Source organism: Nomascus leucogenys, chromosome 24, assembly GCF_006542625.1.
Source record: "Nomascus leucogenys isolate Asia chromosome 24, Asia_NLE_v1, whole genome shotgun sequence".
NCBI lineage: Eukaryota > Metazoa > Chordata > Mammalia > Primates > Hylobatidae > Nomascus > Nomascus leucogenys.
This window is the reverse complement of record NC_044404.1, coordinates 27,540,933-27,601,880: the sequence shown is the minus strand read 5'-3', so window position 1 is coordinate 27,601,880 and position 60,948 is coordinate 27,540,933. Positions and strand designations below refer to the sequence as shown.

The 60,948-nt window shown below is 44.4% G+C and overlaps 1 protein-coding gene and 2 pseudogenes across 4 annotated transcripts; all 3 read right to left on the bottom strand.

The window, feature by feature from the left end:
• Positions 1–373: 373 nt before the first annotated feature.
• Positions 374–38,402, bottom strand: FAM76A (family with sequence similarity 76 member A). 4 transcript variants are annotated; one of them, XM_030805639.1, is made up of 10 exons: positions 38,204–38,389; positions 36,817–36,881; positions 33,700–33,801; positions 31,323–31,377; positions 29,475–29,627; positions 18,836–18,993; positions 14,866–14,952; positions 8,494–8,629; positions 3,884–3,985; positions 374–2,999 (listed from the first exon to the last, which is right to left on the bottom strand). In XM_030805639.1, exons 1-10 carry the CDS (start codon positions 38,282–38,284, stop codon positions 2,913–2,915), a joined length of 1,026 nt encoding a protein of 341 aa, XP_030661499.1. In that variant the 5' UTR covers positions 38,285–38,389; the 3' UTR covers positions 374–2,912. The 4 variants fall into 4 exon arrangements, with proteins under 4 accessions (XP_030661499.1, XP_030661497.1, XP_030661501.1 ...); XM_030805637.1 differs by lacking the exon at positions 33,700–33,801 and having other exon boundaries at positions 38,204–38,402; XM_030805641.1 differs by lacking the exon at positions 14,866–14,952.
• LOC100586299 lies at positions 22,854–23,902 on the bottom strand (annotated as a pseudogene).
• Positions 24,271–24,659, bottom strand: LOC105738025 (annotated as a pseudogene).
• Positions 38,403–60,948: the final 22,546 nt, after the last annotated feature.

The window sequence follows — 60,948 nt, the reverse complement described above, 5'->3', positions numbered from 1 at the left end:
CTTGAGCCCAGGAGTTGGTGACCAGCCTGGATGGCAAAACCCTATCTTTACAAAAAATACAAAAATTAGCTGGGTATGGTCTGTAGTCCCAGCTACTGGGGAGGCTGAGGTGGGAGAATCCCCAGGAAGTCAGGGCTGCAGTGATCCACTTGCCACTGCACTCCAGCCTGGATGACTGAGTGAGACTCTGTCTCAAAACAGTCATAGAAGAGAGAAAGAATGAGTTTATTCTCTAATGGACGGGAAATTCCCAATTAGCAGTTAGGCTTTTAATTTTTTAAGTCTATAAGCAAGACAAACTTTTCTAGGCTGAAGGGGATAACGGGGTATGTCTACCGGTAAATCAGCAAGAAATAAAAACAAAATCCAACAATTACACTTGAGTCAATATGAATTTTTATTAACACACATTTGTCAAAGTCTGTACAAACCAAAAACATTCCTGTGTTTTAAAATGTCCATTATTACAAACATACAAAGAAACAAAAGGTGTTACCAAAAGTTAGCTACTCAATTTTATGGTAAAACAGTGTCATGATTTTTAAAAATCAAAATTTCAAGACTGAGGTTTCTTCTTTCCCTTTTTGGAACTTATGGAAAGTTAGAAAATGTGTGAATTTGCTTTATATTAAATGCGAAGACCTTAAAAAAAGATTTAGTATAAAACTAAGTATGTTTTTATATTGTCATACATCATGTAACAGAATTTCAGTCCTTAAAATAAAAAAAAAAAACCCATATCTGTCATTTCCCCCTAATTTTTCTCCCATAGTCAATGCAAATGCATCTGAAAAATATTATGACAGTTTATCTTTACCTAAAAGCTTCTCATTCAAAAACTTTACAAAACTATTTAGCACTGCCATTTCCCTTGCTTAGAAGGGAAAATTATATCCCCTAGTAGGGTGATATATAAGCGACATGGTCCACTGTATCCGTTATCAGAAGGAAACCACCATTTCCACATCTCTGTCCAATTATGTGCAGGACTCCATTTATGAGAATGCTATCACAAATTATAGAGCATCTGCTTCCAGGAAACGCCTAGAAGTTAAATTTAGTACTATAATTTTTTGGTAGACTGAGGTACAAATGTTATCTGCCCTCATTATTATTTCTAACTCTAGTACCCCCTGCATAAATGATTCTAGGGTAGTTGGTTTTGTTGTTTCATGGCACACGACACACCCTAATTCCTTTCACAAACATCACACAGAGGACCTGAGAGTATGCCTAGAAATGTCAATCTATCCCCTTCCCTGGAAAAGTAAATCCATATTCCTACAGGGTTAAGAAGGGAAGATAGGCAGGGCACACATAACTCTGTTGAGGCAAAGCACTTCTGAGAAGCACCTGTTTTCAATACATATCCATGAAAAGCAGGGAGTGTATGGATGGGCTCGGGTGGGTGAGGAGTGGGGAGAAGGTATAGTGATACCACTTTTCCCAATCAGACTCAAGAGTCCTTACTAGAGCAGCTCATGCTGACCCCAAAAAAATGCTCTGTAGTTCAAATATTATTCCTTTTTTTTTTTTTTTTTTTTGAGACAGAGTCTCACTCCGTTGCCCAGGCTGCAGTGCAGTGTTGCGATTTCAGCTCATTGCAACCTCTGCCTCCCGGGTTCGAGCAGTTCTCCTGCCTCAGCCTCCTGGGTAGCTGGGATTACAGGTGCGTGCCACCAGGCCCAGCTAATTTTTGTATTTTTTTTTAGTACAGATGGGGTTTTACCATGTTGGCCAGGATGGTCTCAAACTCCTAACCTCAAATGATCCACCTGCCTTGGCCTCCCAAATTGCTGGTATTACAGGTGTGAGCCACCATGCCCGACCATATTATTCCATTTTTAATCTGTTCATTCATGTAAAAAAAAGTTCTCTGACAGCAGCCCAGTATGACAACTGATAAAAGCAAATAAAGGATTTTATTTTTTAAAGAAGTGGCAGTGTGAGAATTTAAAATCAATCACATAAAACAATCAGGAAAAGGGTGGGGAGAGAAGTGTCCAGTACAACCTGGACAACCTTGCTTTCTGCCCTTACTTAAAAAGACAGACAGTTCAAATCTTTGCTACCTCCCTTAAGTATCTCCATAAATGCTCTTCCAAGAAATCCTTCAAAAGGCACTTAGCTCCGTACTTATGCATTGAATTGTTTCACCTTAGCAATCAGTTTTTAAGTCTCCAAGGTAACAAGAAAGAAAAGATCTGATTCTTTTACTAAAAGCTAGTGAATAGGACTGTTTTTTTTCAAGAGTCATCACTTTTACAAGAACTAGCTAGACTACCATTATTCCTTTATCAAGAAAAAGCTTCTTTTTTAAAAAATAAATAAAACTCTGGCTATACATAGTACAAAGTTCATACATAATACATCTGGAAAAAAACCCAAGAGTATACCCTGAAGCAAAAGGTTTATTGGAGAGAGAAAGCCTCTTCCATTATACCAAGTCTGAAGGTGGCAGTTTTCAAAGTTCAGAGGGTGGCAGTGATATATAATTAATGCCAAACTGTTTGCTCATGGGTATGGCAGGATGCAATGATGGACCAAAAAAAAAAAAAAATTCATTCTGCACATTACACTGAGCAGTGACCACCACAAAAAAAAAAAAAAAAAAAAAAAAAAAAAAAAAAAAAAGAATAGACCAAAAGAGAGAGACGAGGAAGAAGAAAAAGAAAAGTCCTAATAGTGAGAGAAAGAGAGCGAGCTTGAAATCCCAAACACTCAAGCATGCAGTCTAACACAGCACAAACCAGGTGTTTCCATTCAGCCCACTGCAATCGCACAAAGAAGGATAACTGTAATAAAATAGAGATTTCTTAAGAAAGCTTGCAATTCCCACAGAACAGCCAGCTCTCCAACCCTAACCCTGGACAACTCCATTTGCTGTTGCTAGGGAGCCTCCTTGAGGTCTGTCATGGAGAGGTTATAGCTCCTGACTTCTCTGACTTCTTGCTCTTGGACAAAGCAGCTGCCTGCTTCAGGAGCTCTCGGTTTTTGGCCTAAAGAAAAAAAAACAGTGCAAGGAGGATGTTTCAAACAGGATATAATCTATTTTTCATGCAGAATAAGTGCAGATGCTAAGGCAGACAATGTGGAGGGTCAGAAAGAGATGAACAATTCTAGACGTGGAAAACAACAGGAAGCTCTAGGGCTTGAAACTTGGTTCAGGAAAAAAAAGTATTTGCCAGAGGTTAATCAGTGCACCTCAATCTCTTGGGACCCACCGTTACAAAGGGATGCTTTATGCAATACAAACTGTGAAGTGACTTCATGAGCTGGATAAACAGAATCTATAATTCAGACATCTGGAATCACATCTGGTTTATTCAAAAATCAAAGAACATACTTAATAATTCTACTGTTTTTGAGGGGAAAAGATCAGAACACATCCAAGAGCGAAACAATACAAAGTATCTATAGGCTGGGCATGGTGGCTCACGCCTGTAATCCTAGCACTTTGTGAGGTTGAGGTGGGAGGACTGCTTGAAGCCAGGAGTTCAAGACTAGCCCAGGCAATATAGCGAGAGCCCATCTCTACAAAAAAATTAAGAAATAAATTAGTGGGGTATGGTGGTATATGGCTGTGGTCTTCACTACTTGGAAGGTTGAGGTGGGAGGATCACCTGAGCCTGGGAGGTTGAGGCTGCAGTGAGCCATGATCGTGCCACTGCCCTCCAGCCTGGGCGACAGACAGAGAACCTGTCTCAAAAAAAAAAAACAAACAAAAACAAAAACCAAAAAAAAAAACACTAAAAGGGGGATCTAACATGATTTGTTAATACTTTGAGAAAAAAAGAAATCTAAGAGATGATCATTTAAAATAGAATCAGCTAGGTATACCAGGTAGGTACACAATTTTAGCACATAAAATAAGCAGAGTCACCTGTAGTTGTTCTGTGACTTCTTTGTGGGTTTTCTCCATCTGGTTCATTTTGGCTCTCATCTGCGATTCCTGGTACTGAAAATCAGCCTTCAACTCTGTAATCTGAGGGAAACAAGGCAGAGTAACCAGAAGAAATTTCTGTGCAATAAAAAAAAATTGCTTTCAGAGACCTAAATGGTCACCCAAATCAATGAAATCCAGGGCTCTCCTGCAGATCCGTATCTAAACCAAAGCCAGGGAATTCCACACCTCTTTTTCTCTAAAGCTTTCCTGAAAATTACACAAAGTCCTGAACTAACATTTCTGAATATTTGAGAATAATAGTTGCTACCAATTACTGAACTTTTACTATGTTGCAGAAAAACTGCTTATATTACTTCGGTAGATCTTTATGATAACATTGTGAGAGTAGCAGTCCCATTTTATAGAGGAGAAAACTGATCTTTAGAAAGGGTTAAGGAATGTGGCCAAGATCATATACAGAGTTAGCAAGGGGCAGAGCTAGATTTCAAACCCCAGACCCCCTTCCGTTGACTGCTATTCAAGGAAATTCTAAATCAGAGGTGATGTGTGAGCTGAGCTTTGAGATGTATTAACAATAGGCACATAAGGTGAGCAGGAGGGTAACCAAGCAGAGAACAGTATAGGCACAGGCAGATAAATGTGACATAACAGATTATTTGAATGGCTGATGAGGTTGGAGAGATGGGCAGGCATTATGCTGAAGAGCCTGTATTCCAAGCTTCCTGAAAGCTTTGGGAAACAATCTGCTTTTGCTCCTTTAAAAACCCTAACTCTGGGCCAGGCGTGGTGGCTCATGTCTGTAATCCCAGCACTTTGGGAGGCCAAAAGGGTGGAATACTTGAGCTCAAGGGCTTGAGACCAACATGGGCAACATGGTGAAACCCCATGTCTACAAAAAAAAAAGACAAAAATTAAAATAGCTGGGTGTGGTGGTGTGTGCCTGCAGTCTCAGCTACTTAGAGGACGGAGGTGGGAGGATCGCTTGAGCCAGGGAGGTTGAGTTTACAGTGAGCTGAGATTGCACCACTGCCCAACAGCCTGGGCAACAGAGCAAGACCCTGCCTCAAAAAAAACAAAAATAATAAATAAATAAAAACTATCTCTGAAAAGCAGTAGGAACAAGTGTTCATCTTGTCCCTGTTTTACAAAAATCCTTTTATGTGCCATTCTGATCTAGTCCATGGAGAGAATATACTTGGGCCATTTTCACTTGACAGTCATGTAGTTATGTGGAAAGAACACAGATCTCTTCCCATGAATTTCCACCTTCCTAGCAGGAGAAAGCATAGCACAGTAGAAAGAAGAGCAGAGTCAGAAAGACTTCCAGTCCCTTGTTCTGCCATTTACTAGCTGTGTGGTTTGGACATATTAACCTCTTTGGGTCTGTTTCCTCATCTGTAAAATGAGGTAGAAATTAGATGAATGCAAGTAAGGAATTTACATCAAGGTCTTACCTATTCAGAATGAATCACAGCATTCTGAACTCGGCACAAAACAACATAAAGAGCCAGGGGAGGAGATCAGAAACCCCTAAGAAGAAAAATCCTGGAGGCATTCTTCATCTATGAAATGATTATAACAATTCCCACCTCAAAGGCTTTTTTTTTTTATTTGAGATGGAGTCTTGTTCTGTAGCCCAGGCTGGAGTGCAGTGGCACGATCTCGGCTCACTGCAAGCTCCGCCTGCCTGGTTCACGCCATTCTCTTGCCTCAGCCTCCCGAGTAGCTGGGACTACAGGTGCCCGCCACCACATCCAGCTAATTTTTTTGTATTTTTAGTAGAGACAGGGTTTCACCGTGTTAGCCAGGATGGTCTTGATCTCCTGACCTCGTGATCCACACGCCTCGGCCTCCCAAGTGCTGGGATTACAGGCATGAGGCACCAAGCCTGGCCTCAAAGGCTTATTATAAGAATAAATGGGCCAGGCGTGGTAGCTCATGCCTGTAATCCCAGCACTTTGGGAGGCCAAGGTGGGCGGGTCACTTGAGGTCAGGAGTTCAAGACCAGCCCGGCCAACGTGGTGAGACCCCCATCTCTATGAAAAATACAAAAATTAGCTGGCTGTGGTGCCACATGCCTGTAATCCGAGCTACTCAGGAGGCTGAGGCAGGAGAATCACTTGAACCCAGGGAGGCAGAGGTTGCAGTGAGCAGAGATTGCACCACTGCACTCCAGCTTGGGTGACAGAGTAAGACCCTGCCTCAATCAAAAACAAAAACAAAAATCAGCCAGGTGTGGTGGTGCACGCCTGTCGTCCCAGCTAGCTATTCAGGAGGCTGAGGCACAAAAATCACTTAAACCCAGGAGTCAGAGGTTGCAGTGAACTATTGCACCACTGCACTCCAGCCTGGGTGACAGAGCAAGACTCTGTCTCAAAAAAAAAAAAAAAGAATAAATGAGTTAATACATATAAAGCACTTAAAACAGAGCTAGGCACGAAGTTAGCATCCAATAAAAGTTAGCTATTATTATTATGATATTAAGGCAAAATGGGATATTCTTGTTTGTTTGTTTTTGGAGACAGGGTCTGGCTCTGTCACCCACAGGTTGGAGTGCAGCGGTATGATCACTGCTCACCACAGCCTTGACCTCGCAGGCTGAGGTGATCCTCCCACCTTAGCCTCCCAAGCGGCTGGGACCATAGGTGCACACCATCAAGCCCTGCTAATTTTTGTATTTTTTGCAGAGATGTTTCACCAATGGCCCAGGCTGGTCTTGAATTCCTGGGCTCAAGCAATCTGCCTGCCTCAGCCTCCCAAAGTCTTGGGATTACAGGTGTGAGCCACTGTGCCCAGCCTAAAAATGAGATACTATTTAGAAAACCTGAAAACAAGACAACAGACATGAATCAGGGTAAGAATGTAAAAAGGAAGATAACTTTAGACCATGATGAGACTGGTCTTATTCTAAAGATATTAATGTGAAGATATTAGAAATATAAGATAGAAGATATTCTGATGTGAAAATAAAATATTAACACCAAGGCCGGGCACAGTGGCTCACACCTGTAATCCCAACACTCTGGGAGGATGAGGCAGGCAGATCACTTGAGATCAGGAGTTCAAGACCAGCCTGTCCAACATGGCGAAACCCCATCTCTACTGAAAATAGAAAAATTAGCCAGGCATGGTGGCAGGCACCTTGGGAGGCTGAGGTAGGAGAATCGCTTGAACTTAGGAGGCAGAGGTTGCAGTGAGCCTGGGCGACAGAGACTCTGTCTCAAAAAACAAAAAAAGAAAAAAAGAGTATTAATACTGAAGATAAACTAAGATATTAAAATATTAACATATTAAAGATGGGTCACTTAGTAAGAGTTGTCAGCAGTGGAAGCACAGTGACATAAGAGTCATGGCAGAAGGCCCACATGAACGCTGTTCAGGGAAGAGGAAGAACTGTCCCATCAACTTTGAGTATTATTGTCCCACAGACATGGCCATCCCCATGAGAAGAGAAAGAGACATTAGGTTCCTTTAGCCGGACAGCATTGAACATTCCAGTTACATAACTACCTCCTCTCGTCCCAACTGTATGCTTCTTCATTTATTTTTATTTATTTATTTATTTATTTTTTTTTTTGAGACAGAGTCTCGCTCTTTCGCCCAGGCCGGACTGCAGTGGCGCAATCTCGGCTCACTGCAAGCTCCGCCTCCCGGGTTCACGCCATTCTCCTGCCTCAGCCTCTCGAGTAGCTGAGACTACAGGCGCTCACCGCCACGCCTGGCTAATTTTTTGTATTTTTAGTAGAGACAGAGTTTCACCATGTTAGCCAGGACGGTCTCGATCTCCTGACCTCGTGATCCGCCCGCCTCGGCCTCCCAAAGTGCTGGAATTACAGGCGTGAGCCACCGCGCCCGGCCGACTCTATGCTTATTCAGCACCTTCTGATTACAGCCTCTCCAGGTAGCTCATGCCAAGAACAGTGTGCTGTTACATGCTCCGCTGTGAACTGAGATGTGAACACTGATTTCTTTATACATTGTCTCTGTAAGCTCAGTTAACAAATGTCCTCTCTGAGGCCAGGGGCAATGGCTCACGTCTGTAATCCTAGCACTTCGGGAGGCTGAGGTGGAAGGATCACTTAAGACCAGGAGTTCAAGACCAGTCTGGGCAACATAATAAGACCATGCCTCTACAAAAAATTTTAAAAATTGGCCGGGAACAGTGGCACATGCCTGTAGTCCAAGCTACTCAGGGGGTTGACATGGGAGGATTGCCTGAGCCTGGAAGGTAGAGGCTGCAGTAGCCATGATTGTGCCACTGCACTCCAGCCAGGGTGACACAGCTGAGACCCTGTCTCAAAAACAAAACAAAACAATAGACAAAACGTCCTCTTTGAGAAGTGGAAGCTGCAAATGCTGAGAAAAATCAGTTTTCTGAGCCCAACTGACTGGACTAATGCCATCCCCAGAGTCATCTTGACAGACAGCCAGCCTCTCCCCAGGATATCCCAACCTTGACATAGGCTCTCAAAGTGTCAATGTTAAGTATCCCACAAGCATCAGTTAAAAAGGGTTATTATTATGTCCCATACCACATATCTCACCCTCGCATCATTCTGGTCAGAGAGGAATTAACTAAACCATACCTTCTTCTCTTTCTCTAAAATCATTTGATCCTTTTGATGCAACATCTTCTTCAGGGTAGCCACTTCTTCCTTCAGCTGGGCAATGATGACAAAGTGGTCAGTGCCTGGTGAGTCCAGAGCCAGGTCTGGGGAGAAGCTAAATTTAAAAACCGGGGGAAAATACTTTAACTTGGATGGACAAACTTTTCTCTACCTGAGGATGCATCCTAGACCACTTGACTGCAAGCTCCTAAAGGGCAGGAATCCTAGCATCAAGCACATTGCACTACACATGCTGGGCTCAACGGCACTTGCTGAGCTGAACTGCAGAGGTAAGGTGGCCATCAGACAACTCTACGAACCAAAGCCACAAACTGGCAGCATCCCTGCAGCATCTTCTCTCACATTTAGGACTGAAATAAATGCCACATCCCAAGAGCTAAGGATACTGTTTCAGGTTCCTTAAAGATCCCCAATGATGTACTAGAAAAACCATCCTGATTTTTGTGATTAGATAAATTCCTTAGAATTCCAGATAAATTGTAAACTGTGAGCTCATGCATTTTTCTTTAATGCTCCCCTCAGAGCGCGTCTTTCAGGTCCTTGTCTTCTGTCCCTAAGCACCGCAATGCAGTCAGTTATGGATTCCCACCCAGGAGCAGTCAGTTCTTCTTCAAAAAAGATGAAACAGGAAGGAAGCCAGCTTCCCCTACACTACAAATGGCCTGCAGACTGTCACTTCCAATATCAGGAATTCTGTAACATTGCGTTAGGAAAGGAACAAAGAGGTGGCAAACTCCAGAGTCACACAACAACTTGGGCGTTCAACAGATTCCTCCCAATAACAGCATCAGAGCACTCTATTTTGTCAAAGTGCCAGGTGGACTCTATGTCCTTTTAGCAGAGCCTCTTAAGAAGGGACAGTTTGGGGGGGGGTGGCACGCTGTATCAGATTGGGAGGGAGGGGGGATACGAGGTAGGAGATCGAGACAGGTGACCGTCTCTAAAAAAAAAAATTAGCCGGCGTGTGGCGGCGCCTGTCCAGCTACTCGGAGGCTGGCAGGAATGGCGTGCCGGGGGGGCTGAGTGGCCGAGTGCCCACTGCCCCAGCCTGGTGACAGAGGACTCTCAAAAAAAAAAAAAAAAAAAAAAAAAAAAACAGTTTAGGCCAGGCTCGGTGGCTCATGCCTGTAATTCCAGCATTTTGGGAGGCCAAGGCAGGCGGATCACCAGAGATCAGGAGTTTGAGACCAGCCTGACCAACATGGAGAAACCCCATCTCTACTAAAAATAAAAAATTAGCCGGGCGTGGTGGCACATGCCTGTAATCCCAGTTACTCGGGAGGCTGAGACAGGACAATTGCTTCAACCTGGGAGGCAGGGGTTGCAGTGAGCCAAGATTGCGCCATTGCACTCCAGCCTGGGCAACAAGAGTGAAACTCCGTCTCAAAAAAAAAAAAAAAAAGGGACAGTTTCAGGAAATCTGCAAAACCCCAAAATTATACGTACAATCTTGTCTACACATATAATGGGTGGTTTTTAGAGTGAGGATCCATGGCTTTCAATGGCCAGTCAGAAGTGCCTCAGACTCAAAACAAATTAAGGAATCACTGCCAAGAGGGTCAAATCCTGTTCTCTAGAGAGTTCCCCAAGAACGCTCTTTACTTTTCCCAGGACGATCTTTAAAGTAAAACACAAACCTGTTTTTCCTAAGCAGACACTGGCATACTCATTCTCAACTCCCTATATATAGCAACAACTCACTGTTCTTATATCCTAAACCACATCTAATAGCCAACATTGCCCTACACAGGAAGAAACTCCAAATAGCAAGCCTAACCAGTGGACAAACTACCTCACAGTTACCAAGTCAAACATTTCTATGGCTAGGATGGGAAGACATAAACAATCGACAAGAATATTCCTACCCTCCTCTCAGTTTACATGAAGCATATGAGAAGACTGTCAGAGGACGAATGAATCAATGCTCTCATAACTAATGAATGGATGGAATTACTGCATAACAAAAATAAATGCAAAATCATAAAACAAGGCGTGCAGGAGAAAGTACTGAAAGGATCTATTACAGTTTCCACTAGTTTCAGATCTGGAAGCACCCTTAGAGCTGCAGTCTCACATCTGTTTCAATACCTGCTAAGGACCTGTCTTTCTTCAACCGAATAGGTTATTTAAACCCATAACTAGAGTAATGAGCTAATGTAACTTTTTGCTGTCCCCAAACCTCTTAATGCCCTACACTTCCTGCTTCTTGTGAGAGGATTCCCCCCATACCAATAAATAGTTGACAACACCCATCCTTTCTATCCTGTGTTAGGGAGGGACTGACCTCACTAACTCTCTCTTTTTTCTCTTTTTGAGACAGAGTTTCTCACTCTTGTTGCCTAGGCTGGAGCGCAATGGCACGATCTCAGCTCACCACAACCTCCAGCTCACCACAACCTCTGCCTCCTGGGTTCAAGTGATTCTCCCGCCTTAGCCTCTCGAGTAGCTGGGATTACAGGCATGCGCCACCATGCCTGGCTAATTTTTGTGGTTTTAGTAGAGACGGGGTTTCTCCATGTTGGTCAGGCTGGTCTCGAACTCCCGACCTCAGGTGATCCACCCACCTTGGCCTCCCAAAGTGCTGGGATTACAGGCGTGAGCCACCGTGCCCAGCCTTCACTAACTCTCTAATTCCTGGTTCAGTAAGAACTGCTAGAAATGAAAAAAGATGGCTAGGGTAACGAGGCAGGAAAACCAGTCTCTTTCCTAATGGCTGCAATGACAGGCAACTACTACTTCTCCAGAAAAATTGTCTTTTACAAAAGCTCATAATGTATGAGCAATTTTCTTGGGTTGAGCCAAAGCCTGCCTCTCTATAACCCTACATGTTGGTCCTGAGTCTGTCCTCAAAGGCTATACAGATTAAGTCTAATCTTTCAGGCACATTTCAGAGGGAGAATAAAATGAAACTACAAGTTAAAGAAAAGAATGTCCTTTAGAAACAATAAACCACAAGCTGTGTCTGAGTGCCACCAGCTGTTGTGGCTGCTTTTTTGATTGCTATGGAACAATAAACAAACATGATTAAAAAGTAGCCAGTGTATTTTCTGGAGGAAAGAAAACTAGAAATTAACTTAGATTTTCCTAAAATTGAAAAGTTTTCGTTACAATTTCAACAAACAAATTAAGACATATTGAGACAGAGACTGTGGATTTTGTAGGATACTTAGAAAAAAAAAGACTAAAGCATCTTATAAAGCCATTTTTGAAAGCTAAAATGTGTTCTGTCTAAAAAAATGGAAGGCTAATGGATAAAGAAAAAGGAGGAAAAATAATCAAACATACCTCAATATTAAATAAGAGAAGAGAATGTGGTAATATAGAAAGGTCAATGAAAAACCATTAGGCAGCAACTTGCAGAAAACATGGGGAATAAAAATAAAAGAATAAGAGCATAATTTTAAAAGTATATGAATATTTTAGGGGCTGGGTCTGGTGGCTCATGCCTATAATCCCAGCATGTTGGGAGGCCAAAGCAGGAGGATCACTTGAGGCCAGGAGTTTGAGACCCCATCTACAAAAAAAAATTGGCCGAGTGTGATGGCATGTGCCTGTAGTCCCAGCTACTTGGGAGACTGGGGTGGGAGGACCGTTTGAGTCCAGGAGGTCAAGGCTGCAGGGAGCCATAATTGCGCCACTGCACTCCAGCCTGGGTGACACAGTGAGACCTTGTCTCAGAAGAAAAAAAACAAAAAAAAGCCAGGCATAGTGGCTCATTCCTGTAATCCCAGCACTTTGGGAGGCCAACATAGGAGGATCACTTGAGCCCAGGAGTTCAGGACTGGCCTGAGTAACATAGTGAAACCCTATTTCTACAAAAAGTACAAAAATGAGGCGGGCATGGTGGTGCATGTCTACAGTCCCAGCTACTTGGGAGGCTGGGGTGGGAGGATCACCTGAGCCCAGGAGGTCGAGGCTGCAGTGAGCCAAGATTGTGCCACTGCATTCCAGCCTGGGCAACAGGGGGAGACCCTGTCTCAAAAAAAAGAAAAAAGAAATAGGTAGCCAGCAAAATTTTGGTTTGGATGACATTAAAAAAGGACTGTCAAAAAAAATGTCAGAATGCTTTTTTCAAAGCAAAGTAAATGCAGGGAAAAAAAACCCACAACAAGTAAAGAGGACAGCAAAGTGGAATTTATCTTGTGCTATGAACATTTAAAAAAAAGAAATGCAAACAAGTAGAATAGAATGTTAAAAATGCTAATGCAAGAACATTTCAAATGGGTATGAAAATAGTTTTTGTTGACAGCAGAAAACATTTCCAAATTTTCAAATTATAAATTACTCAGAAAAATAAATTAGCATGTCATTTTAAGGAAAAAGTTATCTTCCCTACCTTTTTTTTTGAGACAGAGTCTCACTGCCTAGGCTCAAGTACAGTGGCGCAATCATGGCTCACTGCAGCCTCAACTTCCCCAGGCTCAGGAGATCCTCCCACCACAGCCTCCTGAGTAGCTGGAATTACAGGCACACGCCACCATGCCCAGCTAATCTTTAGAGATGAGGTTTCATCATGTTGCCCAGGCTGGTCTCAAACTCCTGGGTGATTCACCAGCCTTGGCCTCCCAAAGTGCTGGGATTACATGTGTGAACGACTGCGCCTGGTCAAAATGATCATTTAATATCTTTTCTGGAGGACACCATGAAAGACCATGTACCTATGTCAAAGATCAGCTTTCTACTTGAGGAAAACAGCATTGCTGATGACTGGATGCAATAAAACACTGAACAGAAAACTTGAGTTTTTAGCTTGGTGTATCCATAGCAATAGACAGCAAGAATAGTGGCAGTATCTCAAGAACAAAATAAGCTAAAAGAAAGTGAACATTAAGGACTGGTTGGTTAAACTGGAAGATACGAACGAGCTTTCTCCAGGTCATTCAAACACAGCCTGGATCATAAATGAGCACAAAACAGAAATGAATCTAAAGGCATAGGTCTTGGCTTAGGCCTTTATAAAGCAGGGCGTTCAAAAAGCTCATTCCTTGAAGTAGTTTTTGCAGGATCACATGCCCTGGCAGAGGTGATGGACAACCTGTGCCACATCTCTTTCTTCACAGTGGCCAGACTAGCTTCTGAGAAGAACAGTAGAGCTGGCCAGAAAGATGATCTTTATGGTTCCTCCCCCCATGTAATACCTAAATTAGGCATTCCAGAAGGTTCAATTCAAGAAGTTTAAGAATCAGTGCAACTAGTTCTGAAAACCTTGTAGAGTCTGAAAGCAAGTTAACAAAAAGGCAATGGGAAAGAATGTTTTGTATCCCTCTAAATAAACAAAATCAGTCCTGGTAAGCCTATATGCTGGTCTGCTCCTATATCCATTACTGGCTGGGAAGGAGAACTGAATGGGAGGAGTTATCAGGATGGAGATGATTTCAAAGATCTTAGGAAGTATGTCAGGTGGTTTCACTCCAGGATGCCCAGGCCTGGAGGAACACGAAAATGGTTGGTCCCAACCCTTTGTTGAGAAGCAGCCCACTGCACCAACACAGATGAGACGCTCTGGATATTAGGACCCACGCAGCTCACAAGAGGAAGCACCACTGAGGAGGGGAGAGGAAAGTGAGGACTAAAAGCATGCATTTAGACTGGCTTGAAATGAAACAAAAATATGCAAATGCATCTCATTCTCTCCTGATCCAGAATCTGCACTGGGCTGGCTTTCTGAATGTTAAGGAAGTGTGGATCCTCACAAATTTGGCAACACTGCCTTAATCCCAACCTGTCTTTACCTCTCAAGATCAACTCCTCTCCTGCCTGCAGGAAGATATGGGCAGAGATCACAAAGAAAAGCATCCAGCTCTGGACTTCTTAGAATTAGTGTAGGGGAAGCTGGGCAAGGTGGCTCATACCTGTAATCCCAGCACTTTGGGAGGCCGAGGTGGGCGGGTCACTTGAGGCCACGAGTTTGAGTCAACATGGTGAAACTCTGTCTCTACTAAATGTACAAAAATTAGCTGGACATGGTGGTGCCCCTGTAATTCCAACCACTTGGGAGACTGAGGCATGAGAATTGCTTGAACCCAGGAGACGGAAGTTGCAGTGAGCCAAAATCGTGCCACTGCACTCCAGCCTGAGTGACAGAGACTCTGTCTCTTAAAAAAAAAAAATAATTTAGTGGACTGTAGAATTCAATTGCTATTAAATCAAGTTACAAGTTCTTATCTTTTAATGACAAGATTAGATTTATAAACAAATATCAGTACTGCTTCCTCATAAGATTCATTGACGCCACAGCCTAATTCCAAGGCAGACCCTACAATGTATTCCTGTTTCAGGGACTGTGTATGCATTTCAAATGTGTGCGCACACATACTCCAGCTGGCTCACCTGTCTCCATTAGTTGTGATTGACTCAAACTTGGACTTTTTCTTTGGGATTTCATTTTGAATTGAAGATGTAGAAAGTGTTTTCTGGCTTTTAATGGCAAAAATAGAGAGACATACATTAGAAATCAAAGATTAACAAAACATCACAATGAAAGTCTGTCAAATAGACCAATGTAAGACAGCAGCTCTTCTATGCAGGAGCTAATAATTCTTGATTAATAAAGAATCTACCAAGGTGATCATTTTGTAGGCCTGGATGGATGGGTAGCTAGTTTCCACAGGATCAAAATAAAAAATTCTTGGCCTTAATTAATTAAATATTACCTGCTTTATTAATAACCATGAGAACAAAAATCAATAAAACTTCAATAAGAGGCCAGGCGCGGTGGCTCACGCCTGTAATCCCAGCACTTTGGGAAGCCGAGGCGGGCGGATCACGAGGTCAGGAGATCAACACCATCCTGGCTAACACGGTGAAACCCCGTCTCTACTAAAAATACAAAAAGTTAGCCAGGCGTGGTAGCGGGCACTTGTAGTCCCAGCTACTTGGGAGGCTGAGGCAGGAGAATGGCGTGAACCCAGGAGTCAGCGCTTGCAGTGAGCCGAGATTGTGCCACTGCACTCCAGCCTGGGCGACAGAGCGAGACTCCATCTCAAAAAAAAAAAAAAAGTTATTTGACGTTCAGTGTCTCACATGCATCTTATAATTCTGTGAGGTATAGATAAGTTATTATTTCTACTGTACAGAAATAGCTCAAGATCAACTTATCTGCCAAAGGACATATAGCTAGTTAGTAGTAAGCTGGGACTAGAAACCAGGTCAATATATTTGAACTCCTAGTCTAGTTTTATTTTTATTTTTTTGAGATGGAGTCTCACTCTGTCACCCAAGCTGGAGTGCAGTGGCACAATCCTGGTTCACTGCAACCTCCGCCTCCTGGCTTCAAGTGATCCTTCCACCTCAGCCTCCCGAATAGCTGGGACTACAGGTGCGTGCCACCACACCCAGTTAATTTTGTATTTTTTGGTAGAGACAGGGTTTCACCATGTGAGCCAAGCTAGTCTCGAACTCCTGACCTCAACTGATCCACCTGCCTTGGCCTCCCAAAGTGCTGGGATTACAGGTGTGAGCCACCACACCCGGCCAGTCTAGTTCTTCTTCACTATATTTGTGTTAACCTACTGGTATCTCAGTCAAACTACAAGACCAAGAATCAGTTTTAGCCCCAATAAGTTCACCCAAAACTGGTCTTGAAACAAAAGCTGGAGGGTCTGTCTCTGCCATGCAATCCTTTCACTTTGATGAGTGTTCAACTGCCAAGTCCAAAGGATTCCTCAGACCTTTTCTTACTTGACCTCTCTTCAGCATTTGATACCACTGATACTGCATCCTTCTTCAAATGTTCTCCTCGTTTGGTCATCCCACTTTTGTGACAGCTGCTTCTTAGTTCCTAATCCTTAAATACTGAATGCTTTTAGAGTTCCATTCTCAGCCCTGAATCTGAATTATATCATTTAAGAGCATGATCTTAACAACTACCTATCATAAGTGGTTGGAAATGGTGTTAACTATATCACCTGCATTAGAATCATCTAGGATGTTTATAAAATAATATAGATTCCTGGACTCTATCCTAGGTCCTACTGAATTAAATTCTGGGGTGGGACTGCTGCAGGAATCTGCTTTTTAATTTTTTTTAATTTTAGAGAGAGTGCCTTGCTCTGTTGCCCAGGCTGGAGTGCAATGGCATAATCATGGCTCACAGCAAGCCTCAAACTCCAAGGCTTAAAGCGATCCTCCTATCTCAGCCACCCAAGTAGCTGGGACTACAGGTGTGTGCCACCACACCTGGCTAATATTGTTTTTTGTAGAGACGGGGTCTCACTATGTTGCTCCTGCTAGTCTCAAACTCCTGGCATCAAGCAACCCTCCCACCTCGGCCTCCCAGAGTGTTGAGTTTACGGGTGTAAGCCAGCCAATGTATCTGGCTGGAATCTGCATTTTCAAATAATCCCTACCCCCAGTGATTCTTTTATTGTTGTTGTTTCTTTTTGAGATGGAGTCTCGCTCTGTCACCAAGCCTGGAGTGCAGTGGCACGATCTCAACTTACTGCAACCTCCGCCTCCTGGGTTCAAGCGATTCTCCTGCCTCAGCCTCCTGAGTAGCTGGGATTACAGGCACATACCACCACACCTGGCTAATTTTTGTATTTTTTGTTTTAGTAGAAACAGGGTTTCACCATGTTGGTCAGGCTGGTCTCGAACTCCTGACCTCGTGATGCGTCCGCCTTGGCCTCCCAAAGTGCTGGGATTACAGGCGTGAGCCACCGCACCCAGCTAGATTCTTATGTGCTACCTATGGCCCATGTCCAAACCTCTCTTCTAAGTTCTAGGCTAAGCTCCTAAAAGTAATTCTTCATGCTTCAAACCTGACTTTCCAAAACTAGACCCATTTTCTCTCCTTCCTACATTCTCTCTCAGTTAAAGCTCTATCTATTCACCCAAATAAGAAACCCGGGAATTATCCTTTACTTACTCAGCTCTTGCCCATGTGTCTGTTCATCAGATTATCTAAGTTTCTCACAATTCTCCACCCAAAACATCTTCCTGAATCAGCCTTTTCAATCTTCCACTGCCACTGCCTCAGGTGAGGTTCTTGTTTTAACATCTCTTACTCAAACTCTTAGAAAAAGCCCTTAATTAGCCCCCAGTCCCTTTTTCCTCCAATGCATTCTCCACACTAGTAGTCAGGGTTAATTTTTTAAATGAAGATTTGGTCTCTCCTCTGCAGAGATCCCTTCAATAGCTTCCCACTAACACCCTGACCTCAAGATCAAGTTTCCATTCCTTACCAGGATGCAGGACTCCTTTTTCCTTCCATTCCCCAGCTCCCAGCCAAAAGCTCCAGCAATACGAAAGGACTTACAATTCCCCAGGGTTCCATTTGGTCTCATGCCCTCCATGCCTTTGCAAATGCTATTCTCTCAGCCTAGAATGCCTCTGCCCATTCCTTCCCTGAGGATTCCAACTCGTCCTAAGATCTAGCTCTAATGCCAGCTCTTCTCCAAGCCTGCTTGCCTGACTTCTCAAGGCAGTTAATTACTACCCTCATGTCTGCATTCTTGACACGTTTCCACTGTGGCGTTATACTAAGATCATCTGTTGATAAGTCTGTCTTTCCTGCCAGACTGCATACTCTTGGACAGCAGCATGACTTGTATTCAGCTCTTCATTCCCACCAGCATCCCTGACCCATGAGAATACTTAATGCTTGCTGATTAAACAGTCATCATGGTAATAACAAAACAAACAAACAAACAAACAAAACTGAAATGCATTGAATATTTTCTATATGCCAGTTATAAAAACAATCATTGTGCATGTACTTTCTAATTTATCTTCACAACAACCCCATGAGGTAATACTATCACTTCCCTCATTTTACAGATGAGAAAACTTGCCCAAGATCCCCGCAGAGAACCTGGCAGAGCCAGCATTCCATCCAGAGCCAGAACCGTTAACAATACTAGATACTCTGAAAGCACGCTTAGAACAACAATGAAAAGACATCTTTTTGACTAGGTGCCACCAGGACAAACCTAGGACACCTATCAGCCTCCTGGCTAAATATGCGTTGAAAAGGCTGTATCTCTCAGAAAGTGAAATGTCCACTTTTCTGGAGAGAGAATCCACTCTAAGGGTGAGGACACTACAAACGAAAGTAGAGTAAGTTCCACAAACATTTCACACACAATACAAAGTCAGGAAATCCTGACACTTTATGGAAATCTCCCTGGTCCTTGGAAGATATATGAATTCTAAAATATGACAAATGAGCTTCCTCCTACAGACTAGTGCCTACAGAGAATACAGAAAATGGATATGAGATGGTATGTGCCGTGATGGTTGTGTGAGCATTATATCTGACCTACCAGCACTTCTAGTCCTATCTCATGCGTCTTGAGGTTACCTGTTATAATGGCCACCACCACTCAGGCGACTGTACTGTTCCTTCTCCTGGTGGCCAGCACGAGAAGAGCCACTCAGGTGTTTCCTCTGCTCTTTGGTCTTCTGAAGGACCCGTTTGTATGAAAGTGTGCACAGCCAGCACAGCAATTTCCCATCTACCTGAAAGACGAGGAGACAAAGATAAAGAAGAGGGAATTTAGTGCAGTGGCTGTAAATGTGGTATTGGGAGCTAGAATCTTTGGGTTCAGTCCCAGTTCTGAGACTTATGTGCTGTGACTTTGGGCATGTCACAGGGGGCTGCTACAAGGATCTAGTGACATAATGTAGGTAAAGCACTTAACATGGTGCCAGGCACATAAAAGTTGCTTAATAAATTTCAGCTGCCGGGCCGGGCGCGGTAGCTCATGCCTGTAATCCCAGCACTTTGGGAGGCCAAGGTGGGTGGATCACGAGGTCAGGAGATTGAGACCATCCTGGCCAACGTGGTGAAACCCCGTCTCTACTAAAAATACAAAAATTAGCCAGGCATGGTGTCGTGCACCTGTAGTCCCAGCTACTCAGGAGGCTGAGGCAGAAGAATCGCTTGAACCCAGCAGGCGGAGGTTGTGGTGAGCCGAGATCGCTCCATGGCACTCTAGCCTGGCAACAGAGTGTGACTCCATCTCAAAATAAATATATAAATAAATAAATAAAATAAATAAATTTCAGCTGCTAATGTTATGTCTTTGTTATGTCTTTTTGTTTTGTTTCTCTTCAAGTTAGCAAAAACAGACGAGTAAAATTCTCACAAGACCATGGTTCTCATTAAGGAAAACTCAGCAGGGCAAAGAGAAGACAGAAGATGAATTATAAAATTCATATTTACAGTTTTTTGGATTTTTTTTTTTAGTGATAGGATCTCACTCACCCAGACTGGAATGCAGTGGTGTGATTGTAGTACACTAAACTTCAGGGCTCAAGCAATCCTCCTGCCTGAGCATCCTGAGTAGCCAGGACTACAGGTACATGCCACCATGCTCACCTAATCAGGTGGTGGGTTTTGTTTTTTTTTTTTTTTTCCCCAAACAGGGTCTTGCTCTGTTGCCCAGACTGGAGAGCAGTGGTATGATCTCGGCTCACTGCAACCTCCACCTCCTGGGCTCAAGCAATCCTCCCACCTCAGCCTCCCGAGTAGCTGGAACTACAGGCGTGCACCATCATGCGTGGCTAATTTTTGTATTTTTTTGTAGAGACAGGGTTTCACCATGTTGCCCAGGCTGGTCTTGAACTCCTGAGCTCAAGTGATCTCCTGTCTTGGCCTCCCAAAGTGCTGAACTTACAGGCGTGAGCCACTGCACCTGGCCATTTTTTAAAAAATGACAAAATTTGTATATATTTATTGTGTAAAACACGTTGTTTTGAAATATGTACACTTCGGGAGGCTGAGGCAGGTGGACTGTGTGAGCCCAAGAGTTCGCAACTACTCTGGGCAACATGGCAAAACCCATCTATAAAAAGAAACACAACAAAAATTAGCCAGGTGTGGTGGTGCATGCCTGTAGTCCCAGCTACTAGGGAGGCTGAGGTGGGAGAATCACTTGAGCCTGTGAGGTCAAGGCTGCCGTGAGCTGTAAGCGTGCCACTGTACTACAGTCTTGGTGACAGAGCGAGACCCTTTCTCAAAAATGAATAAATAAATATTTTTTAAAAATGTATACATTGTGGAATGGCTAAATCAAGCTAATTAACATGCATTACCTCATATAATTTTTGTTTGCTTGTTTTTGAGACAGAGTCTTGCTGCGTTGCCCAGGCTGGAGTTGCAGTGGCACAGTCTCAGCTCATTGCAACCTCCATCTCCCGGGTTCAAGCAATTCTCCTAGCTCAGCCTCCCGAGTAGCTGGGATTACAAGCGCCTGCCACCACACCCAGCTAATTTTTTTTTGTATTTTTAGTAGAGACGGAGTTTCACCACGATGGCCAGGCTGGTCTTGAACTCCTGATCTCGTGATCTGCCCGCCTCGGCCTCCCAAAGCACTGGGATTACAGGTGTGAGCCACTGCACCTCGCCTAGTTGTGTTTTTTGTTTGTTTTTTTGTGGTGAGAACACTTAAAATCTACTCTCTTAACAATTTTCAAGAGTACAATTTATTAACTATAATCACCACGTTGTACAATGGATCTCTTCAACTTATTCCTCCTATGTAACTGAAATCCTTTGGCCAACATCTCCCCAAACCCACCCTCCTATACCTCAGTTTTAATACTTTATAAATGGTACACAAAGTGGTATGCTGGATACCATCTCTCAGATGGAAAGACGGTCCCCAGAGAAAGAACAATGAGTGAACAGCCTCCAGGGCCCAGTCCCTGGTGGTGGCCTGCCATGGCACTGTTTGAATTAGAAAAAGTTGACTGCTTTGAGCAAAAGTAACTGCACCATGGAGCAGGGCCCAAAGCTAGGAAAGCGTAACGTGGCTTCTGCCACCCTCTGAAGCTGTGGTGTCTCTGTGCAGCATTCAGACTGAAAAACCACTGGAGGACACACTGGGACAGGTGACAGGGCAGCAGGGCTGGTTGGAATTTCTCAGGTTAGACAGGGAGTATGCTGATACATTATGGAATTTTACAGTTTTCATTTCTTATTTCTGAAATTAGATCTTGTGCCTCATCTTGAACATGGGTAGGCCACGTCATCATTTACCTGAAGTGTTTTATTTCATTGGCAAAAGCCTCTTTGCTCCCCATCCCCCAACCCATCAGTAAGTCCATCAGTCTGAATCTACTCACTTCTTTCTAACTCCACTGCTTCCATTCTACTAAAGACATTCTCATCTCTCACTGCTGTGAGAGCTGCCCAAATGATCACCCTACCTCCAATAAGCCATTTCCCCATAGCCTCCAAAGGGTTTCTTAAATGTAAATGGTTACATCCTCTCTCTTTTTTTTTTTTTTTTTTTGAGATAGGGTCTCACTTTGTCACCCAGGCTAGAGCGCAGAGACACTATGTTGACTCACTGCAACCTTCGTCTCCCGGGTTCAAGCAATTCTCCTGCCTCAGCCTCCCAAGTAGCTGGGATTACAGGCGCCCGCCACCACGCCTGGCTAATTTTTTTATATTTTTAGTAGAGATGGGGTTTCACCACGTTGGCCAGGCTGGTCTCAAACTCCTGACCTCAGATGATCCACCCACCTTGGCCTCTCAAAGTGCTGGGATTACAGGCGTAAGCCACTGTGCCTGGCCTGTTTTTCTATTTCTCTCTACTGTAAAATGGAAAAAAAAAATTTTTTTTATAGTGTAGCTAATATGCCCTCCTTAGGCATTAAGACACATTTCTGTTTGTAACCTTAATGCAGCCATATTTTTACTCTTTATAAAAAATCGAGTGGGCGCAGTGGCTCACACCTGTAATCCCAGCACTTTGGAAGGCTGAGGTAGGCAGATTGCTTGAGACCAGGAGTTTGAGGCCAGCCTGGGCAACATGGAACATGGTGAAACCTTGTCTCGACAAAAAGTACAAAGATTAGCTGGGCGTGGTGGCACATGCCTTTAGTCCTAGCTACTCGGAAGGATCGCCTGGGCCTGGGAGGCTGAGGCTGTAGTGAGTCTAGATTATACTACTTGTACTCCAGCCTGGATGACAGAGTAAGACTCTGCCTCAAAAAAAAAAAAAAAAAAAAAAAAAAAAAAAAAAAAAAAAAAAAAAAATCAAATCTCCCAATACAAACTGGGTATTTCACCAAATGAATTGTTGTTGTTGTTTTTTGAGACGGAGTTTCACTCTTGTTGTCCAGGCTGGAGTGCAATGGCGTGATCTTGGCTCACTGCAACCTCCGCCTCCCAGGTTCAAGCAATTATCCTGCCTCAGCCTCACAAGTAGCTGGGATTACAGGCATGCACCACCATGCCCGGCTAATTTTGTATTTTTAGTACAGATGGGGTTTCTCCATGTTGAGGCTGGTCTCGAATTCCTGACCTCAGGTGATCCTCCCTCCTCAGCCTCCCAAAGTGCTGGGATTACAGGCGTGAGCCACCGCGCCCGGCCTCCACATGAATTGTTAAATTGCTTCACTAAAAATGTAGTTAGACATGCCAATTTCTAAACTCTTAGAATATTCTGCACAATCAGTTTTAATCTTTAGAATGAATAATTGCTCAGAAAAGCAGTACTGCCTCGGCTGCAATATGATTTGGTAGTCAATATTCCTGTTTTCTGGTAAAAAGGAGATCTCACGAGCAGCAACATTGGGCTCCTTGTGGTCTCACTGATCAAGAGACTGTTTTTGAGTGGCTTCTGAACATATATTTCTTAACAAGTTGATCACAGATCTGGGGTCCTCACTTCTCATAACAACGCTTCCAGACATAATCATGTTAGCTCCTGCCTCTGCACACTTGTGGACAGTGTCAGGACCTACTCCACCATCAACCTCTTATCCAAAGCTGGGAACTGGGTCCTCAACCAGTGAATGTTTGGCACCATATCATCCATGAATTTCTGCCTTCCAAACCCAGGTTCCACTGTGAAAACCAAGGCCGTATCTATTTGATTAGTCCATGGTGCCAAATACTCAACTGTTGTTCCTGGTTTGATGGTAAGGCCAACCTTCATCCCATTCTCCCAAATGTCTTCAATCAAAGCCTCTGAGTACTTAGTAGCCTCAAGATGAAAGGTGTACTGACTGGCTCCTGCTATAGCTATTGGTTTTACCCACTGTTCCAGCTAGGACACCATCACACGTATGTCCAAGAAAGAGTCCTGGACTAGCTGCTTTTGAAAGCTTTCTACCACAGGATAACCAAAGGTGACGTTGGGAACAAAGTGCCCATCCACGACATCCAGGTGGACCCAGAGTCTAGAATACGGAGGCATTCGACCCCTAAACTGGCCAGGTTGCTGTTGAGGATGGGCGAGCCAATCTTGCAGCCTAAAGCCATAGCACTGGCTCCCAAGGGTAAGTTACCCTATGAGTTCATCTTCTCTCCTTAAAACCCAATGGTTTCTCATCATAGCTTAAAATTCAAACTCTGTACCATAGCCTATTTTTTTTTAACATTATCATTTATTTATTTATTGCTAACATGAATTCAAAGCAAGTATGCATTTTTGTGACAGGGTCTCACAATCTCGCCCAGGCTGGAGTGCAGTGGTGCAATTTTGGCTCACTGCAGCCTCGACTTCCCAGGCTCAGGTGAGCCTCCTACCTCAACCTCCCAAGTAGCTGAGACTACAGGCGTGCACCAACACATCCTGCTAATTTTTTGTATTTTTTATAGAGACAGGCTTTTGCCACGTTGTCCAGGCTGGTCTCCAACTCCTGGGCTCAAGCAATCCACCTGCCTTGGCCTCCCAAAGTGCTAGGATTACAGGCGTGAGCCACCACACCCTGCCATATGCAGTTTTTTTTATACTAGAACAAATCAGAAAATCGAGACATAATTGCCATCATCAAATCTTAATCCTTAGAGAAAAACATTTCCACGAGGTTGGCCTGAAGACACTAAGATTCTACCAGTTTTTGAGGTGTTCCATATTTAAGTAGTTTAGGCACTGTGGTTACTTCCAATTTTTTTCTGAAGTCATTATTTGGATCTTTCCAATAAGGCTTTTCTTCTACTTGGCAGTAGGCGAACACATATCCTTCACTAACATGCTTCAGCCCCTTTCGTACGACTGGTTCGGCATGCACACAATAGGGGCACCAGCTTTTCCTCCAGCATCCTTAGAACTGATAAAGGTGAAAATGGCCTTGCCATTGTGGCGTTCCACCGCCCAGGTGAACTCCTCAAAGCTTCACACACTCACCTCCTTGTAGTGTAGTGGGCTATCTGCAGTGTGCCTCATGGCCTATGTTGACTTAAATATAGCCCCTTACCTGCCTCTATAACCTTGTTTCCTTCCACTTCCCCAGGTTCACTCCATCTTCTTTCTGTTCTAATCATGTGCCAAGCTCATTCCTGCCTTAAGGATTTTCCACAGCCGGTCCTTCTTCCTGGAATTTTTGTCCTCCAGAACTTCCCATGGCTACCACCTTTTCATCATCCTAGTTTCCACTCAAATGTTATTTCCTCAGAGGTTCTCCTGATTGCCCAATACAGGCTGACTTCCCAGTCACTCTCTGTCATGTACTTTATTACTTTACAGCACTAATATCTAAAATTAATGTTAATTTATTTCTCTCCTCACCCATTTCTCTTTTGCACACATAAATGTAAGCTCTGTGAGAGTAAGCTCTTGTCTGTTCAGTTCATTAGTTTATTTCTAATACCTGGAACAGTGTCTGGTACATGATAAGCATTTAATTTTTTGTTAAGAAACTTAACAATGAACTTTGAAACCAAACTTCAATCTGGTTCATTTCACGATTATGGGATACGGCCTGAAAGTCTGTTTATTATTATTAATATTATTATTATTATTATTTTGAGACAGAGTCTTGCTCTGCCCATCAGTGCAGGGGCGTGATCTTGGCTCACTGCAGGATTCAAGCTATTCTCCTGCCTCAGTCTCCCGAGTAGCTGGGATTACAGGCATGTGCCACCACGCCCAGCTTCTTTTTGTATTTTTAGTAGAGACGGGGTTTCACCATGTTGGCCAGGCTGATCTCGAACTCCTAACCTCGTGATCCACCCTCCTCAGCCTTCTAAAGTGCTGGGATTACAGGCATGAGCCACTACGTCTGGCCTATTATTATTTTTTTAGAGACAAAGTCTCACTATGTTACTCAGGCTGGACTCGAACTTCTGGGCTCAAGTGATCCTCCCACCTCAGCCTCTAGGGTAGCTGGAACTACCGCAGGATGCCATTAGGCCTGGCTTGAAGGCCTAATTTTATTTATTTTACAGATAGGGTCTCATTCTCTCACCCACATTGCAGCGCAGGGGTATAATTACAGCTCACTGGCGCCTTGTACTCCTAGGCTCAAGTGATCTTCCCACCTCAGCCTCCCAAGTAGCTGGAACCACACACGCACCACCACGCCTGGCTAATTTTTTTTTTTTTTTTTTTTTTGAGATGGAGTCTCACTCTGTCACCCAGCCTGGAGTGCAGGGGCACGATCTCAGCTCACTGCAACCTCTGCCTCCCAGGTTCCAGCAATTCTCCCACCTCAGCCTGCTGAGTAGCTGGGATTATAGGCACATGCCACCATGCCCGGCTAATTTTAGTATTTTTAGTAGAAACAGGGTTTCACCATGTTGGCCAGGCTGGTCTTAATCTCCTGACCTCAAGTGATCTGCCCGCCTCGGCCTCCCAAAGTGCTGGAATTACAGCCATGAGCCAACGTGCCTGGCCGAGTTTTTTGTATTTTTAATAGTGACAGGGTTTTGCCATGTTGCCCAGGCTGGTCTTGAACTCCTGGCCTCAAGCGATCCGCTCACTTCAGCCTCCCAAAGTGCTGGGATTACAGGCATGAGCTACTGCACCTGGCATTTCAGGCATAATTTTAAAACACCCTGTAAGACCTTCCCCAGGTAAGAGCTTTCATTAAAGGGTTTAAAACAATACAACTCTACTAAAAGAGAACAAACAATGAATATCAAAATTGCACACAGATCCATAAGACATTTTTTTCAGATCTGTCTCTTAAAAATAAACTTTAGAAATAAAAGAGCAGGCTGGGCACAGTGGCTCATGCTTGTAATCCTAGCACTTTGGGAGGCCGAGGCTGGTAGATCACCTGAGGTCAGCAATTCAAGAGCAGCCTGACTAACATGGAGAAACCCTGCCTCTACTAAAAATACAAAATTAGCTGGGCATGGTGGCGCATGCCTGTAATCCCAGCTACTCGGGAGGCTGAGGCAGGAGAATTGCTTGAACCTGGGAGGAGGAGGTTGTGGTGAGCCGAGATCGTGCCATTGCACTCTAGCCTGGGCAACAACAGCGAAACTCCGTCTCAAACAACAACAACAACAAAAAGAAATAAAAGAGCACTGGCCGGACGTGGTGGCTCACATCTGTACTCCCAGCATTTTGGGAGGCCGAGGTGGGCTGATCACTTGAGGTCAGTAGTTTGAGGTCAGGAGTTCGAGACCAGCCTGGCCAACATGGTGAAACCCCATCTCTACTAAAAATACAAAAATAAAAAAAAAGAATAAAAAAATAAATAAAAATACAAAAATTAGCCAGGCGTGGTGGCGCACACCTATAATCCCAGCTGCTCTGGAGGCTGAGGTAGGAGAATCACTTGAACGTGGGAGGCAGAGGTTGTGGTGAGCTGAGGTCGTGCCACTGCCCTCCAGCCTGGGTGACAGAGTGAGACTCCATCTCAAAAAAATAAAATAAAATAGCATCCTCTGAGATTTAAACTATCAAAAACAAATCATCATAGATAACACTGAGTATTTTTCATGTACCAGATTCCATTCTAAGAGTTTTACTAGTACTTGACCTTTGTAACAGCACTGAGATCTGATCATCCCATTTACAGATGTGGAAACTGAGGCATTGATAGATTAACATGCCCAAAGTCACACAGTTAATAAGTGACAGAACTAAGATTTCAATCCACACATTCTGAGTCCAGATACCGCCCCCCACTTTTTTTTTTTTTTTGAGATGGAGTCTTGCTCTGTTGCCCAGGCTAGAGTGCAGTGGTCTAATCTTGGCTCACTGCAACCTCTGCCTCCCGGGTTCAAGCAATTCTCCGGCCTCAGCCTCCCAAGTAGCTGGGATTACAGGTGTGCACCACCACTCCCGGTTAATTTTTTTATATTTTTGGTAGAGACGGGGTTTCACCATGTTGGCCAGGCTAGTCTCAAACTCCTGACCTCATGATCCATCCACCTCAGCCTCCCAAAGTGTTGGGATTACAGGCACGAGCCACCAGGCTTGGCCCAGATCCCCTACTCTTAATCCCTAAATTCAGCTCTCTCCTAAAGTTTATGAACATGTAGATGTCTAAAAATATCTAAACACTTGAGACAGGATTGTAATTTACAAAGCAGAAAAGTAATGAATTCTAGTATAACCAGATTAGTAAAAATGAACTATTCCAATCAGTAATAATACAGGAGCCATTTACTGAGTTATATTAAGTGCCAGGTTCAGTATTGTTTTATATACCTATCTGAATTACATTTCCCCATGTCTTTGTGAAGTAACTATTGTTATTCCCATGGAGAATGATGAAGAAAGTGACGCATAATGCGGGTAAGTAGCCAGGGTCATTCAGCTAGCCCCAGGAGTCGGATGGGACCCAGGTTTGGGGGACTGCTGCTTGTGCTACCTCCTGATTACTAATTCAGATTCTTCAGTATCTTGATACAGGGAAGAGGTGTCCTGGTTGGCAGGCAGGAGTATCCTGGTCAATGGAAAGTTATATCCTTCCATTGTAAGTTAATGGATTTGGTAAGCAAGAGTCAGCCCCCGAGCCCAAGCACCTCTTAAAAGCACCTCTGGCCACTGAAAAAGAGTTTCTCGACTGCCATCTTTTATTCAACAAATACTTATTGAGCAGCTACTATGTGCCAGGCCACTGGAAATAAAGCAGAGAACGAGATGGACAAAGAGCTCACATTCTAGTCAGGGTGGACAAACGTAACCAAATAAGCAAGACTAGTTTTCAGTACGTGAGATGCTATGAAGACAATAAAATGGTATGATAAATAATGACTAAGGGAGTCAGTAAAAGGTCACTGTGAGCAGGTGGTACCTGAGCTGAGACCTGACATGAGGAGCCAGTTATGAGACTCTAGAGAAGGGTGCATGAGGCACAAGTACAGACAGTGCAAAGGTCGGAGTGAGATCCGCATGTCAGACAGACTACAGGGTGGCCAGGATGGCTGGAGCAAGGTGAGAGGTAGAAAGTATGATGCAAGATGAGACTGAGAGCTGGGTATGGGCCTTGCAGGCCATAGAAGGGATTTGAATTTTATTCTAAGCACAACTGGAAACCCGTGGAGGATTTTAAGCAAGAGAGTAATATGACCAAACTCTAAATCATTTTGATTCTATCAAGGTACACCCTTCCACGCAGAGCTTCCCTCTAACGTAATCTTGTAATCTTGAATTTCAACAGATAGAAACATTTAAAGAGCCAGATAGTAAAACTGGTAATGCCACTCCATCTTGCTTAAGTTACAATCTCTCCTTGACAGAACAGAATTCTGTCAATCACCATTTCACTTACGTGATCACTGTAATTCATATTCTCGTGAAATGTTAGAATATAATGGTCCACATTTTATGAATGAAGAAAACAAAATATGAATATCTTCTTTAAGGTCAGTAATAGAACCAGGAAAGAAACTGAGAAATCTTTCGTTGTTAAATGTGTTTGTTTTTTGTTTTTTTTGAGATGGAGTCTTGCTCTCTCACCCAGGCTGGAGTGCAGTGGCGTGATCTCAGCTCACTGCAACCTCTGCCTCCCGGGTTCAAGTGATTCTTCTGCCCCAGCCTCCCGAGTAGCTGGGACTACAGGCGCATGCCACCATGCCTGGCTAATTTTTTGTATTTTTAGTAGAGACGCGGTTTCACCGTGTTAGCCACGATAGTCTTGATCTCCTGACCTCATGATCCACTCGCCTTGGCCTCCCAAAGTGCTGGGATTACAGGCATGAGCCACCATGCCTGGCCTATTAAATGTGTTTTTAACACAGTTAGTCCACCTTAATTTCTCTGAAAGGAAAAAAAGAAATCAAGAAAAACACGGAGATTTACCTTCTTTCTATCATCTTTCCTGTCAAATGCACACTGCTGCTTGCACTGTTCACAAGAATAGGGTGGTCCATACTTCTTTTCTGAATTTGTGCAGCGCTGGCATTTATTCCCAATAAATGCCGCAATTATGTTGCAATACTGACAAGGTTTGGGCTTAAAAGGGGAAAAAAGAGTCAAATATTACTTTCATAAAATACCACTGCATTTAAAAAAGCAATAATTCCTACTTTGTAGTTCATTAATCATGGTACAAATGTATTGCCAACTTCATAAATCTGCTTTTATATCGACCAAATGAAGCCCAATTTTTTTTATTGTTGTTGTTTTTGTTTTTTGAGAAGGAGTCTCGCTCTGTTGCCCAGGCTGGAGTGCAGTGGCGCAATCTCAGCTCAATGCAACCTCCGCCTCCCGGGTTAAAGCAATTCTTCCTGCCTCAGCCTCTGGAGTAGCTGGGATTACAGGTGCCTGCCACTGTGCCCGGCTAATTTTTGTATTATTTCCTAGAGATGGGGTTTCACCATGTTGGCCAGGCTGGTCTAGAACTCCTGACCTCAGGTGATCCGCCTGCCTCAGCCTCCCAATGTGCTGGGATTATAGGCATGAGCCACCACGCCCGGCCATGAAGTCCAATTCTTAATACTATGTGAAGTGTTTTTCCGCACAGGACTATTGATTTTTAAATAAATAACTAAACAAATAACAAAAACCCATGAGTATGTATGCAGAGACTTCTATGAGACATACAGCAGAACCAGCTCTTTGGAGAGACTAGCAAAGGTTTCTAAATTTCTGAAAAGGCCTCTTTGCTATTATCAGTACATAAACATGTTGGGAGAATGCTTACAAGCACCTAATATCCTGCACTATAACGCTAAGAGAAAAAGAGCATCATTCCTCAAAATGACCAATCAACTGTTACCAAACAAAGGGGTCAAAGTTATAAAAATTCATCTTGCCAGGTGCAGTGGCTCACACCTGTGATCCCAGCACTTTGGGAGGCTGAGGTGGGCAGATCACTTAAGTTCAGGAGTTCGAGACCAGCCTGACCAACATGGTGAAACCCCACCTCTAGTAAAATACAAAAATTAGCCAGGTGTGGTGGCATGTGCCTGTAGTCCCAGCTACTCGGGAGGCTGAGGCAGGAGAATCACTTGAACTCAGGAGGTGGAGGTTGCAGTGAACTTGATCGCCATTCCACTCCAGCCTGGGTGACAGAGCAAGACTCAGTCACAAAAAAAAAAAAAAAAAAAAATTTCATCTTTCCCTTTCTCTTTCCATACTGGTCACTGAAGCCTCTCAATGAAAATTATAATCATAATCCTGGCAGTGTGACCATAAACACAGAATTCCTTAACAATAAGCATTAGCGGGCCGGGCGCGGTGGCTCACGCCTGTAATCCCAGCACTTTGGGAGGCCGAGGCGGGCGGATCACAAGGTCAGGAGATCGAGACCATCCTGGCTAACACGGTGAAACCCCGTCTCTACTAAAAAATAAAAAATAAAAAATTAGCCGGGCGAGGTGGGGGGCGCCTGTAGACCCAGCTACACGGGAGGCTGAGACAGGAGAATGGCATGAACCCGGGGGACGGAGCCTGCAGTGAGCCAAGATCGCGCCATTGCACTCCAGCCTGGGTGAAAGAGCGAGACTCCCTCTCAAAAAAAAAAAAAAAACAAACAAAAAACAACAATAAGCATTAGCTAAATGTGAAAGCTGAAATCAGTACCAGATTTATTACACATAACTATTTATTCTAATAAAAATATTGTAATGGCATTAGTAGGCCACAGAAGGTAAGGTTCCACAAAACCCTAGTACTCACTGTTAGGTTTGAAAATATCCTACTTACCGTTCCATACAACTGCACGTTCTGGGCACATTTCTTGCATATTGTATTGGTTTTACTGTTAAGGAAGAAAGAGACACAGGCTTTTCTTAGAATATCTGAAAACTGATACCTCCTTAAGCCCAAGGAATTTGCTCATTGCTAAGGGCCAAAGTGAGATATGGTCTGGATGCTTGGTTAACACTAGTTTGAGTATCTTTCTAATAACTCTTTTATTTTTATTAAATATTTTTGAGACAGAGTCTCCCTCTGTTCCCCAGGCTGGAGTGCAGTGGTGCAATCTGCTCACTATAACCTCTGCCTCCCAAGTTCAAGCGATTCTCATGCCTCAGCCTCCCAAGTAGCTGGAATTACAGGCGCGCGCCACCACACCCAACTAATTTTTATATTTTTAATAGAGACAAGGTTTCGCCATGTTGGCCAGGCTGGTCTCAAACTCCTGACCTCAGGTGATCCATCTGCCTTGGCCTCCCAAAGTGATGGGATTACAGATGTGAGACACCACACCTAGCCTCTAATACCTCTTTTAATTATTATGTGGCTGGGCGTGGTGGCTCACGCCTATAATCCCAGCACTTTAGGAGGCTGAGGGGGGTGGATCACCTGAGGTCAGGAGCCCGAGACCAGCCTGGCCCAACACGGTGAAACCCCATCTCTACTAAAAATACAAAAATTACCCAGGCATGGTGGTGTGTGCCTGTAATCTCAGCTACTCGGGAGGCTGAGACAGGAGAATGGCTTGAACCCGGGAGGCAGAGGTTGCAGTGAGCCAAGATCGCGCCACTGCACTCCAGCCTGGGTGAAAGAGCGAGACTCCTTCTCAAAAAAAAAAAAAACAACAACAACAACAAAAAATTATTATGTGGTTATGGATTTTTTTAATCTCAAATAAAGTGAGGCTTTGGCTAAAATGGAGAGTGAGTTATTTCTGATTATGACATCCCCAAGTATCACTAACTAAAATTACCAGATACAGAAAACACCCTCAAAATATTATACTAAAAATGGACTAGCAGGAAAAAAAAATAAATTCTCCTTAATTCAGATGAATAGTCGGGAAATTTGAGGTGACAAATAAAGTATGTGTGTTTGGAACATAAACTCAGAGATTCTATCTTTGCTAACCTTACTCTGTGTTCTCCTTCATAAGTAAAGGCATATGAAAACACCCGAGGTGGGGAAAAAGACACTATGATCAAATATTTTGTCAATATTTAGGCCGGGCACGGTAGCTCATGCCTGTAATCCCAGCACTTTGGGAGGCCGAGGCGGGTAGATCACCTGAGGTCAGGAGTTCGAGACCAGCCTGGCCAACATGGTGAAACCATGTCTTTACTAAAAATTCAAAAAAATTAGCCAGGCGTGGTGGTGTGTGCCTGTAATCCCAGCTACTCAGGGGGCTGAGGCAGAAGAATTGCTTGAACCTAGGAGATGGAAGTTGCAGTGAGCCAAGATTGCGCCATTGCACTCCACCCTGGGCAACAGAGCAAAACTGTGTCTTGAAAAAAAAAAAAAAATTCTGATTTCTCTAAGAGTTAAGCACTGACAAAAACAAAAACATCCTTTGCCTTGTGAAGATCCACAGGTCATATTACCTAAATGTGTGAATTAATAAAGCTGCCTGGGGGAAAAATCATCTTCAAATAAAAGTCTAACTCTTCACATGAGGAGGTAAAAATGAATGTCTTATGTATAAGAACAATTTAAACAGTACTCTGGGGCTAAAAACTAATAAATCACATAAAAATCTAAGGCCAGGCACAGTGGCTCATGCCTGTAATCCCAGCACTTTAGGAGGCTCAGCCTGGGAGTTCAAGGTTTCAGTGGGCTACAATTGCACCACCGCACTCCAGCCTGAGTGACAGAGTGAGATTCTGTCACACACACACAAAAAAACTAGTCTATTCTCTGCTTTGTGATCATTTTCCCATATAATTCCTGTGAAAGTGACTATAAAGTTAAAATAGACAAAAGAAAAACCTCAGAGTAGAAAATATTTAAATTAAAAAGTATTTTCCAGGGCAATTTTCTGTTACCTTTAAAAGACAGTAAAATAAGTGAAGGACATTCAAAGAAATCTCTAGAAAGAGGATTAGCATCAATGATTCTGTGATGTAGAATAGCATTTTGATTTACACCTAGATTTACTACTGAAGGAATGGGGTAGATGTCAATATATACATATGTTCCTAACATGTTAAAAAACATGCAAAGAAAAACTAACTCTAGGCTGGGCACGGTGGCTCACGCCTGTAATCCCAGCACTTTGGGAGGCCGAGGCAGGCAGACCACCGGAGTTCTGGAGTTTGAGACCAGCCTGATTAACAAGGAGAAACCCCATCTCTACTAAAAATACAAAATTAGTTGGGTGTGGTGGTACCTGCCTGTAATCCCAGCTACTCGGGAGGATGAGGCAGGAGAATCGCTTGAACCTGGGAGGTGGAGGTTGCAGTGAGCCGAGATCGTGCCATTGCACTCTAGCCTGGGCAACAAGAGCGAAACTGTCTCAACGACAACAACAAAAAAAAAAAAAAAAAAGAAAAAGAAAAGAAAAAAAGAAAAACTAACTCTATGATCCATCTTGAATTAATTTGTATGTATAGTGTAAATAAAGGGTCAAAGTTCCTATCTCACCCCACGCATGAATTAATCCAAGATGGACCACAGACCAAATTTAAGAGCTAACATATAAAGCTTCTAGAGTATGATTCCACTAACATGAAGTCCTAGAATAGGCAAAACTAATTTATGGTGGAAATGAAAAGTAGAACAGGGGTTGCCTGGAGGAAGCAAGGGTGTGGGGACTGTCTAGGATGGGGCATGAGAGGACTCTATGGAGTGATAGTAACATTCTGTATTTTGATAGGGTTGGGGCTACACAGATGTCTACGTTTGTAAAACTTGATGTATTTAAGATTTAAGCATGTTAGTGTAAGCTAATTTTGCCACACACACAAAAAAAGAACTGCAAACAAATATTTAACTCTAAATAATGCTGTGCATGCTGAAGTGTTTCAGGATCATGTATACTGATGTCTGCAACTTTAAATACATCAGAAATAAAATGAATTGATATAGTGATGGATAGAGAGATGAACAGATGGATAGGTGAATATATAGTAAAGTGTATATTACAGAATTTAAGTAGAGGGCATATGGGTGTTCACTAATTCTTTTTTTTTTTTTTTTTTTTTTTTGAGACGGAGTCCCGCTCTGTCGCCCAGGCTGGAGTGCAGTGGTGCGACCTCGGCTCACTGCAAGCTCCGCCTCCCGGGTTCACACCATTCTCCTGCCTCAGCCTCCCGAGTAGCTGGGACTACAGGTGCCTGCCACCGCGCCCGGCTAATTTTCTGTATTTTTAGTAGAGACGGGGTTTCACCGTGTTAGCCAGGATGGTCATGATCTCCTGACCTTGTGATCTGCCCGTCTTGGCCTCCCAAAGTAGTGGGATTACAGGCGTGAGCCACCGCGCCCGGCCCACTAATTCTTTTAACCTTTTTTTGTTTGTTTGAAAACATCCATGATAGGCTGGGTGTGGTAGCTCACGCCTGTAATCCCAGCACTTTGGGAGGCCGAGGCGGGCAGATTGGTTGAACTCAAGAGTTCTAGACCAGCCTGGGCAACATGGCAAGACCCCTGTCCCTACTAAAGATACAAAGAAATAGCCGAGTGTGGTGGTGCGCACCCCTGGTCCCAGCTATATGGGAGGCTGAGGTGGGAGGATCATTTGAGCCTGAAGAGGGGAGGTTGCAGTGAGCTGAGATCATCTCACTGCACTCCAGCTTGGGTGACAGAGAGAGACCCTGTCTCATAAAAGAAAAAAAAAATCCATGGTAAAATCTTGGAGAAGTTATTCTAAGAATTGAAATGACTAATTAAAAAATAGGCTTCTAGGTTTAATGGATGAATTAACAAATAGATCCCACTCTCCTCAAGGCAGGATCACCTACACTTACAAAAGTTCCACAAGAGTCAAACTTGGTATACCAAAAAATCACTTTGTTGCTATGGTAATGCCCCCTAAAGATGTCTGACCACTCATACCTGCATTTCACACTTTTTTTTTTTTTTTTGTGACAGAGTCTCCCTCTGTCACCCAGGCTGGAGTGCAGTGGCGTAATCTCAGCTCACTGCAACCTCCACCTCCTGGGTTCAACCAATTCTCCTGCCTCAGCCTCCCAAGTAGCTGAGACTACGGGTGTGTGCCACCACACCCAGCTAATTTTTTTGTATTTTTAGTAGAGACTGGGTTTCGTCATGTTAGCCAGGATGGTCTCTATCTCCTGACCTCGTGATTCACCTGCCTCAGCCTCCCAAAATGTTGGGATTACAGGCATGAGCCACCGCACCCAGCCCATTTCACACTTTTAAAAATGAGATTTGGCCAGGCGTGGTGGCTCACGGCTGTAATTCCAACATCTTGAGAGGCTAAAGAGGAAGGAATCACTTGGGCCCATGAGTAAGAGACCAGCCTGGGTAACATGGCAAAATCTTATCTTACAAAAATAAAAAAATTAGCTGGGCGTGGTGGCACACACCTGTGGTCCCAGTTACTTGGTAGGCTGAGGTGGGAGGATCACTCGGGCCCAGGAGGTCCAGGCTGCAGTGAGCCATGACGGCTCCACTGTACTCCAACCTGACTGGCAGAGAGAGACTCTGTTTCAAACAAAAAAAGAGATTTGCCCAAGGAAAGTGTAATGGCAAGTGAGTTTCAAATGTGACTAGAGCTAACAAACTCTTATCAGGATTGTCACATTTCCAAAAGTATCTTCTTTGGGCTTATAAATTCTTCAATCTCTGTATATGTACATATTGAAACATGAGGCTCATGTTTTACTGTCGTGGGATTGGTTTCTTCTTGTCAAAAAGATTATAATCACAATATAAAATGATCAAGGGTCTTAAAAAGAACTTTAAAAATTTAAGCAGGCTAGGCGTGGTGGCTCACGCCTGTAATCCCAGCACTTTGGGAGGCCGAGGCGGGTGGATCACGAGGTCAGGAGTTCAAGATCAACCTGGCCAAGATGGTGAAACCCCGTCTACTAAAAACACAAAAAAACTAGCTGGATGTGGTGCCAGGCACCTGTAATCTCAGCTACTCGGGAGGCTGCAGCATGAGAATCGCTTGAACCTGGGAGGCAGGGGTTGCAGTGAGCCGAGATCTCGCCACTGCAGTCCAACCTGGGTGACAGAGTGAGACTCCATCTCAAAAAAAAAAAAAAAATTTAAGCAATCAATGGATAATAACTAGGAAACAATATATGTATTATATACCCTTTATACCCTTCATTGTATATCTCATCCCACACACAAATTAACTCAAGATGGATCATAGACCTAAATATTTAGCAATTATAGTCTGTATATAATGTGATTGATTACAGATCTGCATTTTACAATGCAACTGATTATAGCATCTGTACATGAAACGCAATCAATTACAGATTTTAAGAGGAAAAAAGCCTATTAATATCTTTCATGATCAACAAAACTCTACCTCTCCTGCTGGTACTCAGTCCTGCAGTAGGTGCACTTCACAACAGGGTGTGCAATCCGACATTCCTGAAATGAAATGAGGATATAATTTTAAAAGGCAGTCACAAATGGAAACAGCCTTCAGTAGGAAGCCGACCTGGGTACTATTTCTAGCATAGCTACTATGCTTGAGTGAGTCACTTAAACTTTCTGGGCCTTATTTTTCTCCTCTGTAATACTGGCATCACTTCCCTACTGTTGATGTGGGAGTTAAGAAAGAACTTATATGGATTATATGGAACTAGCCATAAATTGTAAAACAAACATATATATGAATAAGCCCCAGACTGGGAATCAGAAGCCCTGAATTCCAGGCCTGGTTCTTCTGCCACTGTGTGATTTTGAGGTTTACTTGTGAAATGAAAGTGCTGGATTAAAATTGTTATTTATACATACATAACTTCCTTAAAATCATATATACATATTTTGAGGCCAAAAAGGGCACTCAAGCACTTGCATTCCCTCAGACCTGGTATATAAAAACTGGCAAATGGAAAGTCATGACCATCCGAGGCAAAAGTGACAATTATGAGTTATCCAAATCAGAGACACAAATTCTGGATTATTGGATACCTCAACATTATTCTTCAGCCAGTTTGGTGACTTTTTAACTGTTGCCTCACAGCAGCTCTAGTCACAAAAAAAGTAAAAGTGGGATGAAGCAACTTAAAAGAAAAAGAGAAGTTGGATCTTCAGGAGTAAAAACTGATCAGCAGCTAGTCAGGGAAGACAGAAGACGGCCAACTGGATGCTGAGAAGTGATCCCTCGGATCTGTGAGCCTGACTGTGGGGCTTTTTAAAAAATCAAGCCTTGCTGCCTCCGATTCTGAGACTGGCCGAAAAGTGAGGTGCTTTAAAAAAAAAAAAAAAAAATCAAGCCTTGCTACTTCCGATTCTGAAACTGGTCGAAAAGTGCCCGTGAGGAGCTCGAGTTCGGCACATTCCTCCAAGGCAGCACCCAACTTTGGAGTTCAGTCCCAGGAGGGGCAGGAGGTCCCCTAGTCTGTGACCAGGGAGACTGCGGCAGCGGGGGAGGCAGCCCAAAGGGATCCCGAGGGCGACCAGTCAGGGCAAGCAGGGGACCCGCTGTCCCTCCCCCGACCTCACGGGGTCCGAGAACAATCCCCACGGTTGCTAAGCACCCGGACACGCCGGCCGCGGGAGCCTGCACCGGGCCCCGGCTCCCGCACGTGCCCCGCCGGCCCCCAGCGGGGTGGGTGCGGCTCCTCAGCCTGGCGGGCCTGCCACACCCTGCTCCGGGGACCCCGCCGGGCGTCCCCACAGAATCTGGAGCTCCGGGCCGCGCCTCCTGCGTCCCCAGTTCCCGGCCGCCGCCCCAGCCCGCGCACCTTGCACAGCTGCTGCCCCTGAGACAGCGCCTCGAAGGGGAAGCGCTGGTGGCACTTGGTGCAGGCGTAGAGCGCCGCCATGTCCGGCCCGGGCCGCGCTCACCGACCCGCCGGCCCGGCCCGCGGATTTATCTGACAGTCTGAGGTACAACCCGGCGGCGGCTGCAGGCTGCTGGCTGCGGCAGGCGGGCGGGCAAGCGGGCGGGCAAGCGGGCGGGCGCAGGCGGGTCGGGGCGGACCCGGGCGGGCTGGGGCGGGCACGGCGACTCTAGACGCCCGCTCACTGGTGGGCTTTGACGTCGATCAAGTGGGAAGGGGCGAAACACGGAGCTTTCGCCCACTCTGATTCGGTCTGGCCTGGAGTACGCCACTGTGACGCTCCAGGCCGCGATTATGTAAAGCGCAGTCACGCGGGGGCGCCACCTGGAGGGGACAGGCTCCCGGCCGGGACCTCGGAAGAGCTTAGGCTCCGCCCTACTTGCTCGGCCTTCCCGCCCTCGCTCCGCCTCTCCACGGCCTCAGGAGCGTCTGCGCTTCTCGCGATACCTTCGGGGATTTGTGATGTTCTGGTTTCCATGGAGCTGCCCTCTGGGAGCACGAGGGGTACAATTGGAACGAAGGCGGCGCACAGTTAACTGGAACTCTGCAGCCGCCCGAGCCCAAAGAAGGTGGGGAGCTTGGGAAAGAAGTTCCCCATAATCGGAGCAGGAGGAGCCCGCCTAGCCTCTCTCAAAGGAGGAGAGGAAACTCTGAGGGACAATTTAGAAGTGTGCCCTCAATTTAAGACCCCTAAATAGGGAACCGTGGGGCCGTGGGCCTTAGGAGAGAAAAGGAGCGCCCCAGAGAGAGCACCGCTGTGCTGCGGAAGAGGGACTAAAGAGATGGCAGTCCTTCCAGGAGGGGTTGGACAGATATTCAGGCCCCATCAGAGTGGGCTGCAACTGGCCCAGGCCTGCTTCCTATTTTGTTTTCTCCGGTTTCACCCCCAGCTTCTCTCGCAAGCAACCACCTGGTGATTCCTGACAAGTCCTGGCTTCCGGAAGGCAAGCCACGCCCTCCGGGCTCCTCTGCCTCTCTTTGGCTCCAGCTTGGCACGTATACGAGCTGCCCACGGAATGACAGACTTCCGGTTCTTGAGGTGTTGGCAAAGCTTCCTGCACTGCTGACCTATCCAAGTCCTGCCTTGTAGCTGCTCTTGGGCATAGGTTACTCTTGGCTCTGCCAACCACCCGTACAGTACTAATTGCAGTTTTACCTCAACGTGTGCTTTTTACAATTAAAAGCTGACTTATGGCTTCTATTTCCCTGCCTCAACAAAATTTACTCTCTCTGAACCCAAATCTGGCTGCTTCCTTGTAGGTGCCCCCAAAAATGTGCATTAATCATTAGGATCAGAAAGCAAAGGTTCCAAATCACTGTTCCACAACTAACTACATGACCTTGGATCTGTCACTGAACTTCTCACGGCCTCGTTTTTCTCAGTTGTACAATGAGGTCATTGTGAGAATCAAAACCAGTACATGAGTCGGGACGGGATGGCTCACAACTGTAATCCCAGCACTTTGGGAGGCCGAGGCCAGAGGATCACTTGAGCCTTGGAATTTAAGACCAGCCTGGGTCGGCCGGACGCGGTGGCTCACGCCTGTAATCCCAGCACTTTGGGAGGCTGAGGCGGGTGAATCACCCGAGGATCACCTGAGGTCAGGAGTTCCAGACCAGTCTGACCAACGAGGTCAAACCCTGTCTCTACTAAAATACAAAAATTACCCAGGCGCGGTGGCAGCCGCCTGTAGTCCCAGCTACTCGGGAGGCTGAGATAGGAGAATTGCTTGAACCTGGGAGGCAGAGGTTGCAGTGAGCCAAGATCACGCCACTGAACTCCAGCCTGGACGACGGGGCAAGACTCCGTCTCAAAAAAAAAAAAAAAAAAAGAGAGACCAGCCTGTGCAACACAGTGGACCCCATTTCTACAAAAAAACTTTTTTTAAAATTAGCTGGGTGTGGTGGCACATGCCTGTGGTTCCAGCTACTCAGGCGGCTGAGGCAGGAGGATCCCTTGAGCCTGGGCAGTCGAGGCTGCCCTGAGCCATGATTGTGCCACTGCACTCCAGCCTAGGTGACAGAGTGAGACCCTGTCTCAAAATATATATGCAAATACAAATAAAAACAGTACGTGGAGGAAAATGGGGAAATTGTTTAATGGGTAAGGGGCTTTTGGAGTGATGAAAATGTTTTGGAACTAGATAGAGGTAATGGTTGTTCAACATGGTGAATATACTTTTTTTTTTTTTTTTTTGAGACAGTCTGGCTCTGTCGCCCAGACTGGAGTGCAGTGGCGCAATCTTGGCTCACTGCAACCTCCACCTCCCAGGGGTTCAGGCGATTCTCTTGCCTCAGCCTCCTGAGTAGCTGGGATTACAGGCACGTGCCACCACACCCGGATAACTTTTGTATTTTTAGTAGAGATGGATTTCACCATGTTGACCAGGCTGGTCTTGAACTCCTGACCTCAGGAGTTCCTGGATCAGGTGATCCGCCTGTCTCGGCCTCCCAAAGTGCTGGGACTACAGGCGTGAGCCACTGTGCCTGGCTTTTTTTTTTTTTTTTTTTTTTTCTTGTGACGGAGTCTTACTCTGTCACCCAGGCTGGAGTGCAGTGGTGTGATCTCGGCTCACTGCAACCTCCACCTCCCGGGTTCAAGCGATTCTCCTGCCTCAGCCTCCTGAGTAGCTGGAACTACAGGCATGCACCACCATGGCCAGCTAATTTTTGTATTCTTAGTAGAGACGGTTTTTGCCATGTTGGCCAGGCTGGTCTCGAACTCCTGACCTCGAGTAATCTGCCCGCCTCGGCCTCCCAAAATCTGAGATTACAGGCATGAGCCACCACGCCCAGCCTCAACATGGTGAATATACTAAATACCACTGAATTGTTCACTTTAAAATGCTTAATTTTATATTATGTGAATTTAATTTCAAATTATTATTATTATTACTTTTTGAGAGAGGGTCTCACTCTCGCCCAGGATGGAGTGCAAAGGCTCAGTCTCGGCTCCCTGCAGCCTCAACATCCCTGGGCTCAGGTGATCCTCCAACCTCAGCTTCCTGAGAAGCTGGACTACAGGCACACACTACCAAGTTCTTCACGGCAGGCTAATTTTTTTGTTTGTTTGTGACGTAGTCTCACTCTGTTGCCCAGACTGGAGTACAATGGTGTGATCTCGGCTCACTGCAACCTCCACCTCCCAGGTTCAAGCGATTCACCTGCCTCAGCCTCCCGAGTAGCTGGGATTACAGGCGTGCACCACCACGCCCAGCTAATTTTTGTATTTTTAGTAGAGACGGGGCTTCACCATGTTGACCAGGCTGGTCTTGAACTCCTGACCTCGTGATCTGCCTGCCTTGGCCTCCCAAAGTGCTGGGATTACAGGTGTGAGCCACCGCACCTGGCCAATTTTTGTATTTTTTATAGAGGCGGAGTTTCACTGTGTTGTCCAGGCTGCTCTCCAACTCCTGGGCTTAAGTGATCCTTCCACCTCAGCCCCCCAAAGTGCTAGGATTACAGTTGTGAACCACTGCGTCTGGCCTCAAATTACGTTTTTTTTTTAAAAAAAAAAGAATGTAAGTGGCTGGGTGTGGTGGCTCACGCCTGTAATCCCAACACTTTGAGAGGCCGAGGGGGACAGATCACTTGAGGTCAGGAGTTCGAGACCAGCCTGGCCAACATGGTGAAACCCTGTCTCTGCTAAAAATACAGAAAATAGCTGGGCATCGTGGTGAGTGCTCGTTATCCCCGCTACTCAGTAGACTGAGGCAGGAGAATCGCTTGAACCCGGGAGGCGGAAGTTGCAGTGAGCTGATATTGTGCCACACCGCACTCTAGCCTGGGCGACAAAGCCAGACTCCGTCTCAAAAAAAAAGAAAAGAAAAATGCAAGCTCAGAGCCAGACTGCCTGACTTTGAATCCCAGCTCTACTACTTAGAAACTGTATAACTCTGAGCACATTAAAAACAAAACAAACAAGAAACAGTACATGTAACTTGGCACACTAATATACGTTAGTATTAGAAGAAAAAACTGCATTTCTTCTAGAGAGATGCTGGTGCACTGAATCGTGTAAACACAGCCTCCCTTTTCACACACAAACCCTACAGTGGGATAAGAGCCTCTCTTTGTTCCCACTGTCTTCAGTTCTGAGTTCCACTCTATTACCAGTTTTACAATTACCTATTGGTTTTCATCAGACTGTGGGCCATCATAACAGGGTCATCTCCATAAGCCCTTCACAAAGCTAATTGAACCATTCATTCAACAAATATTTATTTTTTATTTCCTCAACAATTTTTTTTTTTTTTCTTTAAGACGGAGTTTTGCTCTGTCACCCAGGCTGGAGTGCAGTGGCGCGATCTCGGCTCACTGCAAGCTCCGCCTCCTGGGTTCACGCCATTCTCCTGCCTCAGCCTCTCCGAGTAGCTGGGACTACAGGCGCCCGCCACCACGCCTGGCTAATTTTTTGTATTTTTAGTAGAGACGGGGTTTCACCGTGGTTTCGATCTCCTGACATCGTGATCCGCCCGCCTCGGCCTCCCAAAGTGCTGGGATTACAAGCATGAGCCACCGCACCCGTTTTATTTTTTATTTAATTAATTAATTTATTTATCCATTTTTTTGAGAGGGAGTTTTGCTCTTGCTGCCCAGACTGGAGTGCAATGGTGCAATCTCAGCTCACTGCAACCTCTGCCTCCTGGGTTCAAGCGATTCTCCTGCCTCAGCCTCCCAAGTAGCTGGGATTACAGACCTGTGCCACCAAGCCCAGCTAATTTTTGTATTTTTAGTAGAAATATGGTTTGGATTTTTGTAGAGACCGGGGTTTCACCATGTTGGCCAGGCTGGTCTCAAACTCCTGACCTCAGGTGATCCACCCACCTCAGCCTCCCAAAGTGCTGGGATTACAGGCATGAGCCACTGTGCCCAGCCTATTTATTTTTTTGAGACAGAATCTCCCTCTGTTCCCCAGGCTGGAGTGCAGTGGCACAATCTCTGGCTCACTGCAATCTCCACCTCCTGGGTTCAAGCTATTCTCATGCCTCAGTCTCCCAAGTAACTGGGATTACAGACCCGCACCACCACACCTGGCTAATTTTTGTATTTTTAGTAAAAACATGGCTTGGCCATGTTGGCCAGGCTGGTCTTGAACTCCTGAGCTCAAGTGATCTGCCCCTGTAAGCCTCCCAAAGTGCTGGGATTACAGGCCTCAAGCATCCTCCAGTCTTGGCCTCCCAAAGCACTGGGATTACAGGTGAGCCAACGTGCCGGGCCATATCATGCCTCCTTTTTTTTTTTTTCCCAAAAAGACAGGGTCTGGCTCTGTCGTTCAGGCTGGAGTGTGCCCAGTCCATTCAATCAACACATCTTTATAGAGCATTTGTGCCAGGCTCTGGCTTAGGCACTGGGGATACACTGGTGTATAAAAAAGACATGAGGGCTGGGCACAGTGGCTCAAGCCTGTAATACCGACGCTTTGGGAGGCTGAGGCAGAAGGATCGCTTGAGCCCAGGAGTTTGAGAGCAGCCTGGGCAACATGGCAAAACCCTGTCTCTACAAAGAAAAAAATAATTAGGTGGTTGTGGTGGCGTGGGACTGTAGTCCCAGCTACTCAGAAAGCTGAGGTGGGAGAATGGCTTGAACCAGGGAGGTGGTTACAGGGAGCTGAGATCACGCCACTGTACTCCAGCTTGAACTACAGAGACAGACCCGGTCTAAAAAAAAGGCATGATATGGCCAGGCATGGTGGCTCACCTGTAATCCAGTGCTTTGGGAGGCCGAAGATAGCTAAGAAGCAAGGACTGTGAATTAAAAGATACGCCACAGGGACAGACAATGCTACAATAGAGGAGAAGGCAGGGGGACTAATTTAGACAGAGCCGGTCAGGGAAAAAACTCTCGGAGAAGATTCCAAGACCTGAAGGTCAAGAAGGACTTAGCTATGTGACTTAGCCAAGAACGTTCTGGGCAGAGGAGAAGCGGAAGACTTTGAGATGAAATAGAACATGACATGTTCAAGAAATGAAGAGGCCAGTATAGCTGAGGGTGAGTGAAGAGGCCGCCAGGGACAGCAGGGCCAAATGTGCAGAGCTGGTAAACCCTGCCATGGATATGGAGTTTGCTCAAAGTACAATGGGAAAGAAGCCAGTGACAGTTTTTAAGCAGGCAAATAACATGATTGGTTTATGGGTTTTTTTTTTTTAAGCTTTTTTTTCTTTTAGAGATGGGGTTTCTCCCTGTTGCCCAGGCTGCTCTTGCACTTCTGGGCTCAAGTGATCCTCCCACCTCAGCCTCCCAAAATGCTGAGATGTACAGGTGTGAGCTACCATGCCCAGTCTGGATTTATATTTTTAAGATTTCTTTGGCTGCTAGGAGGAGAAAAGACAGCAGGGGGCCAGAGTAAAGGCAGAGAGATCATTGAGGAGGTTATTGCAGGCATCTAGATGAGAGGTGACGGTTAAAAGTTTGCAGTGGAAAGAAGTGGACAGATTGAACATATATTCTGGAGGTAGAATCAATAGGACTTAGGGATGGATTGCATTTGGGAGGTGGTGAGGGAAAGGAAGAAATTATGGTCAACGTGCTCAGCTGTGTGTGTGGTGGTAGTATTTCCAGCAAAAGGGAAGACTGAAAGGACAGGTTTCAGGGACAAAACCAAGAGTTTTGTTCTGACATGTTAAGTTCTAGATGCCTGTGGGGCATCTGGGGGAGACATCATGTAGGCAGCAGGCTCTATTCTGTATATCTCTTAGAGGTGAGTTCTGGGATGAAGATACAGTTTTGCGGGGCACGTCAGCAGGTATGTGGTATTTAAATCCCTGGGACTGGATAATAGCATCTTAGAAGCCAAGAGAGAGAAGACACAATGCCTCTTCTTCTTTTTTTTCTTTTTCTTTTCTTTTTGAGATGGAGTCTCACTCTATTGGCCAGGATGGAATGCAATGGCATGATCTCGGCTCACTGCAACCTCCGCCTCCTGGGTTCAAGCGATTCTCCTGCCTCAACCTCTCGAGTAGCTGGGACTACAGGCGTGCACCACCACGCCCGGCCAATTTTGTTGTATTTTTAGTAGACAAGGATTCATCATATTGGTCAGGCTGGTCTCGAACTCCTGACTTCATGATCCGCCCGCCTCGACCTTCCAAAATGCTGGGATTACAGGCGTGAGCCACCGCGCCCGGCCGAAATAAAACTTTTTAAAAAACTAGATTTAATTTCTAATTTATTTATTCAATAAACGTGCACTGAACATCTACTAAGTATCAGGCACAGTGCTAGGTCCTGGAAGCACAACCATGAAATGACCAAGACCTTGTCCTCCTAGAGCCTCCATTCCTGGGTGAAGGAGACAGATTATATATGAGCAAATACATATATTTATTTATTTAAATAAATATAAATATTTACATATAAATAAATATATTTATTTGAACTTGAATAATGCAATTTCAGGTGATGCTAAGTTCTGAAAAAATAAAGCAGGGAAAAGGAACATGGGATGATTATGGGAGTGGCTCTGTTTTATTTGTTTATTTTTTTAGATTCAGGGGGTACATGTGCAGTTTGTTACAAGGGTACATTGCATGATGCTGAGGTATGGGCTTCTATTGTCCTGTCATCCATGTAGTGAACACAGTACCCAATAGGAAGATTTTTAGCCCTCATTCCCCTGTAATCCCAGCACTTTGGGAGGCTGAGGCAGGCAACTTGCTTGAGCTCAGGAGTTCGAGACCAGCCTGGGCAATATGACGAAACCCTGTCTCAACCAATAATACAGAAAATTAGCCAGGCATGGTGGCATGTATGCCTGTAGTGCCAGTTACTCAGGAGGCTGAAGTGGAAGGATGGCTTGAGCACAGGAGGTCAAAACTGCAGTGACCAAGATCACACCGCTGCATTGTGGTGACAGAGCAAGACCAGCCTGTGGGTGATAGAGCAAGACCCCATCTCAAAAAAACTCAAAAAACTCTGTACCCATTTAGCAATAACTCTCCTTTCCCCTCTATGTCCAGCTTCCAGCCCCCTGCTAACCTTTATTCTACTTTCTCTATGAATTTGCCTTCCTAGGTGACTGAAATCATAATGTTTGTCTCTTTGTGTCTGGGTTACTTCACTCGGCATGTTTTCAAGGTTCATCCATGTTGAAGCATATATCAGAACTTCATTCCTTTTTATGGCTGAATAATATTCCACTGTATATATAAACAGTTTGTTTATCTTTTAATGTGTTGATGGACATTTGGATTGGTCCCACCTGTCTACACTGTTTTGTGTTGCTATAACAAAATACTTGAGACTGGTTAAATACTTGAGACTGGCTAAATTATAAAGAACAGACATTTGTTTCTCAAAGTTCTGGAGGCTGAGAAGTCCAAGATCATGGTGCCAGCAGGTTGGGTTGTTTGGTGAGGGCTGCAAAGCAGGGAAGGGGCTAGAAAATATTGGCAATCAGGGTTCAGGGCAACTTTAAATTTTTTTTTTATTTTTTTTTTATTTTTAAGAGACTGGGTCTCGTTCTGTCACCTGGGCTGGAGTGCAGTGGTTCAATCAGAGCTCACTGAAGCCTCAAACTCCTGGGCTCAAACGATCTCTCTTCCTGCCTCAGCCTCCTGAGTAGCTAGGACTACAACTGTGTACCTGGTTGATTTTTGAATTAAATTGTTTGTTTTTTATTGTTGAGTTATAGGAGTTCTTTATATATTCTGAATATTAATCCTTTGTCAGATAAATGATTTGCAAATATTTTCCCCCATTTTGTGAGTTGTCTTTTCATGCTCTTTAGTGTCCTTTGATGCATAAACATTTTAAATTTTAATTTAGTCTAATTTAATTTTTTTTTTTTTTTTTTTTTTTTTTTGCTTGTACTTTGGTGTTATAATTAAGAAACCATGGCTGGGAGCAGTGGCTCACGCCTGTAATCCCAGCAGCACTGTGGGAAGCCAAGGTGGGCAGATCACCTGAAGTCAGGAGTTTGAGACCAGCCTGGCCAACGTGGCGAAACCCCATCTTTATTAAAATTACAAAAATTAGCTGACTGTGGTGGCAGGAGCCTGTAATCCCAGCTACTCAGGAGGCTGAGACAGGCGAATTGCTTGAACCCAGGAGGTGGAGGTTGCAGTGAGCAGAGATCATGCCATTGCACTCCAGCCTGGGCATCAGAGTGAGACACCATCTAAAACAAAACAAAACAAAACAAAACCCATTGCCAAATCCAAGATTATGAAGATGGGATACGTTTTAAGACTAGAACTTGCATGACCGGTGAGGGATTGGATCTGGTATGAGCAGTGAAGAGGAATCACGGATGCATCCTAGGTTTTTGGCATAAGCAACTGGGTAAACAGTGATAGAATTTACTGAGATGGGAAGAGCAGTAGAGGGACAGATTTGAAAGGGAAAAGCAAGGCTTCTGTTTCGGCCATGAAACTTTTGAAATGACTGTGAGATGAGTAGGCAGCTAGAGATACAAGCCTGGGGTGCAGAGCAGCAGTCAGAGCTGGAGGTGTAATTTGGAAGTCATGAATATTTTAGATTGTTTTACAAGCCATGAGATCACCTGGAGAGTGAGTGAAGAGAGAGAAGAGTTTTTCTCAGTCTCTTTTCTGCTGCTATTACAGAATAACACAGACTGAGTAATTTATAAACAATAGAGGCTTATTTGGCTCATGGTTATGGGGGCTGGGAAGTCCAAGAGCATGACAGCAGCCTCTGGTGAGGGTCATCCCATGGCAGAAGATGTCATATAGTGAGAGAGGACAAGAGAGAGAGAAAAAGGGGGCCAAACTGCTGTAACAATGGCAGTAAGCAATTAATGAGTGTGAAACCATGATGACCTAATCACCTCTTAAATGACCCACCCCTTAATATCATCACAATTGCTATTAAATTTCAACCTGAGTTTTGGAGGGGACATTCAAACCAGAGTAAGTTGGAGTAAGTTCCTAAGAGAGACTTGAAACTCCAAACATTAGGAGATTGGGAACCAAGGATGGGGTGGCAGAAGGAGGGCTGGTAATCTGACAAATGAGATAGAAGGTATAATCAGAGAGGTAGGAAGAAAACTAGGAGAGTTTTGCGTCTGAAAAGCCAGGTGAAGGAAATAAATAATTGGCTGTGTTAAAGGTTGCTTAGAGCTTTGGTAGAATAGATGTGTTTGCTGACCTTGATAAGAGTGGTTTCACTGACTTGGCAGAAAGAAAAGCATGATTGGAATAGGTTTTAATTTTTGTCTTTAGATAGAATGGGGGTTGTGGGGATGAGAAAGAGAGAATGAGAAGTGTGGAAGTGGAGCCATTGAGTATAAAGTTTTAGAGGAATTTTGCTACAAAGGAAAACAGAAAAATGGGGCAATAGTCGAGGGGGGCTGTGAGGGTCAGGGGAAGGCTGGTTTGTTTGTTTTGAGACAGTCTCGCTGTGTCGCCCAGGATGAAGTGCAGTGGCATGATCTCGGCTCACTGCAACCTCTGCACCCTGGGTTCAATCAATTCTCCTGCCTCAGCCTCATGAGTAGCTGGGATTATAGGTGTGCACTACCATGCCCGACTGATTTTGTTTGTTTGTTGTTGTTGTTGTTGTTTGTTTCGTTTTTGAGACAGAGTTTCGTTCTTGTTGCCCAGGCTGGAGTACAATGGCGCGATCTTGGCTCACCATAACCTCCGCCTCTCGGGTTCAAGCAATTCTCCTGCCTCAGCCTCCCGAGTTAGCTGGGATTACAGGCATGCGCCACCATGCCCAGCTAATTTTGCATTTTTAGTAGAGACGGGGTTTCTCCATGTTGGTCAGGCTAATCTCGAACTTCCGACCTCAGGTGATCCGCCCGCCTCAGCTTTCCAAAGTGCTGAGATTACAGGCTTGAGCCACCACGCCCGACCTGTTTGTTTTTGTTAAGTGGGGGCTATTACAGTAAAGGGGGAAATTGTGCAAGAGAAAGAGGAAAAACTTGTGGGAGCAAAATCTTTGATAGGTGAGTGGGGATAGGATCCAGTGTATAAGTGAAAATTCGGTCTTAAACAGGGATAATTTAGGTTGTCCCACAGTCCCAGGGAATGTGTGTAGGAGGTGAAGTGGAGTGGGTCAGGAGTATATAAATCCTTTTTACTTTTTTTTTGAGGCTGAGTCTTGTTCTGTCATCCAGGCTGGAGTGCAGTGGCACAATCATGGCTCACTGCAGCCTCAACTTCCTGGGCTCCAGTGATCCTCCCACCTCAGCCTCCTGAGTAGCTGGGACCATAAGCACACACCACCATGTCCAGCTAATTTTTGTATTTTTGGTAGAGATGGAGTTTTGCCACGTTGCCTAGGCTGGTCTTAAACTCCTGAGCTCAAGCAATCTGCCCACTTCAGACTCCCAAAGTGCTGGGATTACAGGTGTGAGCCACTGTGCCCAGCTTATTTTATTTTGAGACAGGGTCTTGCTCTGTTGCCCAGGCTGGAGTGCAGTGGTACAATCATGGCTCACTGTAGCCTCCAATTCCTGGACTCAGGTGATCGTCCCACCTCAGCTTCCTCAGTAGCTGGGAGTACAGGCGCATGCCACCATCCAAGGCTAATTTAAAATTTTTTGGTAGCAATAGGGTCTTACTAGATTGTCCAGGATGGTCTTGAACTCCTTGCCTCAAGTGATCCTCCCATCTCAGCCTCCCAAAGTGCTGGAATTACAGCATGAGCCACCATATCTCACCCAGGAGTATCTAGTTTTTATCACGTGTCCACACTGACATCCTCCTTCCCATCTTGTGTAAGGTCATCTGTCCATGTGGTTTGCTGTTGTGTCTGCCTCATCTGGACCTCAAGGCCTCTTCAGCAATATATGCCACACCTATTCTGCTCAAGGCCATTGGGGGAAATGTTTTGCTGCTCCCTTTGCCACCCTTAAGCAGGAGTCATACTCTTCAACTGTTCCTTCTCTTCTTCTCCTGAACTATCTCGGGTGTGGGAACCTCCATAAGGTTTGTCACCCATTGTAAGGTTGGGCTGCTGTAACAAAGAAAATGAACAATCATTTAGTGGCTGGAACAAGTTAGAAGTTTACTTTTGCCTTCTATCATTGTCTAAGGTCTAACGTTCCAGGTCTGCTGGTGGCTGAGGTCCATGTTGTCATCCAGGTAGCTGTAAGAATTAAAGAAAGAGGAAAGAAACACAAAAAGGTGGCTCTCCAGTCAAGACAGATTTATTTTAGAGAAAACAAACCTGAGAGGCGCCTTCTGGCCGAGTTAGGTCAGAGACACACTCTTTTACAGACGATGAGTTTGTAAGGATTCAGGGTGGGAGAGTTTATCAGAGGCTTGGACTGCTTCCGTACCTCTTGTATCTCTTTGTTCTTATCTGGGAGGCAGAGTTGTGTGTCTGTTTCCATACATCTTTCTGCAGCTGCAGGCTCATCCCCTGAGTCTGCTTTTAGCTTCCCTTAGTGCACCTGAAGGGCAAGGAATGCGCTTATTAAGGCCCACTGTTTTGCTGGGGCCCATTGTGTGAGGGTGAAGTTTGGCGGTTACCCAAGAGACTTTTCCCCCCCCTGCCTCTGTGCCCGAGCTGTTTTATCTGTGGTTTATTGTCTGCTCTTTCTGGGTGCTTGTAGTTAGAAGAGAAGTGATTTCCTCGAAATGCATGAGGCTAGAAAGGGAGTTGGACTTAAAGCGGCAGCGTTTGTCCAAGATGACGGTGCTCCTGCTCTGTCAATACCCACATTCCTTCCACTCTCTGCTGGTTGAGCTAGGTCACGTGGGGTTCAGCTAGGAGGAACCGTAAAAGTCCTTGGACCTCTTCTCTCTTTCGAATCATCCTGGGTGGTCTCATCTAGTTCTTGGCTTTTCTATCACTGATGATTTTGAAATTTGTCTTTAATCTGGCCTGTCCTCTGAACTTGACATTCCCATTTGGAGGTCCGTAGCCATCTCAAACTTGGTATGTCTAAAAATGGCCAGTTCCTTCTGTTGTCCTCCCTCTTTTCCAGTTGTTCAGGCAGAAAAGCTTGGTGTCATTTTTGACTCCTCTTTTTCTCTCATATCCCAGATCTGGTCTGTCAGTAAATGCTTTTGGCTCCATTATCAAAATGCTGGTATCTTTCTCTAGTTGAACTCCTGTTATCCAAACTCAGAAACTAAAGAGACGCAGACAAAATGTTTCAAATATCCCACAGTATCTGAGCCCTTACTACTGCTGTTAACCTTAGACCTAGGCCCTGTGCTTTAGAGGACACTGCATATCACAAACACACAAAAAATAAGGATCACATGAGTGCCTCTATCACCCAGATCTGAAGCTCAGGGCTGATTTAGCACAACCCGTTATCTTAAACATCTGCTCCAGGACTTGCACCATTCAGGCCCCAGGGAATGCTTCTAAAATGTCTTGCCCTATGTTCTAGAAACAAAAAGGGACCGTGTTGATTGCTGTAAAGGTTTACAGGTTGTTATCACTGCCAACATCAGAGACAGACACTGCTTTGGAGTCTGGGAAGGGCAGAGAAGTAGAAACGCTTAGGTAAGAGAAAAGACAGGCCAGGCACAGTGGCTCATGCCTGTAATCCCAGCACTTTGGGAGGCCAAGGCGGGTGGATCACCTGAGGTCAGAAGTTCGAGACCAGCCTGACCAACATGGAGAAACCCCGTCGCTACTAAAAATACAAAATTAGCTGGGCATGGTGGCACGTGCCTGTAATCCCAGCTACTAGGGAGGCTGAGGCAGGAGAATCGCTTGAACCTGGGAGGCAGAGGTTGTGGTGAACTGAGATCGCACCATTGCACTACAGCCTGGGCAACAAGAGTGAAACTCCGTCTCAAAAAAAAAAAAAAAAAAAAAAAAAAAACAGAGAAAAGACAAATTAATTGATTCACCAAATCCTTTCTGATAGCATGAATGCAATTAATTATTGCATAATGGAGTATCATTTCCCAGAGGTACCCAGTGTCAATTTTCTTGCTTCTCTTTCATTTTCAATTACCTTTCCAAACTGGAGGTGTTTGCAGATTACTTTGGTATTCACAACAACAGTTAGACATGGCAGCATGGAATGTTTTCCAACGGAACAAATCTTTTCTCATCTGTGTATGGATAGAGCTACATGTAATAAGGGCGGAACATGGTACAAATTCTTCCTATTGGCATTTAGATGGCTCTTGAACACTAAAATGGCAAAGTTTTTTTAAATTAATAAGATTTGATTAAATTTTCAAAAAAAATAACAGCTTTAAATAATATTGATTTAAAACTTTTTAATGTCTATAATTTGTGTTTGTATTTTATTTTATTTTTTGAGACACAGTCTCGCTCCGTCTCCAGGCTGGAGTGCAGTGGTACGATCACAGCTTACTGCAGCCTCGACCTCCTGGACTCAATTGATCCTCCCACCTCAGCTTCTTAAGTAGATGGGACTACAGGCGTGTACTACCAAGTCCAGCTAATTTTTGTATTTTTTTGTAAATACTGGGTTTTGCCACGTTGCCCAGGCTGGTCTCGAATCCCTAGGCTCAAACAATTCACCCGCCTCAGCTTCCCAAAGTGCTGAGATTATAGGCGAGAGTAACTGCACCTGGCCTATTTATTATTTTTATTTTTTATTTTATTATTATTATTTTGAGATGGAGTCTCGCTCTGTTGACCAGGCTGGAGTGCAGTGGCACAATCTCAGCTCACTGCAATCTCTGCCTCCCCAGTTCAAGAGATTCTCCCGCCTCAGCCTCCCGAGTAGCTGGGATTACAGGTGTGTACCACCACGCCCGGCTAATTTTTGTATTTTCAGTAGAGATGGGGTTTCACCATGTTGGCCAGGCTGGTCTCGAACTCCTGACTTCAGATGATCCACCTGCCTCGGCCTCCCAAAGTGCTGGGATTACAGGCACGAGCCACTGTGTCCAGCCTTTAGTTTAAATTCTTTAGATCGGGGCTAGTAAACTTTTCTGTAAAGGGCCAGATAGTAAATATTTTAGACTTTGAGGGCCGTTATGGTCTTTGTCACAACTACTCAGCCATTGCAGGACAAAGGTAGCCATGGACAATACATAAATGAATAAGTGTGGCTGTGTTCCAATAAAACTTTATTTACAAAAACAGGCAGCGACGCCTGATTTGACCCACAGGCTCTAGTTTGTTAATGACTAGATTGTTACTGTCAAGGCTGAGTGTGGTGGCTCACACCTATAATCCCAGCACTTTGGGAGGCTGAGGCAGGTGGATCACCTCAGGTCAGGAGTTTGAGACCAGCCTGGCCAAAATGGCGAAACTCCATCTCCATTAAAAGTACAAAAATTAGCCAGGCATGATGGCACATGCCTGTAGTCCCAGCTACTCGAGAGGCTGAGACCAGAGAATCACTTGAACCTTTGAGGCAGAGGTTGCAGTGAGCCGAGATCGCACCACTGCACTCCAGCCTGGGTAACAGAGCAAGACTCCATTTCAAAAATAAATAAATGGGCCAGGCGTGGTAGCTCATGCCTGTAATCCCAGCACTTTGGGAGGCTGAGGCAGGTGGATCACAAAGCAAGAGATCGAGACTACCCTAGCTAACATGGTGAAACCCCATCTCTACTAAAAATACAAAAAATTAGCCAGGTGTGGTGGCACATGCCTATAGTCCCAGCTACTTGGGAGGCTGAGGCAGGAGAATCACTTGAACCCAGGAGGCAGAGGTTGCAGTGAGCCGAGATCACGCCACTGCACTCCAGCCTGAGTGACACAGCAAGACTCCATCTCAAAAAAAGAAAAGAAAAAGATACATGCACACATGTTTATAACACCACAATTCATAATCTCAAAAATATGGAACCAGCCTAAATGCCCAGCACTAGTTAGTGGATAAAAAAAATGTGGTATGGGCCAGCTGCGGTGGCTCACCCCTGTAATCCTAGCACTTTGGGAGGCTGAGGCGGGTGGATCACGAGGTCAGGAGTTCAAGACCAGCCTGGCCAAGATGGTGAAACCTCATCTCTACTAAAAATACAAAAATTTGCCGGGCATGGTGGTGGATGCCTGTCATCCTAGCTACTCAGGAGGCTGAGGCAGAGAATTGTTTGAACCCAGTAGGTGGAGGTTGCAGTGAGCCAAGATTGCGCCTTTGCACTCCAGCCTGGGCGACAGGGCAAGACTCTTTCTTGAAAAAAAAAAGAAAGAAAGATAGAAAGAAAGAAAGAAAGAAAGAAAGAAAGAAAGAAAGAGAATGTGATATGTATACACTATGGAATACTACTCAGCCATAAAAAGGAATGAAATAATGGCATTTACAGCAACCTGGATGGAGTTGGGGACCATTATTCTAAGTGACGTAACTCAGGAATGGAAAATCAAATATTGAATATTCTCATTTATAAGTGGGAGCTAAGCTAAGAGGATGCACAGGCATAAGAATGATATAATGGACTTGAGGTACTTATGGGGAAGAGTAGGAGAGGCGAGGGATAAAAACCTATACATTGGGTACAGTGTACACTACTCAGGTGATAGGTGTACCAAAATCTCAGAAATCACCACAAAAGAACTTATCCTTGTAACCAAAAACCACCTGTTTCCCAAAAATGATTGAAATAAAAAAAGAAAAACGTTTTCCTTCTCTGCCACATGTCTAGGCTACAAATTTTCCAAACACTTATGCTCCATTTCCGTTTAAATATAAGTTCCAACTTTAAGTCATTCCTTTGCTCCTGCATCTGAACATAGGCTATTTGAAGCAGTCAGGCCACATCTTGAATATTTTGCTGCTTAGGAATTTCTTCCGCCAGATACCCTAAGTCATCACTATGAAGTTCAAACTTCTACAGATACCTAGGGCATGAATTAAATCCAGCCAACCTCTTTGCTAAGGCATAACATGAGTGACCTTTGGTCCAGTTCCCAATACATTTCTCATTTCCATCTGAGACCTCAGCAGCCTGGACCTCACTGTCCATATCACTATCAACATTTTGGTCACAACCATTTAACCAGCTTCTGTGAAGTTCCAAAGTTTCCCTCATCTTCCTATCTTCTTCTGACCTCTCCAAAGTCTTCCAACCTCTGCGCATTACCCAGTTTCAAATCTGCTTCCACATTTTCAGGTACCTTGATGGCAATACCCCACTCCTTGGTACCAATTTTCTGTATTAGGCCATTATTGCCTTGCTATAAAGAAATACCTGGCCAGGGCTGGGCATGGTGGCTCACACCTGTAATCCCAGCACTTTGTGAGGCTGAGGCGGGTGGATCACGAGGTCAGGAGATAAGACCATCCTGGCCAACATGGTGAAACCCCATCTCTACTAAAAATACAAAAATTAGCTGGGCCTGGTGGCACATGCCTGTAATTCCAGCTATTCGAGAGGCTGAGGCAGGAGAATCGGTTGAACCAGGGAGTTGGAGGTTGCAGTGAGCCAAGATAGTGCTAATGCACTCCATCCTGGCAACAGAGTGAGACTCCATCTTAAAAAAAAGAAAAAAGAAAAAAAAGAAATACCTGGCCGGGCGCGGTGGCTCACGCCTATAATCCCAGCACTTTGGGAGGCCAAGGTGGGTGGATCATGAGGTCAGGAGATCAAAACCATCCTGGCCAACATGGTGAAACCTCGTCTCTACTAAAAATACAAAAATTAGCTGGGCATGGTGGCGTGCACCTGTAGTCCCAGCTACTCAGGAGGCTGAGGCAGGAGAATTGCTTGAACCCGGGAGGCGAAGGTTGCAGTGAGCAGAGATCGCACCACTACACTCCAGCCTGGCAACAGAGAAAGAGTATCTGAGGTTGAGTAATTTGTAAGAAAAGAGGTTTAGCTGGGCTCGGTGGCTCTTGCCTCTAATCCCAGCACTTTATGAAGCTGAGGCAGGTGGATCACTTGAGCTCAGGAGTTCGAGACCAGCCTGGGCAACATGGCAGAATGCCATCTCTACAAACAATACAAAAATTAGCCAGGTGTGGTGGCATAGACCAATAGGAGATCTAGTTTGTTTTCATAGATTCCAGTTCATCTTCATGGTGGCAGGCACCTGTAGACCCAGCTACCCGGGAGACTGAGGCAGGAGAATTGCTTGAACAGGGGAAGCAGAGGTTGCAGTGAGCTGAGATCGAGCCACTGCACTCCAGACTGGGTAACAGAGCGAGACTCTATCTCAAGATAAAATAAAATAAAATAAAACAAAACAAAATATAAAATCAGCGGAAAAGAAAAAAAACAAGCCTGAGCATGGTGGCTCATGCCTGTAATTCCAGAATTTTGGGAGGCTGAGGTGGGAGGATCGCTTGAGGCCAGGAGGTTGAGACCAGCCTGGGCGACCAAGTGAGACTCTATCTCTACAAAAAGTTAAAAATTAGCCAGGTGTGGTGGTGTGTGCCTGTATTCCCAGCTACTTAGGAGGCTGAGATGCAAGGATCCTTTGAACCTAGGAATTCAAGGTTGCAGTGACCTATGATTGTGCAGTGACTCCAGCCTGGGTGACAGAGCAAGACCTTTTCTCAAACAACAACAAAAGCAAAAACAGTAAGATTTTTAAAAACCAGAAAGTAGGAGAGAAAGATGTAAAAGATATCACTGGGCATGGTGGCTCATGTCTGACCCCAATACTGTGGGAGGCTGAGGCAGGAGGATCACTTGAGGCCAGGAGTTTGAGAATAGCCTGGGTTAGCGGGCGTGGTGGCGCGCACCTGTAATCCCAGCTACTCAGGAGGCTGAGGCAGAAGAATTGCTTAGGGGTTGGCAGTGAGCTGAGATCACGCCACTGCACTCCAGCCTGAGCAAAAGAGCAAGACTCTGTCTCAAAAAGAAAAAAAAAGAGAGAGAGAGAGAGAATAGCCTGGGCAATATGGTAAGACCTGATCTCTACAAAAAATAATTTTTAAAAAATTAGCCAGGCACTGTGGCACACATCTGTAGTCCTAGCTACTCGGGAGGCTGAGGTGGGAGGACTGTTTGAGCCCAGGAGTTTGAGGTTGCTGTGAGCTGCAAATGCACCACCGCACTCCAGCTTGGGTGACAGAGTGGGATCCTGTCTCAGAAAAAAAAAAAGAATAAAGATGTAGTTATCTTATGAAAGGTTAAAAAAAAGAAAAGTGTCTGAGAGACTCCAGTAGAACAAAAGGAAAGAAAAAAGAAAAAAAGAATTATTCAAAATAATTTTTTTAAAAAGTAAATTTTGTCCTAAAGTCAAATGACTGGTTATTTAAGAAAGAAAAAATATAAAACAAACAAAAGTTCTGAGCAGGTTGTGGAAGGTCAGAGTAAGTCATAAAAGGTTTATAAAGGATACATTTATAGAAGAAATTTTATGTGTGATCAAGTTGAATATACTTAAAAGAGGATTATTTGTAGGTCTTTCTAAAGATTGTGCTTTAAGCCAGGTCCAGCGGCTCACCCCTCTAATCCTAGCACTTTAGGAGGCTGAGGCAGGAGAATTGCTTGAGCCTGGGAGTTTGAGACTAGCCTGGACAACATAGTGAGACCAGGTCTCTACAAAAAATAAAAAAAATTACGTAGGCATGATGGCATGCGCCTGTAGTCCTAGCCACTTGGGAGGGTGAGGAGGGAGGATCACTTGAGCCCAGAATTTAAGGATGCAGTGAGCTACAATATTGCCACTGCACTCTAGCCTGGGCAACAGTGTGAGACCCTGTTTCCAAAAAAATTAAAATTTAAAATTAAAACATTAAAAAATGAATAAGCTTTAATATTAAAAACATAATTATACAAAACTAAAATTTTGGTCCCATATGATAGAACAATAAGTTTTTCTTGAAGTATTCATCTGCTTTCAGTAAAATTGCAAAAGGGTTTGACTTTTAATTTTAAAATCTGTTTCTGTAAATTTTCAACCATCTTCCAAACTACAGCTTTTTGTTTTGTTTTGTTTTGTTTTGTTTTTACAGATTCCATTTAATTTTCCTAGTTTCCAGTTAGAAATAGTGTCTTCTTCATTTAGAGTGATTATTTCATTTCTCAAGGTAGAGTTTTCCTCTTGAAGCTTCTCAGGTACATCTCTTGGAATTTCACCTTTTGCTGTTGATATAGTTCAGATTTTTGTCCTTGCCCAAATCTCATGTTGAATTGTAATCCCCAGTGCTGGAGGTGGGGCCTAGTGGAAGGGATCTGGATCATGGGGGTGGATCCCTCATGCCTTGATGCTGGCTTCATGATATTGAGTTCTCACGAGATCTGGTCATTTAAAAGTGTGTGTACCTCTGCTTGGCTCTCTCTCTTGCTCCTGCTTTGAATGTGTGATCTGCCTGCTCCCACTTCACTTTCTGCTATGAGTAAAAACTCTCCGAGGCCTTCCCAGAAGCAGATGCTTCTATGCTTCCTGTATAGCCTGTAGAACTGGGAGCCAATTAAACATCTTTTTTTGTTTGTTTGTTTGTTTGTTTGTTTGAGACAGGGTCTCGCTCTGTCACCCAGCAGGCTGGAGTGCAATGGTGTGATCTCAGCTCACTGCAGCCTCAACTTCCTGGGTTCAGTGGTCCTTCTGCCTCAGCCTCCTGAATAGCTGGAACTACAGGTGCCTGCCACCATGACTGGCTAATTTTTTTGTATTTTTAGTAGAGACGGGGTTTCACCAAGTGATCAAAATTATTTTTTGAATAAAGAACACATTTTTATGTCTTTTAAATAATTTTTTATCAAGAACACTTTTTTTCTTTCTTCTTTTCTTTTTTCTTTCTTTTTTTTTTTTTTGAGACAGTTTCACCCTTGTTGCCCAGGCTGGAGTGCAATGGCGTGATCTCAGCTCACCGCAACCTCTGCCTCCCAGGTTCAAGTGATTCTCTTGCCTCAGCCTCCCAAGTAGCTGGGATTACAGGCTCCCACCACCATGGCTGGCTAATTTTTGTATTTTTAGTAGAGACGGGGTTTCGTCATGTTGGCCAGGCTGGTCTAGAACTCTTGACCTCAAGTGATCCACCTGCCTCAGCCTCCCAAAGTGCTGGGATTACAAGCCTGAGCCACCATGCCTGACTTTCAAGAGCACATTTTACTTGTATGGTACACTGTGTATACAGAATTATATACATTAATTAGAATTTTAAACTCTTGTAAACCTTAATTTTTAGTGAAAACCTAGAAAGTAAGCAAATTTTGAATTGTATCTTAACATTTTATGAATACATAATTTTTAGAAATTTTTTATAACAATTTTTTAATGTGGAGCAGGACATATTTATTAACAGCTACAAATATCTTTTTGCTTTTTGTAAAATTTAGGAAGCCAAAAGTAAATACACTTGAATCTATGTTTAGCAATTAATGTGTAGCATTTTATCTTATTTGGAAATGATTCAGATACTTTATCAATATCTACTGCTTAATTTAATATATCATAACTTTAAGATGTCAAATTACCTGAAAGTTTATTTGTAAACATTTATCTTATTTACATTTAGCTTAATTAATTTTTTAAATTACACCTAAATTACTTATTAATGTCGTAAGAGCAAAGACAATTCCATAAGCCCTTTCAGAGAAATGTGAGGGGTTTGGACTGGTGTTTTAGATGATGGTGACTGCTCTAGTGGTTTTAATTGGCCATCCTATGCCCATATTTAGAATGTTTGTTTTTGCTCTTGAAAGATGTTTAGAAATAAGCAGAGGTTAGGGGGAGGGCAGTAAAAGAGCCAAATTGTTTACAGATGTGCATAACCAAACCAAAATGAAACCAAAATAAGAATGTTCAGAAAAGGTTTAAGCCAGGTATGCAGACCAAACAAAATATCAAACCAGGCTTCCAGAACTACAGGTGAATTAACCAGAAAATAGATGAAGTCCTCACAGACAGAACATAAGCTCTGTAAGAGAGTGTACTCACCAGAAAGACAAAATGTCTTTACATTAGAAAGAGCTCATCAGAAAAGACAAAGAGTCTTTTATCATCCCAGAAGGGATGCAACACTCTTTATTAAGGTGATGTTACTCAAATCACATCCCAAACAAAGTTAAAGAGCATCTACCAAAAAGAGGGAGGCTTGGCTTGAGAGAGGACTCACCAGGGCAGAAAAAGGAGCGCTGTGGAAGTGGAGAGCTGAAAGCCTTCAAGGGAGTACTGCACCCTGGTTCCAAGAATCACTAGTTTATTCTGAAGGTGATTATGCTTCAGATCCCACTTCTGACACCATATTTGTCAACCTAAATAACAGACAGAGAGAGGCTCTCTAAAAGAAAATTATTTTTACTTGAGAATGAGATTTGCAATGGGAATACGTATGCCATATTAAACTGTGTCTATATTCAGAGAGGTAAAGGAAGACAAAGGTTTTTTTTTTTTTTTTTCAAGACAGAGTCTGGCTCTGTCGCCCAGGCTGGAGCGCAGTGGCGCAATCTCGGCTCACTGCAAGCTCTGCCTCCCGGGTTCATGCCATTCTCCTGCCTCAGCCTCCAGAGTAGCTGGGACTACAGGCACCCACCACCATGCCTGGCTAATTTTTTGTACTTTTAGTTGAGACACGGTTTCACCGTGTTAGCCAGGATGGTCTTGATCTCCTGACCTCGTGATCCGCCTGCCTCAGCCTCCCAAAGTGCTGGGATTATAGGAATGAGCCACCGCACCCAGCCATAAATACTTCTCCAGCTCTCTATTGGAAGGCTGTCAATGGTGAGTTGTGTCCAGAGCAAGAGAGGGCTGTTGTGATATTGTGAAATACGTTTTTGGTCTTCATTCCTGTTTTCTGGCATACAACTCCCCAAATCCTTAGAATTTCCAAAGTGATGTCTTTTTATATGCTAATAATTGACTGGTGGCTAGCAGCTGCTAGGTAGCTTCAG

Coding starts and splice junctions, on each gene's coding strand:
- FAM76A (XM_030805639.1), bottom strand. CDS start 38,284: ATGGCGGCGCTCTACGCCTGCACCAAGTGCCACCAGCGCTTCCCCTTC. Junction 29,628..31,322: donor ACGTGCAGTTGTATGGAACG/GTAAGTAGGATA, acceptor TCCCCTTTTAAG/CCCAAACCTTGTCAGTATTG. Junction 14,953..18,835: donor GGTGGTGGCCATTATAACAG/GTAACCTCAAGA, acceptor TGCCATTAAAAG/CCAGAAAACACTTTCTACAT.